Below are 62,014 nucleotides of genomic sequence, written 5' to 3'. Positions count from 1 at the left end.
ACTCTGTTGCCTGTAATCACTAGCTATTAGAGTCATCTCTTCCAACAGAGCAAAAATGTGTAATCCTTTTGCATTTTAATCCATTGACCGTAACTGGGCATTGCTAAGACCAGCTCTTTTCCTGAATTTATCTTTTTTTTTTAAATCATTACGTATCCTTTTTCATTAAACTAGTTTGTGTCTGTTTTTTTCACTCAAAACTAAAACATCCTTAACCCAATGGGAGAAATCAAAACAGAAAGGAAAAGAAAATAAAAAGGAAAAGAAAGGATATAGTGAACGGGAAAAAAAGAGAAACTTAGATGAATGCCACTATAATAAATTCTCCAAACTTCCAATTGCTTTAGTCAGTAAGTCTTATACCTGAAAGTAATCATACAAATTACCTAGCCCCATTATATTTTATTAATTTCTTACTTTATATTTGATATCCTTAAGTTACACAAAAATTACTTTGCAATATTATTTATTCATGCTTATATTAGGGTCCTCCAGAGAAACAGAGCCAATATGATATATATAGAGAGATAGATATAGATCCAACTTTAGACCTATAATGTATATCTGTCTGTGTACATCCATCCAACCATTCATCCATCCATTCATCTATCTATCTAGAGAGAGAGATGTATTTTAAGGAGTAGGCTCATGTGATTGTGGCAGAGAAGGCCATGGCACCCCACTCCAGTACTCTTGCCTGGAAAATCCCATGGACGGAGGAGCCTGGTAGGCTGCAGTCCATGGGGTTGCGAAGAGTTGGACACAACTGAGCAACTTCACTTTCACTTTTCACTTTCATGCGTTGGAGAAGGAAATGGCAACCCACTCCAGTGTTCTTGCCTGGAGAATCCCAGGGACGAGGGAGCCTGGTGGGCTGCTGTCTATGGGGTCATACAGAGTCGGACACAACTGAAGCGACGTAGCAGCAGCAGCATGTGATTGTGGGGGCTATCAAGTCTGAAATCCGTAGGGCAGACTAGCAAATTGGAACTTCAGATGAGTTGATGTCTTGAGTCTAAAATCTTCAGGGCAGAGCAGCAAGTGGGAAACTCAGACAGGGTTCCTATGTTTTAGCCTTGAGGCAGAGTTGTTCCTTCTTCCGGAAAGCTCAGTCTTTGCCCTGAAGGCCTTCAACTGATTGCTTGAAGCCCCCGCATTGTGGCATGTAATTGCTTTACTCGTCTATTGATTATAGATATTAATTATATCTGAAAAACATCTTCACAGCAACATCTAGACTAATGTTTGACCAAACAACTGGGCACCCTTGCCTAGTCAAACTGACATAAAATTAACCACCATAGTGTTGTCCTACCTCAACTGGTAAATAACTAGAGACATGTATATATTTTATAAAATGATACAAAAGAAAATTAGAACCAGAACCAGAGACTCAGACTATCCTCTGCCTATGTAAATTAAATAGGCATAAAGATTTTAACTGATTTGTTCAAAAGCTGATGATAGAATCAAAACAATGAGCATATGATGATTCTCTGTAGGACAGCCTAGACCCTTGGATCTTAACACTAGGATCTTAACACTAGGATCTTAACACTATACTGTGGAGAACTCACAATTCTGGACTTCCTTACTTTGAGGGTGATTACCTCCCATGGTTTGAGAGCAAATAAAAATATTACCTACGCCATGACAGCCTTTTTTGTTCCCAGTGAACATACAGCATAAGCTCAAGAAAGGGCTGATGATGAAAATGTTGAATTTTGGCTGAGCCCTGTACTTTCAAAAAATAATGACAATAAGAAATTCCCCCAACTTTGTTTTCTGAAACCCCCTACCCTTTTGTGTTCTGGGAAACAGTATACCCAACAGGATAACTCTTCTTTATGTGACTTAGATAGGACTGACCACACTTTCTCATGTCTCCTTCGTTGACTTGTGATTGTGATAAGACCAAATATAGATCTTTCAAACCCTTTCGCCTAAATCTGCTGACAAGGCCAGACACAAACTCTCCAATTTCTCTTTGTCTCATGAATGATTAGCTGAGATTAGAACTGTTGGTCTGCCTCAAATTAGCTAGACACAAAAGTAAACATTTCCTGTTCAGCCAACTTACTGAGATGCCTCATGACTGCAGAACAACCGCCTATGAATCCCTCAGCTGTAACTTGTGTACCCCACCCCATAAAACAGTAGGGTAATACCACCTGCCAAGAAGCTCTAATCTTGGCATCTAGGGTGCTCTTCATATTGTAATTAACTGGATGAGATCAATTTCCTTACTTGTTCAGGTTTTGTCTTTGGCAATAGCATCCATCAAAGGGCTGAGAATTTAAAAAAAAAAATTTTTTTTTTTTTTTTAAAGAAGAGGGACTTCCCTGGTGGTCCAGCAGTTAAGACTCTGTGCTCCCAATGCAGGGGACCCAGGTTTGATCCCTAGTCAGGGAACTAGATCCCACATGCCATATGAGACCAGGGCAACCAAATAAATAAGAAGAAAAAAGGAAAAAAGGGGTCTAGATAAATGGGGAGACAGTGGGTCATAGAGTTACAAGGGAGGGGAAGGTGTAGTTGCCTCAGGTCACATACTGTGGCTCATTAAACCTGTACCTCCTCAACAGAATTATTAAACCACTACCCATTCAGCTTCAGAGGACCAGTGAAGGAGTTCATTAACTGCTTTGTGGATTGAAATGAATGAAATATATTAATTTCTTTAGTGCTAATCAGGGGGAAGTTAAAGGTTGAGGAAGGAACGAAAGCAGCCCCTGACACAAGCTGGCCTGGCATTCACAGCTATGCCAGGGCATTCTCCTGTATGTATGTGTGTGTACATATACACACACACACACAATCTCAGGACACCTTAAAGTGAGCCAAAATAAGGCCACATGTTAGTTTGGCCTAGGCCACTGTGCCACACACACACAGTACCAAACATCCTGCTATCTTGGTTCAAATGAGTGATTGCTGCTTCTTAACCAGCTTTTCCTCGCTCTTGTCTGCCCTCCTTATAGGTAAGATTTGAGACAGCCAAAGGCAGAGCTGCTAGAGCCTTCCTGTCATCTCTTGCACTCAACTTCGTATCTTCTTCAATCCTGTTGCCCAGAATGCAGACTTCTTACATCATGAGTCCAGGCTACAGTCAGAGGCACAAGGGAAAAAGCTGTGTCTTGGACATCGAAGAGCACCACAGAGTCCTGAACTGCCTTCCCTGTCTTTTACATGATGAAGTAAATGCGGAAAGCAGGAAGGCTAGAGCTGGCTGAACCTGGAGGAAGGAAGAAGGGGAGGAGAGTGGGGAGGAAGGAGAAAAGGGGAAAGACAGGAAAGGAAGAAAAGGGTCCAGGGTGGGCAGGAGAAGGAAAGCAGTCGGATGGGACAGGATGAGAAGTTGGATTAGTCCCAAGGTCTAAGCAACTCTTTTGCTTGCTGTTCCTACAGCCTTAAAAGAGTGAGTTACATTGGAAATTATTAACTATGATACTTTCTACACAACACTAATCCAAAATGATGGCAATAATGAGGTGCTGTGTTCATCATCTCAGGGATGAAAGCCAGAGCCAGGTTTGACTGAGGCAGGGCAGGGACAGGAGGGCTCCGGCTCCACACAGTGGTTTACTGCAGCTTCAGGTATCACGTTTAGACAGCACGTTGCTCAGGGGAAGAAAAGGGATCTCCTTCCACGGCCCTTTCTTAAAAGTGAAGAAACCCTTTGCCATAAGCCTCCCTGCAGACTTGCCCTGTAGTGTACTAGCCAGAGCTAGATTATATATCCATTACTAGAGCAGTAATGGAGAACAGGATCACCATGAATAATAAACCATTCATATTAACTTGGGTTCACCTCCAGAACTAGGGATGAGATCATCTTCCCCTGTCACAAAGGGGAGAGATAGATATAGGACCACTACTTCTGGGGGTGCGAGCTTTTTAACTCAGCCACAAAAAGGAACAAAATTGTCCCATTTGCAGAGACATGGATGGACCTAGAGACTGTTATACATAGTGAAGTGAGTCAGAAAGAGGTGACAAATATTGTATATTAACACATATATGTGGAGTCTAGAAAAACAGTACAGATGAGCCTATCAAATTACAGAAACAGAGACACAGATGTAAAGAACAAATGTATGGACACCAAGGGGGGAAGGAGTGGGATAAATTGGGAGATTGGGGTTGATGTGTATATGCTACTATGTATAAAATAAATAACCAATGAGAACTTATTGTATAGCCAGGGAACTACTAAGGGCTCTGTGCTGACCTAAAAGGGAAGGAAATTCAACAGGGGATATATGTAAACATATGGATGATTCACTTTCCTGTGCAATAGAAACTAACACAGCATTGTAAAGCAACTACACTCCAATAAAAATTAAAAAAAAAGTGCAGTATAGGACTCCAGGGTGCCCCGTTCACATTCCCACTCATTGTCATTTGTGAAGTTACTCTGACAAGTTTCCAGCAGATGGCAGTAACGTGCTTGAAGAAAGGACAGCTTTCCCTAATGCACACACAGTGAGGTGAGGAGGTAGATAATTAACAAAAATCGAAATTATGTTAGAGGAAGGGCTTCCCTGGTGCCTCGGACGGTAAAGAATTTCCCTGCAGTGTGGGAGACCTGGGTTTGATTCCTGAGTGGGGAAGACCCCCTGGAGGAGGGCATGGCAACCCACTCCAGTATTCTTGCCAGGAGAATCCCATGGAAAGAGGAGCCTGGTGGGTTATAATCCATGGGGTCACAAAGAACCGGACACAACTGAGTGACTAAGCACATTAGACAAAAGTGGTGGTGAAGCTGAGAAATGAGAGTCCTACAACACAGATAATCAAATTCAATGTAAACTTTATAAAAATATATGTGGCAAATTCTATTTAATGAAGTAATTCATTCCATATTTAAGAAATGTTTAAAAAATCTTTATTCAATAAATTCCAATGTATTTATTCTGAAGAAAAAAAGATATCCTAAATTGAAAATCATTATGTTTATCAACAAAAAGTTTTTAAATATCTGTCAGGATTGATTTCTACAAGAGTGGCAGCATTCAATACAGCAAAGACCCTACTCTCTCTCATATCAAATGATTATGGTACACAGAAAATTACTATACCGTGAAAAAAGATACTGATTGGATGGGTGAAATATTATCACTAAAGATCATTATAAGGCATGATTAATTTTAAGAAATCTGAGATTTAAAGAAAGCATTAAATTTTCTTCATTATTTCTCTCATGTATCTACAGAAAGGGAAAATATAGTCAAAACTAAACAAGCAAACAAAGGATAAAATTGGGAATACAGGGTGATACGTCAGGAAAATATTTTAAAAGAGTCTGGCTAATCCATTTTCTTGTTGCTGTAACCTCTACCACCTTCTCTTAATATCAAAGCAGAATTGTATAAATAATTATGATATAAAAATGCAAGGAGTTTTCTTAGGATCAGTTTACATTATGGGTCAATAGTATATGCAACGTGTACGATGAAATGGAACTCCTTTCATATCCTCCCTGTGATCACGGGCATAGTCCCATAAGTAGTAATCCAGGAGAATGGAATTGATCTCGCCAGTAGTTTCTTCACCCTTTTTTTCAATAAGCTCCAGAAGACAATCCCGGATCAGCTCGACACACCAAACTGAGCACCCTCTGATTTCCACCTCTTGCCTATTCCCATAAAAAAGCATTTCTCCTGCAAGGAGGAAAAAGAAAAATAAGCATAATAGTCAATGAAATAAAATGTATTCAAAAGTTGACTGCAGGACAAAATGCAGTATTTAAATAGTATTCATTTTAAAATTGTAAATCTCAGACTTTATTTATTTTTGGTAATTTAAACTATTTCTAAACTCTTGGCATTAATTCAAAATTTCAAGTTAAGTTCCACAAGGACAGGGATCGTGTCTGACTTGATTGTCTCAATATTCATAAGACCTAGCATAGCACCTTGCATATACTAGCTCCCCAATAAATATCTGCTAATTGAATATGGGTGAACCATACATTTTAAAGTACGACAGCAAGATTATTAAATTATTTAAAAGAGGGGATTTAAAATTTGGGTTTGATGTAGAAGAAAAAAAAAATTACTACAAAATTTGGAGGACTCCTACGGGGCCAAATAAACAGCACCTCCCTTACCCTTGAGAACTTACTGTTGTCTTGGGGACACTCCAAATACATCAAGAAAAACCTAGGGATCAAAGTTCTTAGCTTGAGCAAGGAAAACCATGTCTGTTCTTCGGAGTCAGAATCCTTTTGTCAGCTCTGCCTGAAGACAGAGCCGCTAGCTCCTATAGGAACTGCACCGGCAGTGCTTTGCCAGGGAGACTAGAGTTGGGCTCAGCAACTCAACTGTCCATAAAGATGAGGCAGACAGAGTAAGCGGATGCAGCAGCTGGATGCAAAATGTGGTCAATTAGAGAGCATGTGCTGCCCCATGTCAAGGTAGACAGACCCCAAAGTTTGAGCATTTTTCTTCTCTTGGAAATCAGAAAACTGAATTTCATGTGAAATCTAATTGTCAAGTGCTGATAACTAATTAAAAATTGCTTAAAACACTGCTGAAGCCGAACAAAGCACATCTGCAAGCTGCATTTGGCCTCTGGCCACCAATTGGTACTCTTGCACAGAGCTTCACAGTAGCTGAGAAGCCCTGTGGTCCCCTGAGACCTGGGGAAATGCCCTAGCCTCACTGATCCACTCTGTCACTTGGGATCTTAAATAGTGTTACTTGTATCCCTTCCATATGTCAATCTCTTGGGGCAGGTGGAGGAATAGACACTGGCTTAGCATTTGAGTTAAGCCTTTTTGGATGTGTAGGGTTTGAACTGAATAAAAGAAAATCTGCGTGGGGGAAACCAGGCAAGAAAGTGTTTATAAAGATAAGAATGTGTATTGCATACACTCACAAAAAAAAAAGAAAAAGGTCAACTGAATATGGCTGTATGTAGAAGCAGCCCTGACTGCTAAAGGTTGTCCCTTTAAAGGTATTCAACAGTTAACGATCCCAGACATGAGTATTATGATATAAAACAGCTTGCTATTTTTCAAATGAGGAAATGGGCAAAATGGATTGCCCAAGGCTGCATAAAAAATCTGGTAGAAGCAATCATAGGAATAATGGTACCTTTATATTCTGTGTCATTCTTACTTTGGGTGATTGAAATCTATTTCACGGGAGAAAATTACTCAATCATAAAAACAACTTCTTTTAAAAATAAAGAAAAAAGTAGCTGAAAATATTGCCCCAAAAGAGAAATTAACATGAAAATTGTACAATATAATTATTTTCCTTATGCAAAGGAATATTTAAAAAGTGAAAAGTTACTTTTCTACAAACACAATTATCTATAAGATAATCTATAAGACTTTCACTCTTGAGAATGAATATTCAAACTCAATAATGGCAAATAAATAAGCCTAGAAAAGTCAGTGACTTGTGCAAGATAAACCAGAGGCAGACCTTGGAGCCTCCTCACTCAAAATTCAGTACATATTATTTATCTCTCAGCCCACTTTCTATTTCACAGTGTAGTATGCTCTTAAGCTTAATTAATAACACTTAATAACACTGTCTTAGTGTTGCACACTTTCATGTGACATAAATTTAGGTGTCATTTTAATACAAGACTCTGAGATGATGATGTCCAGATAGTGTGATTTCTAGCAATAACCATATTCCACAATGTAAAAAAAAAACAAACCAATTTTCTCTATAATTTAATTGCCCTTACATTCTTTACATGTGCTTTTAACAATAATAGTGTTTTTTTTTTTTTTAAGGGAAGACCTTTTGTGAAAGAAATGACAAAGACTGATCAATTCAATTCACAGTATAACAAAGAATGTCTTAATTAAGCTAGCAAACCTTTACGAAGCTTCTCCAGGAGTTCATCGGAGTATTTCAGGGCTCCCAGGTAAACAAGAACCTGAGGTAATCTATAGTCAGCAAACATGGTGATACTGGAGATGTCTTTAAAGCAGCCATCTCCCTTCCCCTCTAATACACTCCACGTATCTGCCACCAGGATTTGGGCCCTTTTGTAAAAAGAAATTCTTTTCCCCTGATGAATGAAGAGAATATGAATGTTACCTGGGTATCTGAAAGCTTTATGTATACTATTAAAAAAAGGTACACATTGAAAACATTTTTTCAAGGGTAAATAATCTTACTCTTTGGTAAGAATTTGTAGACCTTTTACAGAAAAAAAAGGGAGTCTACACATACTAAATTATCTCTATCACTCCAGGTTTACTTCCTTTATTTTTCAAAGCACATAAAATACAATTCATGCCATCATGGTACTACTTAAGTGTTCTTTTTCAACGACATTACTTCATATACATATTTCTGTGCCACTGTAATTTATCTGCTTACTATGTTTAAGGGCTGGGTAGCATTTCTTTAGAAAGTTTTTTAAAAAAATATATATATGCTTTTCTGACTGCAACATAATTCACATTAATTATATAAAATATAGAAGCATATGGAAGAAAAAATAATCATCCCTGAACTCACTTTTGAAGAGAATTACAATATCTATTTTTTAACTGCTTCCTTTCAGATAAAATGATTAACGTATTTCAGAGATAAAGACACAACTGATCAACAGCTGCTGCTGCTAAGGCGCTCAGTCGTGTCCGACTCTGTACGACCCCATAGACGGCAGCCCACCAGGCTCCCCGATCCCTGGGATTCTCAGGCAAGAACACTGGAGTGGGTTGCCATTTCCTTCTCCGACGTGTGAAAGTGAAAAGTGAAAGTGAAGTTGCTCAGTCGTGTCCGACTCTTAGCGACCCCATGGACTGCAGCCTCACAGGCTCCTCCATCCATGGGATTTTCCAGGCAAGAGTTCTGGAGTGGGGTGCCATTGCCTTCTCTGGATCAACAGCTAGAATTCATCAAGTCAACCATTTTTGGAAATGGTCCAAGTCAATATTTAAGTCCATATAACAAAATAAGCTACCAATTATACACGGCAGAAACAAATTTAACCAAGCTTTATTAAGACAATGTGTCATAATTTAACTCAAAAATTCTCTATAAACTACAAATGCTCATTAGCACTGACTGTGGAAAAACATAATTACAATCTACACCTAGTCTTAATACCAAGGCTAATGACCTCAAATCATCTGTTATAACTGTGAGTCTGCTAACTGTGAATAAGTATCACTGGCTCCCAAAACACATTCTGACCACCTTGGAGAATGTTTAAATAAGTAAATGACATAAAGAAGTAAATAAAAAACGAAGTTAAATTCTTCAAGGATAGACTCCATATAAAGATTCTTTAAGATGATAATATAGATTCCTTTATTTAAAAAAACTCTATTAAAACTACTTATTTTAAAAATATTGCTATACTATCCTAATGAGAAATAACTTAATATTGTTTAACCTTAAAGAATACCCCTTGCAATCAATCCAGATGTACTTTTTCTAAGTAAACTAAGCTTTCCATCTTTTTTTAAACTAAATTTTCTAAAGCTACCACTAAGAAACTGAGTATATTGTTTTCTAGGGAAAACACATACACTCATTTTTTGGTGTAAAGTCTGTAAATTACATTGAGTGATGGGGGAAGAAATCACCACTAAGAAATACTTATATATCATCTGGGAATAATCCATATTCCCAAACCTACCAAAATATGACAACCTGGCAATTGTTCCTTTATGGAAGCTGGACTTGTAGATGGTTCTAATTCAAGTCAACTTTATTGAAGAGCAAGTATAAAACTTAATTCACAAAATAAAACTGTTCCAAAAAGAAGTATTAATCATAATTGTATTATAATAGAAGCTATTGTCTCCTATTTTTAACAAGATTCATAGAGCAAGGGCTTCCCAGGTGGCACTAGTGGTAAAGAACCCTCCTGCGAATTCAGGAGACATAAGAGATATGGGTTCAATCCCTGGGTTAGGAAGATCCCCTGGAGGAGAGCACAATGTCTGGAGATTCCCATGGACAGAGAAGCCTGGCAGGCCACAGTCTATAGGGTTGCAAAGAGCTGGACACGACTGAAGCAACTTAACATGCATGCATGCATAGAACAAACAGGAAAAATCTAGGAGCCAGACTTATATAACAAAATCAGTACCAGCATCTAACAAAACACAAATTGTCACATCATGAGCACTGTTTCCATGGTAGCCAACTAGCGTATCATGAAGGTTAGATTATAATACCCTAAAATGACAACAAAAACAAATTCAAGTGAAGAATCTAAAAATAAACTCAAATCACCTATAAAGCATTTTTTAACAAGCTAATATGGTTTTTAGTTGTCAAATAATTTCAGTAACCAAATCTACATCTCCAAAATATTAACTGATATCACTGAAAACACCAGGAAATCCTCTAGTAACAATTCCTATATGTTCAATAGGGCTTCCCTGTTGGCTCAGATGGTAAAGAATCCTCCTGCAAGGCGGGAGACCCGGGTTCAATCCCTGGGTCGGGAAGATCCCCTGGAGGAGGGCATGGCAACCCACTCCAGTACTCTTGCCTGGAGAATCCCATGGACAGAGGAGCCTGGTGGGCCACAGCCCATGGGGTCGCAAAGAGTCAGACACGACTGAGCGTCCAGGCACACAGCACACATGTTCCATAATACTGCTTTGCAAATCAAATATTCTCAAAACGGTGCCTTTATAAAGTAATAATCAATGTAACACACTATAACCATGAGTTGATTTTCTGCAACAAACTTATCAGGAACAAACTAGAAAGGTTAAGAATTACAAATGCTTAAGAATAACGTAACATATTATCAATTATGCTTAGTCCCTCGGTCCTGTCTGACTGCGACCCCATGGACTGTTGCCCACCAGGCTCCTCTGTCCATGAGGATTCTCCAGGCAAGAATTCTGGAGCAGGTTGCCATGCCCTCCTCCAGGGGATTTTCCCCACCCAGGGATTGAAGCCAGGTTTCCCAAATTGCAGGCGGATTCTGAACCACCAGGGGAGAAAAGCTCAAGCTTTTCATGCATATTTATCAGTATGTCAGCACAAAGGAAGTTGATCTGTTAATTAGGGCTTTTATATAGTTACTGAATGGGCTTCCCTGGTGGCTCAGTGATAAAGAATCCACCTGCCAACACTGGAGATGCAGGTTTAATCCCTGGATTGGAAGATCCCCTGGAGAAGGAAATGGCAACCCATTCCAGTATTCCTGCCTGGAAAATCCCATGGACAGAGGAGCCTGGCGGGCTACAGTCACTGGGGTTGAAAAAGACTCAGACATGATTTAACAACTAAACAACAGTTACTGAATATTCTAAATCAGAGTCAATTTAAGAGCTTTAAAAATAAAGTTCTTTTACCCAGAGATCAGAATCTTTGATGGTGGTGCTTTGGAAATGTATCTGAATTCTGAAGTCTCCTGATTCTGGGGCACAGTCAGGTGGAGAAATCACTCATCTAATCTGTCTCATTTAGACAAATTCTCTAACTTCATTAACTTGTTCACAAAGTCTAAAAACAAATGATAATCTCAGTAAATAAGTGTAACCTTAAAACAATTATAACTATTTTTATGTAACTTGCTGAAGATTAAAAAATACAGCAATTGATACTACTACCATATTATGAAGGAGTAGGGAAAAGGACACTCTAATATGCTACTGCTGATCATCTTTATTATTGTTTTCCTGGAGAAGAGTTACCATTTTTATGTATTATAAGTCTGAAAATCCTGGCCACACTCTAACTCAGTAATCCCATTATGGGGAATCCATTGTAAGGAAATAATTCGGGGTGTTAAACTGCTGTGCAATATTGCTTATTTTTACATAAAACTGGAAACAATAAGATATAAAATTTAATTTAAAAATAAAACTATATATCGCAATTATTGTGGTAAAATAGTTTGGGCAAATAATTATGCTAATATACATCAATACAGTGGAGTACTATGAAGCCATTAAGAAGAGTGGCATGGACAAAAACTGTGCTGTGAAAGAATTTTACTGACATAGATGCTCATAATATATTAAATTTTAAAACAGTTTATATAGCACATTTCTTCCCACAATAATAGTCACACACAGAGAGAAAAAGACCAAATTGTGAACAATGGTTACCTCTTGGCAGAATAAAGACTGCTGCTCTGTACTATCCAAATTCTATAATTAGTTTTACTTTTGCAATTAGAAAATTTTTAAAATATGGATAGAAAGACATTTGAGGACTTCCCTGGTGGTACAGTGGATAAGAATACACCTGCCAATGCAAGGGATATGGGTTCGATCCCTGGCCTGGGAAGATTCCATGTGCCTCAGGGCAACTGAGCGCAAGCACCACAACTATGGAGCCCGAGCCCTACAGCCCATGATCCACAGCTACCGAGCCCAAAGTGTGGCAGCTACTGCGGCCCACACACCTAGAACCTGTGCTCTGCAACAAGAGACCCACCACAGTGAGGAGCCCTGCACGACTCCTAGAGAGCGGCCCCCACTCGCCCCAACTAGAGAAAAGCCCCAGCACAGCAGCAAAGACCCAGTGCAGCCAATAAACAGCCAACTACCATTGTAAAAAATACATTTGATTTTATCACTTTCTGAATTCAGCAGCAGTACCAAAAGTTCATCAGAATTCCTTTAGACTTGGAATTGAGCAAAGTGCTTTAATCATTTATCTTTTTTTTTCCCATTTATTTTTATTAGTTGGAGGCTAATTACTTTACAACATTGCAGTGGTTTTTGTCATACATTGAAATGAATTAGCCATGGATTTACATGTATAAATGAATATGAAGAGTCACAGACGTAGAAAACAAATGTATGGTTACCAGGGGTGGAAGGTTGGGGTGGGGAGATCATTTGGAAGACTGGGATTGACATATACACATTACTCTATATAAAGTGGATAACTAATAGGACCTACTGTGTAGCACAGAGAACTCTACTCAATATTCTGTAATGGGAAAAGAATCTAAAAAGGAGTGGACAAAAAAATAAATAATAAAGAGCAGACATATGTATAACTGATTCACTTTGGTGAATTATTTATGTCACCGGAAACTAACACAAAACTGTAAATCAACTATACTCCATAAAAAATTTTAAAAATAAATAAATATGCAAAGGCAACTTAAAATTAACTAATCAAAGGATTAAGTGAGTCCTCACTATACACTCAGTGACATGTGAGGAATCACAGGGATTCAAGAAGTATCACTTTGGGATAACAATAATGATAATCTTATGAAAATATAAATGAAAAATGAAAAAATGTAGTAATACTTCTTTAAGAAAGTACTAAAATGTTTAAATTTCATTTTTGTTACATTCTGGGGATTTTTCTGTAAGAATGTATTTTAGAAATGAGTACTGATGGGAAATGGCTCAGCTACTAATTTTCATTTTAAAATGTATCAGTGTCAGACTTCCCTGGTGGTCCAGTGGTTAAGACTCTGAGTTTCAAATACAGGGGGCACAGGTGCAATCCCTGGTAACGGACTAAAAGCCTACATGCTGCATGGTGTGGCCAAAAAAGAAAAAAAAAATGTGTTATCAGCCTTAAAATTAATCTATATCCTGGTACAGTTCCTAATTGAACTTCTCAGCATACATAACAAATCAAAAGAAAGCACTCTGCTGTAAATAAAAGAGGATTTCAGCAAACGCTTAGTAACTCAATCTTATCTACCAAAAAAAATTCACTCCTTTCTCTCACAAAAACAAAAATTCAGGACAACTTGAAAGTAAACAACTACATGATGTCCTGAATTCATTCCATCCTAGTGAGTGAGTAAGTAATTGAAAGTCGCTCAGTTGTATCCGACTCTTTGCGACCCCATGGAGTATACACTCCATGGACTTCTCCAGGCCAGAATACTGGAGTGGGTACCCTTTCCCTTCTCCAGGGGATCTTCCCAACCCAGGGATCGAACCCAGGTCTCCCTCATTGTAGGCAGATTCTTTACCAACTGGGCCACCATCCTAAAGTCATGTTAAATTTAATCTTAGCCCTTCTTCTACAACAACCATGTTGATTCTGGAATACACAGATTCCAAGCCACATGAGTGACAGTTTGATTTCTTTTATACACTGTTTAATATATTTAAATGGCCAGCATGATTAAATAAGGAATATGATCCAAATTTCCTGAGAAACAAGGTTGAAATGACATACTTTGAAGACTAAGATAAAGCTCACAGTAACTTCTGCATTAATAAAATGGTTCCTCAGAAGAGAATGGTCTACGGCCATACCAACCTGAACGCGCCCGATCTCGTCTGATCTCGGAACTAAGCAGGGTTGGGCCTGGTTAGTACTTGGATGGGAGAAGAGAATGAAGCTCAACAGTGGCTTAGGGTCTCTTTCCTAGGAACTGCCTGTGTCCATCCATACTACTCTCCACAGTCACACTTAACTGGTCATCATCCATGCCAGGTCAATCAGTCCTTGTCCAGGGGTTTTAGAACTGGAAGCAAGAGAGTTCCTCCCTCTCTCCCTGGTGGCTAAAGTGATAAAATGGGAAACTCTTTTCCCGTTATAGAGTATTGAGTAGAGTCACAGAGTAGGCTATTACAGAGTACTGAGTGGAGTTTTCTATGCTATACAGTAGGTCAGCTATCTACTTTTCTACTTCGTGGAGAAAGTTGGTCAGCAGAAACAAAGAAGACAGGACTGAATCCCGATGGCTTTGAGTCCCTGATCCTGGATATTTATCTCCAAATCTTGTTTTGTGTCTGTCACTTGCAATTAAAAGAATCTTAACATACATAATCAGGCATTTTTCACTTTACAGTGGAACTGAAAAGCTAGCTACTTCTTGACTAAATGACCTAAGATATTGTACATTAGCTAACCTTTCTATTTCTGAGACTTTGGTTCCAGGTCTACAAATAGGACTACAATGCTCCTTGTCCTTAGCCCTACAGAATTGTTCTGTGGATCAAATGAGAGTGTGTGCATGCAAATACCTTGTAAATCATAAAGAGGGATTTGAACAATATTACCAGTAATTTTAGTTGTTGTGGTTACAAAAGGGGAGCTTTAAAATTTCAAGTTGACATGAGTAATTATTAACTTAGTCAAGAGATTTATATATATGGTCCCTCTTAAGTTACTTTCAATTTTATTTAACAGTAAAATACACAGTGATAATGAATTCTAAAAGAATTATACGAAAACAAAATCCAGATGTATACTAGGAGAGTATACAAAATGTTCACCATTTTAAAAGTATGCCTACTTAAATTTTTTTGTACCATAGAGCAAATAATACTGTTAAACTACCCTGTGCATGAAAAAGAAAATACATAGTATATATACATTAGAACTCAGCAAGAAATTTTTTTAACAGAAAATTTAGTATACATTCTGATTCTCATCCAATGAAGTAAAGATTTTGAAGTACTAAAAGGACCTCACTAGGGACTTCCCTGGTGGTCCAGTGGCTAAGATTCCGTGCTCCCAGTGCAGGGGGCCAGGGTTCAATCCCTGGTCAGGGAAGTAGGTCCCACATACCACAGCTAAGACTCGAGGCAGTCAAATGAATAAACAAATACATAAATATTAAAATAAAATAAAAGGACCTCACTATCCCTAAGCGACATCATGTTAAGTTTAGTGTTTTCTTAGGTTTGAAACATTGTAAAGGACAAAAGAATAAAGGAGAAAAACAAAAGAATAAAGGAAATACACTGATTAGAAAACATTAAGAGAAGTAATGTCTTTGAAACACTGCTTAACAATTTTGTTACTGTTCCTTGGTTCCATTAGGAAAAAATTCCAGAATTTAAATTTGTATTCTCCAAAGGATTTCTGAAAGTAAAAGAGTTATCTATGAGGAGATAATTAAGAACTCTAAAATCTCCAGAAGGGGAGCAACTCACCTCAAACTGAGTCACATCTCTGTAAGAAGGAAAGTTTTCAACCACCAGGTGCAATAACTTCTGAGCACTTTTATCACTTTTTTGGACACAATTAAGAAAAGAGCCTCCAAACTTCTCAAGTAGAATTTTCCCGGTTTCATTGAGAATCCGATGCCTCTCTTCTATCAAAGGCATGGGGACATCTGTTTCAGACCGCAGTATATGTCGAACCTCATCAAGGGTCACTGTGGCATAGTAGGAAGCACTAGTTATTGGGATCCCTAAGGAAGAAAAGCACACGCAGAGGAACAAGGTCATACTTTTATATCCATTAGACCCTTGCTTTTACAACATACAATTAAAACGAAACCACTTAAGTATTACAGGAAAGAACTAAAAGTAGATGAATAATTAAAAATCAGAAACTGATCCCTCATTCTGTATTTGCTCGTCTGTACTTACTCATCCACTTCTAACAATTGTAATATTACATCAAATGTATTTTGACTGTGTAAAGTGTGGGATAATATTTGTCCCTTTGCTCCTTAGATGTCATCAGAGTGGTGTTCCCTAGAAAACTGACTTTCAGTCTTAGCTGCGACAGTGGTTAAGTATCAGAATCATTTCACACGGAACAAAGATTTCATGCCAGCTTCTCGTACTTTTATTTTAAGCAGAGATACCGGCAATAAATTCGGCTTATCAATATATTATTCCATGTCCCAACCCACTCTGTGGGACCCTCCCAGTAAAATGAAATCTCAAAGCCACTGGGTCTGACCGGGAGTAGGGGTACCAACCTTCTTCCAGAGCTCTGTTGACCGCGGCGCAAAGGGACCAGTACCCACTGTACGTCTTTCCCCCGAACCCCACCAGACATTTATGCTCGTCACTCTCCGACCAGAAGGAGAAGTTGAGCGTGTCTATCAAGAACACCCAGTTAACGGCGGCCTCGTCTGCGCCCCTAGGGTTCAGCTCGTGAATCTCCTTCCAGCCCCCAATGCGCAGCTCGGGCCCCGTGGCCTTGGCCAGCAGCAGCTCGGCCACCCTTCGCACGCCTCCGTCGTCAATGAACACATCTCGACTGTTCTCGGCAATGAATTTTGCAGACTCCCTGGGAGTCAGAAGCCCGTCCATCCCGCACTTCTCCTGTGGGACAGGAACCGACACTTTTGCCCGCGGGCTGGCCAAATGCCCTTTCCTCTCTAGCAGGGACAAAGGTCAGGGTTCCCCTACGACTTTCCCTCCCTTCCCACCACGGGATCGTTGCCCTAACAGGCTCCCGCCCTCTCAGAGAGGATAAGAGAACCGACAGTGTCTAAGTCCCTTACGGCCCCGCGCGCACCACTGGGGAACAGAGAAAACCAGCCCGCGGCTGCAGGCACTTCCGGGAGGGTGGCCCCGCCCACTCGGGCCCGGGCACGCGCCCGAGACCCGCTTCCGGTTCTGAAGGTCCGGAAACCGCACCGAAGCGTCGGTCGCGCGCCTGCTGGGAGTTGCCCAACCCGAGACCTGAGGGCTTGCTCAGCTGTTTTGCCCGTGCACCCACGCTCCCCCGGGCAGGTGGGCCTGCGAGACCGCTGTGGCCCGAGTTTCAACGACTCCAGCCGGTGTACTTTGTTGCTCCCAGTCGGCTCCTGCATTTCTCCTGTCTACTGCCGGCGAAGTCTGGGCAGGACACCGTTGGCGACACGCTGCAGCCAAGTTCCTGGGACTCGAGGAACTTCATGGCCGTGGGTGATCGTATCGGGGACCGAGCCACCCCAAGACAGCGACACGGGTTGGCGGTCTCCCCAACACCTATCCCCCAGGCAGTCCTCTTCATTTTGCTGTATTCTTGGCCCCTTTGGTGGTTCAGACGGTAAAGGATCCGTCTGCAATGCGGGAGACCTGGGTTTGATCCCCGGGTTGAGAAGATTCCCTGGAGAAGGAAATGGCAACCCACTCCAGTATTCTTGCCTGGAGAATCCCCATGGACAGAAGAGCCTGGCGGGCTACAGTCCATGGGGTTGCAAAGAGTCGGGCATGACTGAGCAAATAAGCACAACTGGCCCATTGGGAGATTTAGGACTGGTTGGAATGTTTGGGGAAATTGGTGAGGAAACATCTATTTAAATGGTTAAATTAATCTTGTGTGTCTGGATTTGTGCTTAAATACTGAAATACTGAATCCCAGTTAGTCTTGGGCCATGTCAAAAGCAGCAACTGTAATCCCCGGTTTTGCTAGAGAAACTGAGTGGTTCAGTGGTCAGTCCCTGGTCACAGCAGTGGTCTAGGCTGAGATGAGAGCTCCAGTCAAAGGCACTTTCTGTTAACCAAGCTTAGCAATGCCAACTATCCTGGTCAAGTAGGGACTATGTCAGTGGCTCTAATCAACTGAGGAGACATTATTAGAAGATATAAGTATCCCCTCACAACCCCAAACTTTAAAAACAACAAAAAACAAAACACAAACTTTGTAGTAGGATGAGGAAAGAATTTTAGAATGACCCAAATTTGCCTAGTGATGAAATTTTAGAAAGGAGGCAAATATTTTTTTCTCCTTTTTTCCATGGGTCATATTACATGTTCACATCTTTGAAAATCAACTATTAAAAACAATCATCAGTAGTCATCTCTAGTTACTGAATTTGGGGAGGATTTGGAACCTTTAAGTCTGACAACTGTGCCCCTAGGAAAGCAGAACATCTTCATCCCTCTAGTTTCTCCATTTGGATGAGAAAAACGAACTTTAAGAACTTCAATACGATTTGCTGCTGCTGCTGCTGCTGCTGAATCGCTTCAGTCATGTCCGACTCTGTGCAACCCCATAGACGGCAGCCCACTAGTCTCCGCCATCCCGGGGATTCTCCAGGCAAGAATACTGGAGTGGGTTGCCATTTCCTTCTCCAACGCATGAAAATGAAAAATGAAAGTGAAGTCGCTGAGTCGTGCCCGACTCTTTTAGCGACCCAATGGACTGCAGCCTACCAGGCTCTGCCGTCCATGGGATTTTCCAGGCAAGAATACTGGAGTGGGGTGCCATTGGCTCTCTGACGATTTGCTCTCCCTGAAAAAGTAATTAGTACAGTAACACAGTTATTGAATAAATGTCAACCTATTGACTATCCCAGCAGTTCTAAGTCTTGGGAGTCAAAGAAGTTGATTAGTACAGAGTTCCCTGGTGGTCTAGTAGTTAAGAATTGGCACTTTCATGGCTGTTGTCCCAGCTTCAGTCCCTGGTGGGCAACTAAACATCCTGCAAGCCATGTGGCCAAAAGAAAAAAAAAGTTGATTGATTAGCAAAAAGTTATAGCAATCTACAAAAGAATCCAAGAGGTTAAATAATTTAAGCTATTTTCTGAGGCTTGTTGACAGAAAAATCAACAACTTGAATTCTACTATGTTCAGGCTATTGAGTTAGACACAGGAGTAGTATAAACAGAAGTAAAACATGCTTCCTCCTCTCAAGAAACTTGTTGAGATAAAGTGTAAACTTTGCATGTGTAGGTGGAGGTTTTTTTTTTTTTTTTTTAAGTATGTTTGCAAGATGCAGGGAATACAAAAAGTGAGTTATTTACCTCCTCAACATCCTTGCCTTCCTTTGTCAGAATTTCTTCCCAACAGAATTCTAATGTTCAGAAATCCCTCTCTCATCCACAGTTGATGTATCACAGCATCCTCAGCTCCAGAGGTCTGGACTGGTCTAAGGGTAATATTACCCTCTTGCCAGAAATTGGATTAGGATCATGCATGTTCCCCAGTTCACCTCAGTGAGTTGTAAGAATAGGTTTGAAGGCTGCTTCCAGAAAAACTTTTCCAGGAGAACTTTAAGTGATTCACAATTCTTCTGGACATAGTTATTCTTGGGTATGAGGCTTGAAATTGCTACAGTTCTTTTAAAAATAATTACTTTTTGGCTGTGCTGGGTCTTTGTTGCTTTGTGAGGCTTCCTCTGGTTGTGGCGAGCAGGGGACTACTCTCTAATTGAGGTGCACGGGCTTCCCATTGCAGTGGCTTTTTTTGTTGCCAGAACTCGAGCTCTAGAGCACAGGGTCAACAGTTGTGGTGAGCAGCCTTAAGTTTCTCCGCAGCACATGGAATCTTCCTGCATCAGGGATCAAACCCATGTCTCCTGCATTGGCAGGTGGATTCTTTACCACTGAGCCATCAGTGAAGCCTCCACTACAGTCCTTCTGATACTGGAACAGGAAGTCTACATATAGGGGAAGTTGAAAGAATGGCAGAGAGAGAAATGGAACTGGAATCATGGGATTATGTCTACTCTTAAGTTTGTCTTCTAGATCTCCAATTATCTGAGTTAATAAACTTCCTCATAGTTAAAGCCATTTTGAGTTGGATTTTCTGTTATTTTCTATGAAAGCATCCTAGCTTACACAGGTAGCAGATCCTATCTGACATCTTATGATCTAGTGGGAAAAGTGGACAATCAAATGTCTGGGTAGAGTTATACTTGAGCAACAGAAAACCAGACTCCAGTGACTAAATGAAAAAGAGATTGTTATTATCATACCATAAGAACTACAGAAGCAGACACTCCAGGGCTGGTGCAGCTATTTGAGAATGTCAGCAAGGAACTAGGCTCCTCGTTTTCTGTCTGTCTTTAGTATGTGGCTTTACAGTTGTAAGATGGCTCTAAAGGGCCAAGGAAACATACCAAGTGAGTATGTTTCTTTTGAAAACCTTTACCAAAAGCCCTATCCCTTAGGCATAGGCTTTTGAAGAGAAGATTCAAGAGGGAGGCATGATCAATGATGTTGTGTCCCTGTCACTTTTCCCCCTCCTGACCGGTAATCAAGTTTGATTATTCCAATTATCAGGAGAACCTTCAATCTGAATAGCTGAATTAAATTTCAAGCATTGGCAACAATCATTGCTACATCTGCTGTTTTCCATCATGATTGATTATGACAGATACTTAAAGAAAATGAGCTAAAATGCATTTTTGAGCATAAGTTGCAAAAGTTGGCTGGAGCAATGGATGGACAATAGACTATATGGGAGTAGGGGACAATGGCTAGATAGGAGTAGTTTCTGATACATGTAGAAGGAGGAAAACAAAGAATAAAATGGATTTTGTGAAGGTAGGATATCTGTTGTTTTCATTTCTCCTGACTCTCCCAAAGTGATCAACAGACTAAAGCCCCAAGAAGACTTAACAGAAAAGAGATATAGTTCACTACTGTGTAATTTTCCAGTTCAGTTTTTCCTTGATTTATCCATATATAGCATTTAAAATTGACTACATGCGTGAGTGCCAAGTTACTTCAGTCGTGTTCAACTCTTCGACACTATAGACTGCCTGCCAGGTTCCCCTGTCCACAGGATTCTCCAGGCAAGAATACTGAACCAGCTTGCCATTCCCTCCTCCAGGGGATCTTCCCAACCCAGGCATAGAACCCCCATCTCTTAATCTCCTGCACTGGCAGGTGGGTTTTTTATTTTTATTTTTTTTTACCACTGGCGCCATCTGGGAAGCCCCTTAAAATTGACTACTTTCTTAAAATTCACTCTCAACTTCTAGGGCACTGTGAAAGTGAAAATGAAAGTCGCTCAGTCATGTCTGACTCTTTGTGACCCCATGGACTGATGGAATTCTCCAGGCCAGTATACTGGAGTGGGTAGCTGTTCCCTTCTCCAGGGTTCTTCCCAACCCAGGGATGAGATCCAGCTCTCCTGCACTGCAGGCAGATTCTTTACCAGCTGAGCCACAAGGGAAGCCCAAGAATACTGGAGTGGGTAGCCTATCCCTTCTCCAGTAGATCTTCGCTGACCCAGGAGTCAAACCGGGGTCTCCTGTATTGCAGGAGGATTCTTTATCAACTGAGCTATCAGGGAATTATCCTAGTTTTCTTAGTAACATTGAAGGCTCTTCTCTTCCTATTCTATTCTTATTGTATGTAAAATATCCTACCTACAGGCTTGGATTAGGGACAGAATGGACTCCTTCTGATGAAAACTCTTGAGGATAACTGTATCATTTCCATTATAGATCATTAACATTCTTACTATTGTTCAAAACCAATTAGAATTTTTTTTGAACCATAGTTTACTTTTAGCTAGTGAAATATTAATATTTTCTACTTTGGAGGAAGAAGTATTATAAACAAAACAAAACAAAACAACAACTCAGTTCAGAGCTTCCAGATTTGTGAGATTCAGGGAAAGTAACATGATGGAAGAGCATGAGCACTCTACATCCCTTCCTGTATACCTTGCCCTATCCATCTCTTGCATCTGGCTGTTCCTGTGTTGTATCCTTTTACAGTAAACTGATAGTCTAATTACTTTCCTTGCTGTGTACAGATTATACAACAAAGTTCTGGAATAAGCTAGACAGTCCTTGAGAGGTTTGCTGAATTCCAGTGAAGTTCCTTTAGCAGATTACAAACAAGACTTAAATGTCACTGAAAAAGTGATTTGAATGATATTAGAGATCATCAATTCCTGCCTGCCTGCCAAATTCTCACCACCATCCAGACTTGGTGTATGCACTGCTTGCACATGTGGTTTCTTTGAACAATTTTGAACTCACCACACTTCATTTCAGGAATATAACACAAAATATTGGTCTGGTAATCACCATTAGCTTAAGGTTGCTACAAGCTGGAGCTGAGCTGTCAGTGGAATGGAGTCTGGAAATCATCAAGAAAGGGGTGGTTGCACTGCTTAAAGACAAGCTAAAGAAGTTTCCAGAACTGATATTCAAATATGTGGAAGTGGCGGGGGGTGGGGGGAGAAATTGAATGAAGGCAGCCAGAAGTTATGAACTTCCAGTTATAAGTACTATTTTAGTGTACAACATGCCAAATATAATTAACATTGCTGGATGTTATATATGAAAGCTGCTAACGGAGTAAATCCTAAGAGTTTTGATTGTAAGAAAAACACATTTCCTTTCTTTAATTTTGCACCTATATGAAGTAACGGATGTTCAACTGAACTTCTTATGATCATCACTTCACAATAAAATTGATGTATGTAAATCAAATCATTATGCTGTACACCTTAAACTTATACAGTGCTGCATGTCAATTATATCTCAAAACTGGAAGAAACCAACCAACCAACCAAAAAAAAAAAACTACCGAAATATTCGGGAGAGACTCTGAAGAACAGAAGTAGGCAGATTGCGTGTATTTTTTAGTAAAGGATCACACAATTGTATTTGCAATGCATACTTTGATTTGGAGAATTGGTGCCAGTTGGCAGTAGATCACTTAGATAGTAGCAGGGGAAAAAAAAGGTGTGGGCAGAGAGGAGATTCACAACACTAACATATGTGAAAAATCTGCTTTTAAAAAGTGCAAAAATAAATAAATACGAAAGAATACTATGGTGACAGAAGCTGAGGCAGGGATTAAGTGCTAATGTTTTATCTATGAGGTGTATTCTGAGGGCATTGATAGTGAGGGAGAGGGAAAGAGGAGGTTTAGTTGGCAAGTAATAGGAAGTGACATGGTATGTATGCTGGCTACTGCTTTGTGGGGAGCCTGGAAGAGACACAACTTTGAAACAGCCTACACCACACTGGACAAACTACTCGTAGAAACTGTAGCTCAGAGCGGTTTGTGGAGGGAGAAAGGAGAGGAAATTCTCCTCTCTTTCTTTCTTCTTTTGAAGTTTTAAGATTTTAATGTTCTTTACCTTTCAACATAAACTTCTGACTGTGTCTAAACAGTAGGGAAAAAGACTGTTCAGGAAAGATCTTCCAGAATTCACAGTATCCCTCTGTTCAAATACTATAAAGAGAACATTCAAGTGAACAAAGGATAAGAGAGTTTAACAGAGAATTTTAGTTCAATGGCTTAACTAAAAAAGAGCCAATCAACCAACCTTCTTTTCTACTCTTTCAAAGGAAAACAAAAGTGAACCTGAGAACTTCTAAATCTTTTTTTAAAAGGGAGGGAGGGTGGAAGAGGAGAGGGCCACAACTATTGCTAAGATAATACTATAATGCAAGAAGTCAAAGATTCTATCAAATTCTAAAAATCTCTAAACTTATTACTGAGAACCACATTATTGGAAATATAAATGCATAGGGTTATAAACTATTTGGTAGTAAAAACAGACTTTGCTGTATAAACATGTAGGATGTCACTTTAATCTCTTGATGAGAATTTAACAGTACAGAGAACAATCTCCAGTTCGCTGTTTAGTCTGGAATTTCTGAACACTCAGCACGCCGTTGGTGTCACCCTGAACTAACAGCTTTGGAACCCAGAAGACCCCAATGTTATCATTTTGTAAAGGATCAAGAATCACGCTCCTAGAGGACACCATCCAGCCCCCACGCTGTGTGTTTGTGTGCCTCGAGATACAATTAACTGTAATTTGCATAATTAAGTCCACAATCAAGTCTGAATACTGAGATCCAGCTAGAAAAAGTAGCAGCACAGGCAACCTAAGCTAGTTTGTTAGAAAAGCAAGAGGAAGATTTCTAAAACACTTCAGTTCCAAGTGGGGAATCCCCGGTGACTCAGTATAAAGAATCTGCCTGCAATGCAGGAGATGTGGGTTTGATCCCTGGGTTGGCAAGATCCCCTGGAGGAGGAAATGGCAACCCAACCCACTCCAGTATTCTTGGCCTGGGAAATCCCTCAGACAGAGGAGCCTGGTGGTCTAAGGTCCATGTGGTTGCAGAGTTGGACACGATTGAAGCAACTGATGGCATGCATGCAAGTCCCACCAGCTGTGGATATTTTGCTGTTGTTCCTTGAAAAAGAAGAATCTGTATCTTCCTGACCCAGAGACAGAACGCTTCCCTTCTCCATTGTCAGGCGGATTCTTTACCCCTGAGCCACATGGGAAGCCATAATAACATGTCCATTCAAGAAAAATGCCATGTTTGTTAAGGTTTTTTGGAGCAATTCCCAAGATACTATTCAAGGACAGAGTGCATATTGGTTAGGATGTGTTCATCACTGACACATCTCCAAAGAATTTTTCATGGAGGCTACCAACTTCTGAACATCTTCTATCCTGCCACCATTATTCAGAGAAGCCATGATACCTCCCACAGACCCATGCCCTTTCAAGGAGATTATATTGAATTCAAGAGCTTTAGCAAGAAATCTTTTATTCTAAAGCAGCATCTCCATTGGCATTGCCAATGCAGAGTGAAATATTCGTCTTGCTTCTATTCTGGGTTTCACTAGATATACACAGAATCCTTAAGAATTCATTTGAGATTTGATGGAACTAAGCTTCATGGCTGCTTCACCACTGTTATTCTTTTTTTTTTTGGAGGGGGAGATTTCCTTGACCAGAGATCAGACCCTCACCCCTGTAGTGAAAACATGGTGTCTTAACCACTGGATCGCCAGGGAAGTCCTTTGCCACTGTTATTCTTTCTCTTTTGCCACTGTTATTTTTGATCTACTCCAAGACCAAGCTGATGCTGTAGAAGCAAGGTAGGGAGCTGTGTTGAATAAAGTACTGTTTCCGGTCTGCACTTTGTATTCCACAATGCAAGGGCACTCTCTGAGGGCAAACCCTAGCAAGATATCTTGAAATATCACCACTGTGACCCTTACAGAGCCAGCATTCTTCTGGGCACCGTCAAAAATGACAGCAAACTTTTAAACGTCAAACTGGTTTATATGGGAAATTTGAGGACATGTCAAAAAGCAGGCACTGCCCGCCTTGACATCAGGAACAAAGTAAAATTCTGCTCTGGGCCTGGTCTCATTTGTGCAGTAATACATGCTGGAGGTGACCTGATTGAGGTTCCAGGGGCTTGGATTCAGAATTTTCCTGTAACTTCTAAGTTTAGAATGGATGACATTCACAGTTCCCAAACTTCAAGGCTTCTGGGGCCTTAGCTGACCAAGCTCTTGTCATCAAATGGCTGGCACACCTTCCTACTTTCAGGTCAATCAGGTTTAAGGGGACAGCATGGAACTGGCTCAACCAACCCTCCTCTTTGCACAAAAATCATTGTCTGCAATGGCTAACAATTTCTGCACAAGATTCTATATGTTATTAATAATCTTAGCTAAAGCTGATAGTCTGTAGCTCATTTCAAGAACATGAATGCCAGCTCCTTTGTGGCCTAATAATTCTTTCTATCTCTCTAACAACACAGAGCTCCGTAGCTTGGTGGCCTGAGCTGAAATTGACCACCTATCTCCAGGTGTCTTCAGGTAGCGGCATGGGTAGAGTTGGCCAGAGAGGATCTATTAGAGGGCAGTGAGCATCTCTCTTCTATTTTCTTATGGTCAGAGGTTTCCCTGCTGGCCATGTGAGAGTTGGACTATAAAGAAAGCTGAGCGCCTTAGAATTGATGCTTTTGAACTGTGGTGTTGGAGAAGACTCTCGAGAGTCCCTTGGACTGCAAGGAGATTCAACCAGTCAATCCTAAAGGAAATCAGTCCTGAATATTCATTGGAAGGACTGATGCTGAAGCTGAAACTCCAATACTTTGGCGACATGATGGGAAGACCCGACTCATTTGAAAAGACCCTGATGCTGGGAAAGACTGAAGGCAGGAGAAGGGGACGACAGAGGATGAGATGGCTAGATGGCATCACCGACGCGATGGACATGAGTTTGTGTAGACTTTGGGAGTTGGTGATGGACAGGGAAGCCTGGCATGCTGCAGTTCATGGGGCTGCAAAGAGTCAGACATGACTGAGCGACTGAACTGAACTTCCCTGCTGGGAGTTAACTCCAACTCCACTAGCATTTCAGATTGCATCATCCAGCGCTTCGGTGACTATTAGGGAAGGCAGATCCACTGCCTGTGAGGTGTGGTATTTTATCAAAGTCTGAAAGTGAAAGAGAAAGCCAGAAACTCGGGGCACATTGCTAGTTGCTCTGTTATGTTCAGTGGCAGCCTTGAGATAGGGCCTGTCACTCTCCTAGAAAATGACTGATTTATGCCCCAAGTGGCATCGCTGTGAAGGCCCAGGTGACACTGGTTGCAGCAGTGGCAGCTGCGGTGGAGCAGGAAGCTCTCACCCACACTTTGTGGCTCTCCTCCCTGAAATTAGCAATGCTGCCTGTACAAGAAAAACCCCTTAATGCAACAACACGGATGGACTTGGACAAATTACGCTTAGTGGAATAAGCCAGACAAAGACAAATACTGTGTGATATCACTAACACATGGAATCTAAAAAATTCAACAAACTAGTGAATATAACAGAAGTAGACTCAGAGCACAAACTAGTGGTTAGGAGTGGGAAGAGGGAAAGGGGGAGAGGAAAGACTGGGGTAGTGGATTAAGAGGTACAAACTACTATGTGTAAAATAAATAGGCTACTGGGGTATATACTATACACACAGGGAATGTAGCAAATATTTTATAATAACTATAGAGTATAACTAAAAATTGTAACTCACTATGTTGTACACCTGCAACTTATATAATATTGTATATCAACTATGTCTCAATAAAAATTAATGGAAAAGTTTTTTCATTTGATGGGCTGCATATAATAGCAAGTAATCAGCTAATTAATTTAAGGAAAATTAATTTTTAAAAAAGTCACAAATGGGACTTGCCTGGTGATCAAGTGGCTAAGACTCTGCATTCCCAATGCAGGGGGCCTGGGTTCAATACCTGGTCAGGGAACTAGATTCCGCAACTAAGAATTCACATGACTCAAATAAAGATCCTATATGCAACAACTAAGATCTGGTGTAGCCAAATAAAAATAAATACAAAAAAAAAATGAGGAAGTTGTGAAAAATCTCTCGGGATGGATGGGAAGGCTGGGGAACGTGGTATGTAAACAGAAATCAGGCAGTTCTAGAATATTGAGAGCAGAAACCACCCAAGGTTCTACTGATGCTGCTGAAAAAATATGATAATTTTACCTTGTTTCCATTATTTTGTTCAAGGTACAAATCCCAGGAAAAAGTGCATTGTTGGGCAAGTCTGGGTCAAATGCCTACACTTCTGGGAGATAAGGCATCTCAAATGACCAAGATTTCTATCTCATGAAGTCTATATACAACTGGGAGAGAAAAAAATCTAAAAAGAAACCTGGGTTCTATTAGAAAAGAAAAACTGATGCTGTATTATTTATCAAAATTCACCCTTATTGCTGTTCAGCATCAAAAACAATTTTATTTCCATACATATACCTTCAAAAATACTCCTAATAGAATGCAGCTATTCCTCATTAAGTAAAAAAAATTCTCACTCCTTCTTCAGGAGATAATTCAATGTCTCATTACTTACTGCATCAAAATCTATGTCAAGGATGTCAAAGTGAAATTAATTTTTGCTCTAGCTCCAGCTCAACTGTCTTAGATCAAGTCCCTAGAAGCAGAGCCCAACCCAGGGATTCTTGCGCCAGGGATTTGCTGGGGAATTGCTCTCAGATAAAGGGAGCGAGGGCAGCCGGATAAGACAGGGAATCAGTCAAGCCATGATGTGGTCTGTCTGATTCCGCAGAGTTCTAAACTCCAAACTGTACAGAGATTTGGTGCCAGTTTGAAACACAGGTATGAATAGATGATCTAGATTAAAAAGGTCACATGATCTTACCAAATAAAGGCTCTAACCCAACTGGGGCCACCTCCACCTGGAACATATGTAGGTAAGGTAGTATTAGTCTGACCTTTTCTGCTTTTAAGAGATTTCTAGAGGTCCCAAATTCTGTTATACCCTCTTCCTTTTAAGTTTGAATTCCCATTGACTTTAGAAGAAACACATAAACTTGCCAAGTAAAAGTAGGTTGATCTCTTCCAGTTTAAAATGATCTAATTCAAGGTAGATAATTATTCAGTTCAAGATCAGACCTTTAAGGCTGTTTTCACTAAAAGCTCTTGACCTCCACTTTTCCAAGACTTTTCGAGGTCTGACTGCAGAAGGTTTAGGTTTTCTGATTAAAGTGAAAGGCCTTGTCAGTAAACTCTGACCTCTGAGGCGCAGTCTTGTCTGGTGTCTTAATTTTGGCATCTACTCTCCCTATGGTTACCACTGACTAACCAAACCTAGTGTAACTGGTGGTTTGGTTTCTCCAGCACTGAGCTCAGTGGTTTTCCTTGACCAACTTGATCTCATTTGGCTTTCACTGGTATTGACAATCCTTCGAGATTCTGCTCTGTCTCCAACCAGTCAGCCCCTGGCTGAGCTGTCTACCACATAGCTCCCACTATGCAATAACTGTCCCCTTTTGTCATGGTGGCCCTATGGAAAGCCCCTTAGCACTTAACTGTGTTCCTCTTATGCCCCATAGGAAGCAAAAGGAAATCTGAGAGAACAAGAAATCTCAGGTTCTCTCTGCCAAACGTGATATGCCTTCATTCTGCTGTGCTTTACTAGTTTATGTGGTCATAGGAACACTTGGCAGGGTTCCAGATAGAAGTCAGTCTTGTTTGGCATCTTACTTAACCTTACTGAAATTTCTGCTCTCATTTGCCCTGCCCCAGGCTGAACCCTAGGGAGGTCTTGGAGGGACCTAGCTGGCACTTTCTTGTTTTTGCCAAATCTGCCTCATTACTATCAAAATCAGTTATCCTCCTTTGGTCTGAGAAGCAGGTATTCTATGCTTTCCCTCCCTACTATATATACCCTTTCTTCTTACTAGGTAAACAAGGTGGCCCTTCCTTTCCAATGAAGCCTGTCCTTAACGGTAGCAAGACGTCAGGGTAAAAAGGAGCCCAGGGAGTAAGATATCCAACAGGGGAAAACGGGAATTCCCTGGCAGCCCAGTGGTTAGGACTCTGAGCTTCCAGTGCTTAAGGGTGCAGGTTTAATCCCTTGTCAGGAAACACAGAGCCCGCCTGAATGCCTAGGGAAAAAAAAGGCGCGGGGGGAGGTGGAGGGGGAAACGTTTAAGGTTTTGAAAAGCGTGGTTTTGGTGACCAAACCTTTATTCCTAATTACAGGTTCTTGGGTTATAGGCTTGAGTTTGGGGAAGGAGGGACAAATAGCGGGGAGAGGTATAGAGAGGGAGGTTAGGAAATTCTTACTGGTTCTGGACAAAGTGAGGTGAACAGAAAGGTTTGAGGTCACAGGGTAGCTAGTGTATCATTTTACCCCAACACTGCTGCTAGTGCATGTTGCTCAGTTAGCAAACAGGGAAGCCCAACCCTACAAAATGTTTGCATTTTACATTTTCCAATGTGTACTTGCACATTCAACCACCTTGATTCAGATTAGCTTCCCATTCTAAATACAGACAAACGTATACATGTCTGGGCTTTACTTTTCCAGATATCCATTTCTCACAAGTCAAATGACTGAAGTACTGAGGTCCGGCTTGGGTAAATGTTAATCTGTGTATACATGCCCCATTTCTTAAATGTAAGAGGATCAGAGGGCATACAACACACTGTAATTTCCCGTTTGATGTTTTAAGCAGCATGCTTGTTAATGTATATACGTTCATGTGCATGAACAGATGTTGGTTTCTGCTTCTTAAACACATACAGTACTATGAAGCTTCTAGCTCCATTATGTTTACTGTTGTAATTATTGGTCTCTCCAAGTGTCTTTGCTAACAACCACTGCCTCTTCAGGAGCTACAATGTACACCTCAGGAATTAAATATTTGATAAATTAGTAAAAAGATACAGAAACTTATGGTTCACTTGAGGAACTTGTTATGCAGATTCCTGGCACCTCTCTATAGAATAGGTGGTTCAGTAGAGCTCTAGTGTGATCCAAAAATTTTCGTATTTAACAAGTACTGTTGATTTTGATGGTGGTCCTAGAACAGTTTGAGAAACATTGCAATATTGCTTCCTAAGAGTTCAATGCCTCTGTAACAAATTAGGCTGGGACTTTCTTGGCAGTCCAGTGGTTAACAACTCTGGGCTTCCACTGCCGGGGACGTTGAGTTCAGATCCCTTATTGGGAACTATGATCCTGCCTAGAGCGTGACACAGCCAAAAAAAAAAAAAAAAAAAAAAAGAAAAAATTCACTTCAAATTTGCCAACAATGGGCAAACTTTGATAAATAATTTAAGGCTACTTCAATTTACACTCAACCCATCAAGACCGAATCTTTTATATGGAACAGTAATCCCCTTCAGAGTACCAACAATGTAAGGTGTTTTACATTCAATGATAAGGTTAAGAGAAAAACTGTTGATTTTCCCAAGATTCTGTGTATTCCAGTGGTTAGACTTAAGAGTAACTGCTGGTTCATTCAACAAAATTTAAAGTACTGTGCATAGACTCATTATGCAAACTATTAACATTTGAATAGCAGGTAAAATTTTTAAATTCCTTCTCACTCCTGAAAATACTTTCGTGCAATCTGGTCTACAATATTGTTGTTGGCATATTGATGATTTACAAAGTTAAGCTGAAGCCACTTTTGAAACTACTTAAATTTTAAAAGTTCAATGCATCAGCTTATACAACTGGTTCAATGTTCCATATTCAGTGCCTCTTTCAAGCTTGAAAATTTTCTCAAACTGCCAGTGTTCAAACCCTCTTTAGCCGTTAAGAATGGAAATGACAATTCAACCTATTTTTTAGTAGGTTGTGTTCAAAGTCTTGACTTTTCAAAGGCAAAAATAGGAACACTTTCACCGGTCTATTTACATAATTAACTTCCGAATGACAAGTGAAAACTCTGAAAGCCTGTATTCTCTCCAGGGATACTTTTTTCCAATAGGAATTACAATTTGACTAAAGTATCATTACTGATAATTTTTTTCCAAAGGGCTCATTTCAACATGAATAGGTTACACTACCCTTAGCAACCCAAGCTGGAAAGTGAAAGTGAAGTTGCTCAGCCGTGTCCGACTCTGCAACCCCATGGACTGTAGTCTACCAAGCTTCTCCATCCATGGGATTTTCCAGGCAAGAGTACTGGAGTGGGTTGCCATTTCCTTCTCCAGGGGAATCTTCCGGACTCAGGGATTGAACCCAGGTCTCCCTAATTGTAGGCAGACGTTTTTACCGTCTCAGCCACCAGGGAACCCAAGCTTACTCATGCTTAAAATACAGAAGCGGAAAGCTAACCAACATCCAGGTGGCAATTCAGACAAATTTCATCTTTGAGGAGACCTCGTCACAGGGAGCACTAAGTAATGTTGTGATACCACTGTCACTTACCGAGAGAACACTCATTCCCCCTCCTTGAACTAAGAGGGCGATCACTAAAATATTAAACACCTTCGCGTGTACTACTCACACGTTTTTCAGAAAATTCAGCTCACTTCAGCCTATCATATACATTTTTTCTAAACTTAGAATTGCATCCATGAATTCTTCCCCACATAATTGCTGCATTGTTCTCAGGCTTTCTAGACATGTTAGAGGTTAACCAGTAGCACTTTTAAAGATTTATGAGCCAAGAACCAGGGGGAAAAAATTCTCCCAACAAACCAGAGCTATTTTAAAGATAGAAACCTAAGAATCTGCAAGCATATCACAAGTAATATGAGAACAGGAAGACTTGTAAAATTGGTATGACTCAGCTCTATGTTCAACTCTAAGGACCCATCTACTGGAAGTTTTCAATTTACCACCCCCATGAAATCTGATTTATAAATACTAGAAAAACACTTCACACAAAAAATACATAATTTAAGATTATTGTATTTCCTTACAAGAGGAACGTTTTAACAAATTTTACAGGTGTCAATCAACCCTTGTTCAAAATTGGGCACACATCAAATCTAGCATTATGGGAGTTTTATTTGGAAGTGAACTTTTTAAACTATTAATACAAATGCCAAAAGATACTACACAAAACATCCACAGGAATTTTTTTCATCTTTTTTTCTTTGAATTGTTCACAAACATTTCCTACATAATCCAACATACAACAGAGAAATGGTACATCTTTTTCTTTCAATTTGCATACAATGGAAAAACAAGAATATATATATATTTTACAAAGTTTAACTAATAGACACTACCAAGCTGACAGTTTAAGTCTATACGTGAGAAATTATCTAATAAAAAATAATCAGAATTTATTTAGCATCAGTCACTTCCATAACCAAGTACTATTCTGATTAATAAAACTTGTCATTAACCTTCTGGTATAAACTTATACCACTATTCCATCGGTTGTGTTGCTCCCCACCTTGGTTCTTCAGAATTACGAACAGAAAATCGTTGCAAAGTAGGGGCAAGCATTTGCAAAAACAAACAAAAATCCCCAGCTTATTATAAGCATGAATGTGTGGTGGAATTTCCTCCCAAGCAATGAACTTCAAATCATTAAGAATCACCAGAACTGAGTATTGTCAAGATATTTTGCCTAAGTCCAAGAAGAGATGCCATTTATTTATATCCAACAGAGGACTGAAAATTAAACTTAGTGTTCCGTTTGGGGGTAGGTTGGAGGGAATTCAGCCATTTGAAAAATGACCATCTTAAAAAAAAAAATGACCACCAAAAATAGGTTCACTAAATTTATTTTAAAAATCATAAAACGTTTCTTACAAAAGAGCATTACATTCTGCACACTGCTCTGAATAGATGCCAGGGACATATGGACTACTGTTACTTTTCCTCCCTGTCCCACCACCCCAAATGTTACAGTGACCACAAAGCAAAGTGTTCACAATAATTACATGGGGGGACTTCTTTAAACCACCAACAATGAACAAAAATTAAAATTCACTCACTCTGCTGCTGTTTCAAAATTTCAATGTTAGTTTTTGCACACCCTCCCCCACCCCCCACCCTGTTTGTAAGGAACTAAAACATTACATCTGGTGAACAGCAAAGATTTCACTACACCTCAAATGCAGAACACCTATGAAGCAGAGGAATGTTGGCTTTTTAAACAGAAGCAGATAAAAAAAAAAAGATGCAGGACTCCTTCAGTTCTTCACTAGTCTTAGAAAAACTTTCCAGAATACTGCTTCACACTATAAAAAAGAAAAAATATCTTGCATTAGAATCCTTCAACATCTGCATACTGCTTCACACTATAAAAGAAAAGAAAAAAAAGTACGAATTAGAATTTTTGTTCGTAACATCTGAATCAATCTTAATCAACATTAAGACAATTTCAATGCTAAATTAAAATGATAAACATGTCCATTACACAATTAGAGATAAGAACTAAAACATTAGTAATTACAAATTAGAGCAATGTAAAATCCAAGAAAAAAGATTAATAGCAAATCAGACATTAGTGGAGCAGAATTGTTAATATATGGTAGAAAAGACAAAGAAATGCCAGTTAAAGTGTGAAATGCTGCATTTTACAGCACCAATCATTTGTCCTGTAGAGGCATGGCCTGTGCCATATGGCAGACTGTGATTTGTTGTCGATTCAGTTATCTAAAAACAACAAAATCACTAGTCTTCCACACAGAACTAGACCAACATCCACTGAATCTTCTATATTTTCTACAGGCTCTGTATAATTTGTAACAAGTGGTTTTGGCAGCAGTTTTCACCAGAAAAAATGAGAAGTTTGCTTGGTTAAGGCTTCTTCCAGTAAGATTAGTACCGAATGTCTTCGTGTTTTAGCAAGAAGGCAGAAGAAAATTAAAGCAAAGCTATTAGAATATTTAGAAGTTAGGTCCCCAAAAGGTTGAGACACCATGGCTTCTAAAAGAAAAATCAGCTGAGAAAGAGAAGCTTTTTAAGGTTTTAGTATGTGTAGGCTAGTAACATAAAGCTAAACAAACTGACCTGTTCTGCAGCAAATACTGTGCATTCTGTATCTGGTCCTGTGTTCCTGTAATGGTAATGATCCGATCTTCGGATCCTTCTAAAGGCTCATCAATTTTGATCGAAGCTCCTGACTCATGACGGATTTGTTTAATCCGCTGACCACCTTTGCCAATAATAGATCCAGCCAACTGCAAAAATTTTTAAAAGCAAGTGTTTATGATATACTTAAAAAAAAATTATCCTGTATGTTCAGTGACCATCAAGAGCATTCTTGTACAACTTGTTGACTACACTGTGTTAATTTAGTGCCCTCCAACCAGTCAGAGTTTGCATTACAATCTATTTACACCACCCACTGACATTTCCTTTAATAAATGAACCAGGGGCTCAAACCCCTGGTAACTGCTTTTAATAGTACTGAACACTTTTTGACAAGGCTTAAAGTGGAGAACACTTCACTGAAGTCCTTGAAACACAATTTTAATCCTAAAAGGGAAACTTCTGTTAAAACCTTCGTTAAGTCAGAAAACTCATAAAAATGACTCAGTAAATGTCTTTTATAATACTAAAAATACTTACATCTTTGGGAATAGTTACTTGTGTAGTAATAATAGGTCCACCAAGATCACCATATGAGCCACGACCCCCTGCATAGGAATAATCTGATTTAAATAATGAGTATTAAGTTCATATACAAAGCATGAAATAATGTTTGATTTCAGAAAGAAGAAAACTTACCATATCCAGAGCCACCCTAAAAACAGAACAGACAAGAACAGAAAGTTACTTTGCCTTCCAAACTTCAGGTAATGAAACACATTCCTAAAAAACCCCCAATTATTATTAGTAACCAAAGCCCTCCCGTATCTTCCCTAGTAAGCCAGTTTCAGAAAACAATCTTCAGGGGAAGAAACCATTCAGGTACACAGCGTTCCAAGAAACAAAAATGTTATACAGGGGGAGATAAAATACTTAATTGGTGAGTAAACAAGCGTTTTAAAATTATTACTAAATAAACACCCATGATACTCAACCTGTGGTTCATAAGCCATCTGCCACTCTGATGGGCTCCATGTATCTATTGCAGAGTCCCAGGTTTCATCAGCGCTGAAACCAACCTGTGTTAAGAGAGAAAACTATTAACATGAACCTGCACAGTATTTGTCAGAGCCATCATTTTTATACAATCAATTTCTATTTCATGTCTCTCTGTAAGTCTTCAGTAATCATGTATTTTGGGGGCAAACAAAGATGGGACCAATCCTAATATCCCAGCAGAGTGACTAACATAGTCTATATGTAAGACAAGTTCTTCAGTTAACACATTCAATAAAATGTTAGCAATCTGATTTTTAAACCCCTTGGCTCTAATACATTAATGAAGTTATCAATGTTCTTACCATGCCATCATAACGGTCTCCAGGTCTTCCTCTTCTGTCATAGGCCATTAGATCTCTGCAAGCATAGTAATTGTTGTAATCTCAGCTGGTCACGTATTTGAAATGAAAACCTACCCCCTTCTATCTGTGAAGTGCTGCTTCTTGTATGTCAATGTGTGGATGAAAGAAACTTACCCTCCTCTAGGTGGTGGTGGTGGTGGAAGAGGAAGATTCCGAGCTCTACTACCGCCCCGGCCACCTCGCCCGGGAGGGGGTGGAGGAGGTCCTCGACGAGGGCTCATATCATCATAATCTCTTCTGGAGGGAGGCATGGGACGCCCACCCCGACCAGGTGGCATTCTGTCAAAACCACCTCTTCCCCGCATGGGAAATCCCACAGGACGTCCACGGCGGTCATCAAACATCATTGTAAAACCACCATAGTCATAGGTCTCATCATAAAAATTGGGATCGTAAGGCTGAGCACGTCCTTTGATTGGAGACTGAAACAAAAACACAGCAAACTTTATAGACTGAGGGGAAAAAACCTTAATTCACACTAACAATTCTTTCAACAGAAAACTTCAAGTACTTTGTATTTCTCTTGGGAGGTACTTGTGGCAGGATAGGGACAGGAATATATGCAAACATAACAAATAGAAAGGATTTTTAAAAATGCATTTCTGGTGAGTTTGAAATAAAAAAAGTTGGAGTTTTCCTGCTCGTGAGGCAGCAGTTTAATTCTACCCTTAAGAGCTAACATAAAACACCACAAATTCCTTTCAATTTCACAATGGGGATTATGAAGAAATTACTACCCAGAGATCATCACTATCTAGGGTGTGCAATGTAGTACTACAGAGGAACCATAAAAACTTCATTTGAATGATCAAAAGTTATTAATAAACCTCACCAACAATCAAAAGACAACCGTACAGATTCTCCCAAAGTATTTCTAAATTAAATTGATGGAAAAACAGGGTGATAGAAAATTGTTACGGAAAAGTAATTTGTCTTTGGCTTCTGAAATTATTTTTGAATAAGACATCTGTTTTGTGAAATTAAATGCAAATAAGTGTTCTGAAGGTACCTCTGATATAAGATCAAGGATGATCTTTATGCACTCTACAACCCTATCAGGTTTTCCTCCGATAAGAACGACTCTGTCAGTAGATTGAGGACAACATTCCTGGAAAAGCTTGATTGTTGTCTGAGTGTTCTGCAATAGGTTTACAAAATAAGCAGTATTAATTAATCAGAAAAAAAAAAAGAAAATGCACTAAAGAAATAAAAGTTGCAGGTTTACACAGACAATTTATATTTTAGTAAAATTTCCCCCCAATGTAAAAACCTTGTTAGTAAGGGTTAGGCTTTGCAATACACTTTTGGCAAGTAACTTGTCTAGTATAGTCAAGCCATTCTGCTATATTTTAATTAGCAAACTATGTAATCTTAGGGGGAGGAAACTCAAAAGAGGGAATGAGAAAAGCCTACCAAATCCTTACAAACTATTTTCCAGTAATTCAGCAGGAAAAAACAAAACACTGGCTTTACCTCTCGAAGTTCTTTGATTTTAGCACCTTTGACTCCAATAATTCCTCCTGCCAGACTCTGATGAATCAACAGTCTCAACTCGCAGTCAAAGTCGCTTCCTTTATAGTGTTGGTACTGTGGAAGGAGTTACAGAATTTCAGTTCCAAATCAAAGATTCCCCAATACACACTTATCTGCTATAAGCATACCAATATACTGTTGCAGTGAGCAACCTGAATTTATATTTCAATAACTTTACCAGTTATGTGCTATTATCCTCAATAGCCAGGCCCAAAAAGGACATTCTGCACCACCTTAAAAAACTATTTTATTTTCAGGTCCTGCAACACCATACCCACACTGCAGCCATTTAGCATGTCGCTGTTACCACAAAATTATTATTAACATTCAAATAACACCATAATAAAAATGACTGCAAAGCACTTTGCAAATGTAGTTAATTCCCACTGCAGCATGGAGCAGGGTCAACAGTGAGTTGTAAGACCATTCATTTATCATCTTTTTAAGCCTTTTTCTATAGAGACGGGAAAAGTACACTATGTTGAAAATAAAATCGATCCTATGGGCCAGGCTCCATACTTCAGTGGGGTTCAATGGCACTATGACATACATTTAAGCATTCCACAGCATCAGATTCGAGCGGGAGCTGGCTGGTTGCAGTGGGTGATGGCAACTGCAGGCCCTGAAAGTAGAAAAATAAGAGTAATAGGTTAAGTGTCTAGTGTGATCAGGCTATTGTCGCATATATTGGTAAAGCTACTACAACATATTTCAAGACTATCATTAAATAACAAGAAATTGCTTATCTACACTAACAGTCAACATACAATGCTTTTTTATCTGTACACCTAGCAAACAAGATTACACAGAATTTAAAAATACTCAAACTAGATCAAACGTAGTCCTTTCCAACATAGTCTCAGTCAGCAGTCTAACTCAAAACCTCTTCTAAAAATAAAGCCCATAATATACATGCTAAACTCCATGAATGTGCACGACCACAGGCACTTCCTATCTACTCCAGAATGGCTAGACTACCATTTTCAAACAAGGAACGTGGGATGTAAAAGAACCCTGCACTTTAAGCAGCAGAGTGTAACACATTGCTGCTAAACAACTACTATATCCAGTGTCTCTCTGCCTCCCCCATTTTGCCCCATTAAATATTAAGTACCCCCCATTGTGAAATACATTAAAAAAAAAAAGAGCCTACCTCTTCCAAGGTAGGGATGATTTTCTTCAGAATTTCTCCAATCGTTTCAATATCAGCACTGATACTCAATATGCTGTCAAACACCACAAATACCAGATAGTACAAAAAAAGGTGGAAAAGAAAAATGAGTTTTGTGGTCATCACCAGTAGTCAAACAAACTTTTACAGAGATGAACATACAATTATTTAATAGTCCCCATTTAAAGTAGCCTATTTATACATTTTTCACATGCATTTTGTTTTATGCCCAATACGAACATGGTAACAATATTAGGAGACTTGCAGAGAGACAGAAAGAATGGGCTCTTGGAAGGGCTCAGATTAAGTGGGCAATAAATTGACCAGAACTGAAGCAGAGTTGAATATTTATGTTCCCCGCCACCACTAAGTTAAGGATACCCTCGCTGTTACATTGGAAAAACTGGCACACCTTCTCTCAGGCAAAGTAGGGGAATATGCAAGTGGTAAACATTGTATTTGGAGTAAGGTTATGGATACCAGTTAGAAATTAGATCACTAATGGGCTCTGCAAGAAAACAAATACAAATGCGAGACAAAAACAAAGACAACACAAATGAGAAGTGAAGTAAAGTGAACCAGAGTTAGCATTTCATCAGAAAAAATTATGAACAGGCAATGTTGGGAAGCAAGGTGGGCCACAAAGACAGAGCGAGAGACTGTTTCGGTAACAATTTGATTTACAATGCAGCAAATATGCAACACTTGAAGCTGTGCTCCTTCCATTGAAATAAAATTAGTGGATCGTTTGGGTGGGCAACTCACGGTAAAAGTTCAGTGACAAAAAGACTTAATGGGGAAAATAAGACAGAAACTTGAAAAACAATACACCGTCTAAAGGGGATACTATTTAATTATATAAAAGGCAGGTAATAAAATACATTTCTCTCTTTCTAATCAGGCAGTGAGGCATAAACTGTTGGGACATACCGCTCGGGGCCACTGCTGTCTGGGACTGAAACACTGGCATTGTACTGCATTGGTCATTGGCGTTCGTGGATGTTGGCATTGGGCATGGGCATTCAATCAGAAGTTGTCAAGTATGGTACCCGTTTGGCAACGAGCACATTTTTGGGCATAGCCAACCAGGGTTTTCACATGGGCGTTCAGGGGCGGATGGGCCAACGTCATGGTGGGCAACGCAGGGGTAAGTCGATCCAGTACATGGGCAACGGAGATATATGGCCAAAAAAACAAGGAGAGGGAAAAGGGGGAAAAGCAATAAATTTTAATTTAATACAAACTATACTCATACTCTCAATTAATGAAACAAGCTTAAGTTGTTCTGAAGACTAACACAATAATGGACTTCTCTATATCTGACTGTGGCTTAACATTTAAGGACCTTTAATGATGGTACTTTTAAAAAACAAACGATGTTTCAGTAGCAGGCTGGCTCATGAGGGTAGACACAAAACCTGTCACGACTTGAATTCTTGAGGAAACGGGGAAATTATTAACCCAGATAATTATATAGAACATCTGGATTAAGAGGAAAGAGGTTTATAAAAGACAAAAATTCCCACACCACCAAAAATCCTACTTAAAGACTAATTTGGTTTCCTGGAGGTTTAAAATGCATTCCTAGATCCTAACAGGCAAGTTTGTAAAATTTCAATTTTTAAGTTCAGTTTACAGTAATCAAGAGGAACATACAAAGATCTGCGACCAAGAGAGAAATGAAATACTATCAAATAAGTTTTCAACACAAAGTTCTTATTTGCCTCAACTTCAGCAAGGAAACATCAAGAGTGTGTAACATGAGAAAAAAAATTAAGAAATTTGGTGTAGCCAAGTCCTATAAATATGCTCACTTCTGGTGATACCAACATTTAATGTGTCTAATCACAAGAGTCAACCCACTATAAAATATGAAGACACAAATTATCAGCATTGACAGACGGTCTCCCAGTTATAAAATTAAGTGCCTACTCTATTCTTTACTCATATCTAAATCATGCAACCTCAATTTCTTTGTGCTCCATGTGCAAGCTGTTCAAGAACAGATGGGCAAATTGGCGGGAAAAAAAGGGAATAAAAATTTGGAGTTTAATCAGCCACCTGCAATGGTTTTCAGTACTACTGTACTTGGTTCACACATGGGAAATGGTGCAATTAAGGGGTTTTATACTGTTATTTCTAATTAAGATGTTATCTTCCTTGAAGTGAATAATCTGGTGTAAAGTTATTAGAAAGTGAGGAGGTTTAATATGGACCCCCCAACTCAATCTGGGCTTTGTTAGGAATGGCAAATCTTTAGAATTATCTATGTATTCAATTATTACAAAAGGCTTGTATCTAAGCTATTAAATGATTTCTATGATGCAAATCTTTAAATTTCTAAAAACACATAAACTGAAGCTGCCTGTGTAGTAGTTTAAACTCTTTAATACTTACGTCTGTACGGAGAGCCTTAATATTCTTGCCTCCTTTTCCAATCACTGCTCCAGCATTCTAGAGAAAATAAAAAGAAACACAGTGTGTCTTCTTAAACTTTTAGTCAAAAACAAACACCACACAAGTTTAGCCTATCTAACCTCCTGTTTGGTTATAGCAATGGAAATCTATTTGGGGAGATTAAAACCACCAGGTTTAGACAAAAACCAAGAGTATGTTACATGCTCTGGGGACTATATACCTAGACAGAGCTTTGAAATATTCAGAATGCCATATTGAGTATAAATCTTAAGCACTGGCACCAATTTTACAATACCCTTCCACATATCAATTAACTTAAATTCTAGCAGATACTTTCCCATTTTTAGCTGTATTATTAGTCAGGTAAGCTGCCAATCAGGATGTTATCTAATGAACCCACCATGTAATAAAAAATAGCATCTTTAAGGCATTAATGCTATAGGGACCATTCACATCCATCTCCTAATTAGGCTTGTAATAGTTCACTATGTTAAAGGCTTTCATTTTAATCATTAGCAAAACAACTGCCATTGGCCTAAAAATCTAAGTCTGTTTGCTTAGAAAAGAGCCACACAAATATTTTACATTCTGCAGCCTTCTGAAGGCATCCCAGAAGGCTCAAACATTTTCTTAATTTCTACTTTGAGTAAGAACCATTTCAAAAATAAAATCTATACCTTGCTCTGAAGCAGAATGCGTAATTCAACCATCTCATCAGTGTTTCTAGATCTTTTAAAAGCTTGTTCCTCTTCCATATCTTCCGCAGGGCGTTTACCTAAAAATTAAGAGTTTAGATTTCAGAGAGCACCTGCATCTTCAAGAAAGGGTACCTTTAACTACATTTTAGTTTTAACCTACAGATTAACATTTAATTCCATTCCCTCTGAAGGGATTAGTTGTTAAAGCTTGTTAAAAGAAAAAAGGGGGCACTCAATCTTCAACTATTAAATCAAAATACCCTCCCTTAATTTCCCAAACACGAAATATACTGTGACAGCACATCAAAGGATTAGAAACTTCTAAATCCAAGAAAAAAACTTAAGTTTTGTATTTACTAGCTTTCATCTTTTAATCGGTTTCCTCACATGCGCAAATCAGTTACTTCTAGTTCAAAAAAGTTACTTCTAGTTCAAACAAGGATCTCAGGGAAAGTAATGATGAAATTAACAAAACAAAAAGAAATTGTTAAAATGTTTTCTCACCAAATTCTCCATTGGTTTCCGTGTTGGGAAAGGTTTCCTCTGGCTGTTCAGTTTCCATTTTCTTGTATTCAAGGGACACACCAATCTGTTAAAAAATAAAGAGGCTAGTACACTTGGTTTCTTGGAAGTAGGCTGTGCAGCGTGCTAAATATTAAAGACAAGGGAAAGAAATGACTATTTCCAGAACGTACCAGTTATTAAATATATCCTTCCAGGGCAGAACTGAAGCGTTCTGGGCGGGACCAACTGACACCCTAGTGCTGTAGTAGCCTACGAAAACCAACACAAATCAGTTTTGCTTTTTTGGTTATTACCGAATACTAATGACTACAGATTTGAACAGAACAAAAGAGCCATTCCTAAAACGTGTTTTAGGATCTTAAATTTCCAAAGGACCGCCCTAAAACACAATCCAAAAGACCTATCTGATTTTTCTGTAATAGCAAAAACACCGTAATTTTTAATCCTTGGATCAAGTTCCACCACAACAATGTTTTATATAAATACATAGAAACCAGACACATAAGGCATTGAAGCCCCCGAGTCTCGAGTAATGTTCCCGAAAGAAATTATTACATTTGGATTCTAAACTTCTGGGTTTCCTTCCATCGGTGACTTGAAAAGTCCACTTGAAATATAAAAGCAAATGCAAGCCATACCCAACAGTCAGGTCAATCTACTGGAGCGATAAACAGGCAAACCTAAAACAGGAGTACACCCAAACTGCCTGTACTACTCGACTAACAGAACCCTTGAACACCAATAACATCACTAGCGGGATATTTCAAATTACGTTAAAAGCGGTATAACCTGACAATTTCTTTCAGCACCACCAGACTGGCGATAGGACTGTTAACAGCCTTTTGGCTCCCCTCTCCTGACTGGTAGGAGGCGACATGCTGCTCCCGTTATAAGAGAAATAGCTAAACAGCTCACAGTTATGGCAGTATTTACGCCTTCAACTCTTCCCAGTAACCGAAACGCCAACCTGGCCCAACACTCAAATACTGAGGTGCTACGCAAGATTTAGATAAAGGGGTCTGACGACAAATAGCAGGCTGTTTATAAGGATAAACCCAATATCCTTCAAGTGCTTTAGTCGCCAGGTTCAAAAAATCGCTGAGTATATGCGCTACCAGCCAAGGGCAAACATGCCCTCCTCCCCTCAACGCCCGAAACCGGGATCGGCAACCGCCAAGCAACAGGAGTTGAGAAAGCTCCCGAGGCGAGAGCACAAGCGCCGCACCTCTCCCCAGCCCGATCCGACAGGAAATGGCGGCCCGCGTAATGGCGACTACGTGCTACTAGGCGGAGCCGAGCGCGGACCCCCTCCCCCACCCACCACGCGGTCCCGAGACCTCGTCCCCCGCACCCTCCCCCCACCGCGGGAGACAAAGCAACGAAGGCAGCCCCGACCGTTCCAGCTCGCCCGTTCCAGACTCAGGCCCGGAGCGCCCAAGTGCGGCGGGCCCCATACAAAGAGAACGGCGGCGTTCTCTACCGCCCCCCGGCTCCCTCTCCTTCCCACACAAGGCCTAGTTCCCATCACAACAAAACTCATCCCACCGGCACATGCCTCGCGACTCTCCGAAGCCTCTAGTGCCACAACGCGGACTGCATATATACGCTCAGGGAAATGGCGGAGGTGGGGGGAGGGGAAACCCGGCAACGTTCCCTCCCAGAACCCGCCAACCATCACCAAGCCCCCAAACGCCTTCCCCGAAGTGGAGAAAGTACTCTCCGGCCCTCACCCCCACGCGCCGTTTGCCCAGCCCCATTCCTCACCCGGCAAGGGTACCGTCCCTATGCCGCCGCGCCTCCTCAGCCGGTCACAGCTAGACAGAGAACAAGCGTAGGCCCCCCACTGCCCTCCCCCGCCTCCACGCACTCTCTTACCCCGCCGCCGGGCCCGATTGGCTGCACCGGCTACAGCGGTGGCGCGAGAGCGAAGCGATTGGCCCAAGGCCGCGTCAATCAAGGCGCCGGAGAGGGCGACAACCCCGCCCCCCGCCGGCGCCTCCCTTCAGGCTGTAAGGCCGCTAAGGGCCTGAGAAAAATCAGACTTCGAAAAAGTCAACGCAGCCTTTAGGGAGGCCAAACCCCTACCCGAACCCGCAATGCCCAAGCCCCAATAACTCTAATTACCTATAGGCCGCAAATAAGCGGGAAGTAAGCAAGACGTCGAGGTCGGTGCAGCAGAGAAACAGAGGATAATGGCGTCTGCAGAGCTTTCGCCTAAAGCGCCCTCCTCCTTTCTCGTTCGCGCACTCACTGGCTGGGGCGGGGGGGGGGGGAGGGGGAGGGGGAGCCTCTCGCGAGAACTAAAGGCTGTCCCGTTCTCGCGCACAGGGAGGGGCGGGTAGGGGGCGCTTCTGGACCAGGAGTCTTCTGGGGTGGGAGGAGGGGCTTGAGCGCGCGGCAAATCGGGCGGGAAGCAGCGAAAAAGGATTAGGACGCGCGCTGTGGCGGTTCCTAGTCTCACGGTCGCGTGCCCGGGAACCGCTGTTGCGCGTGGGGAAGGCGGGACGCCCAGGTCGGTGTAGGGCCAGACGAATGCCCCCGTTTCGACAGCCCTCATTCGCGTCTTCTTCCCTCCCCGGTTCTCCCCTCCCGCCCAGGCTGCAGGGCGAGCTGCGCGCTGGTAAGTGCAGCCAGCTCGCCGGCCCGGCCCACGCCGCGCTAACCCGCTGTGTGTAACGGGCCGCAGCGCCCTTCAGGCGGGGCCCGGGCAGGGGGCGCAGCCAGCAGGTTGCGGTCCGCGGTCGACTGGCGGCTCGGGCGGGATTCCGAGAAGCGCTAGCAGTCCCGCCGGGCTGTGGCGGTCGAGCCGTGGAGTCCTGCACGGTTCGCCCTCTTTGCTTCCGGCCGGGAGCCTGCGCTCGCAGGGTCTTTACCGGGCTCTGCGTTCTAATGAAACTTTATTTTCCCTTTCTTTTCTTTATTAATGGGGCCTGTGATACGAGTATTTTATAGTGTTGCTGTAGTTGCGTGTGAAAAATTTCTGAAAGTATTGCTTTCATCTCCTACAATGAATGCAAATCGCAAAATGAGTTGTAGACATCCGCCTTCCGTTCACTCACCTTCTTAAATCACCCACCGTGTGTCGGCAGTGACTTAGACTAAACCTCTCGCCCTCATATAGGTATGTTATCATCCTAGGGTGTTCAGGTTATACTTACTTTGTGTTCGGCTACTTCTGAGGCCTCTGTGTCAGGCTTTGATTTTTTTTTTTTTTGTTAATGCCCTTAGGTCCAGAATCGGTGACAAACCTCGGAAATTGCCAGTAGCAGTACCCAGTCTCCACATCCCGACTCAACCCTCCAGCTCTCACCCACAACCCCAAACTTGGTTTGAAAAGGGAAAATGTTATAAGTTACACGTGAAGCCAGATCTATCGTTAGAATACACATTTTTTTGGGTAATGATGAATTTGTGCTGATTCATTCCATTGTAATTTGATTTCCCTCTTGAATACTTTGCAAATTAGATGTAACCAGCGTCTCTAAGAATTGTCTGTGATTTTTTACCACCTATTTTACTTGCTTAGTTAGGAAGGAAACTTTTTAGGGGGAACTGAGGACTTCATGAAGCACCAAATATTTACTGGCGGGAAGGGTAGTTAAGTACTGTTGGACCAGTGTCTGGCATCATGGGGTTTATAAAAGGCTCTTTGAGTTGTAGTTTTTTAATGGCCCCCATGTGAAGAATATTATAGTCTTGTTGGGAAGTAAAACTTAATGTGCGTTTGGTTTTATGATACATAGTTCAAATTTTTATTTAATTTTCAAGAAAAGTTGATTGTATGAAGGGGCTGGGGATATTTGGATTATAGAGATTTAATCTGCCAGTCAGGATTTGCAACATTTAATTGAATCTGTCTTTCAAAACCAGGGATACTTCACTGACACGAATAGGCACATATAGGATAATGTACTGAGGGTGCTTTCTTTCAAACTAGTATTTCTGTTGAAGCCATCATTTTCTGCCTTGATAAACAGTGATGACTGGTGAGCAGGAACGCAAAGTAAGCAGCTCTAAGAACTTCCTAGTTTCACTGTTCTCTGACTGGACCCTCAAAGCTGAAAGCTCTTATTCACCCTTTTCAAGGTTTTTTTTTTTTCTTTTTCTAATTGATTTTTTTTAAATAACAAGAAAGTCTGTTTTTTCCACCGTCTTTTCAAACAAACTATTTTACACCTGCTTCATTCAGAGACGACCAGTTTGAGGAAGGTCTGTCCCTTAGCCAACCTTTCTTTCATCCTCTTATTTTCAGCCAAGCTGTGTTTTATCTGTGCTTATTCAAGGACTTACCAACTTGATTGACATATTGTGGCTCTTGTGTAATTAATTGTATGATTATTTGGGCTCCTGATTAATTTAAGGCTGGTATTACTTAGCTGTGGAATTTACATTAGATAAACTAATATAATTGAGATTGTATTCTAGTCAGCTGGATGATTATTTAAAATTTTGTAGCTATTATTTTTTGAGTTTGTGCCAGACTTTGTGCTGGCAGTTTAATTCTTATTACAGTCCTGTGCGTAAATTGTGGATAATACAAAAAGAAGTTAAGGAACAAGTCTAAGGTCACAAAGCAGAGATACGAATCAGACTCCTATACCTGTTTTCTGTCTTTCTCTTGCATTAGGTTATGGAGGATCCACAAGCAGCTCCACTAATTACTTCTTTCTGATTTAATCCATTAAATATAATTTTTTCCCCACAATTTTCAGAAAGTGTGTTCTCAAAATTCTTGAGTTACCTTAACATTATTCCCAAGAGTTAAAAACAGACTTATGTGTATTTTTTAAGGTGGAGGCAGTGGAAACATGAAACGGTTAAAACTTAAATATTTGTTAGCGCTTTTAAGTCTTAACTATTGATTGAATGCCACATACCATGTCTAAAAGGATGGTACTTCTGCCTCTTGTTCTATTTGTTAAAAAATTGGAATATGTGAGGCTGACTGAAAATTAACTTATAGGTGAAATTTGTGTAAATCTTAGTAGTGATGAATGATATTATAAAATTTTCCTACTCTGTTCTCTTCTGCTCAGTTCCTTCAGTCAAGATCTAGAATGTAGATTGCTGTGTCAGCCAAGTTAAGCAGGAGCAAGATGTAACTCAGTTTTTTAAAAACAATTTTTTCACGTTTTAAAATTAATGGAGATTAATGTAGTTTTACATATGGTCTTTTTTCCTAACAAAATAAAATAACATATTTTCATGTCATTAAATAGTCCTTAAAAATATTTCTTTTAAAACTATTTTCTGGATCCAGTGTGATTATGTATTTATTTATTTTACTGTTGTTGAACATTTAGTTTTTTCCCACACTGTAAAAGCTTCGTGATAAACACTCTGGCACATAAATCTTTGTCCTTATTTCTGATTGTTTTCTTAAGATTAAGTTTTGAAAAGTAGATCCTATGGTGTGAACATTTTTTACTGTACAGTTTCAACAAGGTATACTTTTTTTATATTCTTTCATGGACAGTGATGTTCTTGAGGATCAGGGGCTGGGAAGTTGCGGTGCTCTAGCTGACACCTCCCCTCTGAGTTGCTTACCTGCAGTGACCATGGTTACTCAATTTCTCAAGAAAAGGAGGAACAAAAACCTTAGAAATTCTCTTGAAGGAGTAGATGCAAGTAATACAATTTACTAAATTATTAAGGAGCTCAGTTATTGAAACCCAGTCTAAACTTTATAATTTCACATGATAATACTTTTTCCATTTAATAATTTAATAAGCTTTTCTAATAATTTAATAAGCTTTTCTTTTTTAGCTGTAGAAAAAAATTTATATGAAACATCTTTTTATAAAATTGTTTTAATATGCATTTGTAGGCACTAAATTATGTTTTATGTCGCTATGCCTTCCACCTTACTTTCTTTGCTGTTAAGTGAAGAATTCTATGCATATTCTATGCAAATGTGCATTTAGTTACGGTAACATTATTATAAAATTATAGTACATCTCTGGAAGTGGAGATCCAAACCCTAAGGGTAGTATTTTGAGAAAATTATTAATTAGGAATTTGTCCAGACTACTCTCTCAAAGGATTTTTGTCACTTGCCGTGTTCAGCAACACAAACAAGGAAATGCATGTTTGAAATAAGTACAAAATTAAATAAATGAATACATAAGTCTTAAAATATCAGTTTGTGAAATTAAAAAAAAATTAAAACTACTTTATGTGGTACTTTAGTAGAGTTATAGCAAAAGAAAAGTAATAGTGATAACACTGCTTTGAAGCTGTTAGAAAGATAGATGCAGTAGGTGATGTGTTTCTTTCATTTGACTTTGTAAATGAAATAATTTAGAATGTGCTAGGTGAGCTTGTCATTTATATGAGATCAGAGAAAAGTCTGTTGATTGTTAATACTGTGGTGCTGTTATAAACTAGCCATTTATGAATGTGTTTTGTATGCAAGTGGGTATATGTAAATGAGAGACCAACTTTACTTTCTCTTTTCACTTAAGTCAAACAGTATCTAGAAAAAGGTATAGGAATGGAGATTAGCAGAATCTAGTTCAGAGCCTGCTACTATGTATGATCTTTATGTCTTTAATCTTCATGCCTGTTTCATTCTCACCCAAATAGATGACAGTACCTACCTTTTCTATCATAAATGACTATTTTGAGGTTTGGGTAATATTATAGATGTAAAATAATATATTTAGAAAAAGTTTAAGATCTTACAAATGAGAGGTTTTAGTTTTTACTGACCGTTTGCTTTAGTTCTCTGTTTATACAGCTATACTGCTGCTATATGGAGTTGACACCACTGAAATTCATTTCTTTCATTTCATTTTCTGTCCAGCCTTGACCTTTTCAATTCACAGTTAGTCAGTCTTCCTTTTTATTGGTTTCTTCCTCCTCCTAGAAGTATTAACAGTATTAACTCCTACTATTTAACAGGTTCAGGTAGAAAATGGCATTTGTGTTAAGTATCTGCGTGTAATAACTTAGGGGTGTATATGGGTATATACTGTACATCCTGGGTAATTCATAGTACAAAACATTCTGCAAACAACTTAATTGATGCGGCATTTATACTTGCTAATTCATTTAAATAATTCTAACTACTGAAAGTACACTTTGTCTTGATTTCAGTTTACTTAATGACTATCATCTCATTACAACACCCCTGCCAATTATACTAGGCCCATTTGCCAGTGTTGTGGTGGTTAAATTTTCGTAAAGAAAATAAAGTAACTTACTGAATGAGTATTCCTGAGAGCCTTGGATGTAGCTTAATTTTTGAGGTTAATAATGTCAACAGATAAAAACATCTATAAAGTACAGATCTGTGTCTTGAAGATAAGATATCACTCAACTATGGCCTCATAAAATCATGCTTGGAGATTTTAACATGCCTCATTTTAGTTAATTTCATGTGTTGATGGTATTTTGTTCTAGGTCCATCTTTTAAGCATACAGCTGAACTTGGTTTATTCAGTTTGAGAGTGTCTTTTAAGAGGTGAGTTAATCTATGTCATTATGATTGCTGATATATTTAGACTTATTTTTACCATCTTGTTTATTTCTGTTTATCAGTTACAGTTCAGTCGCTCAGTTGTGTCCAACTCTTTGTGACTCCATGGACTGCAGCATGCTAGGCCTCCCTGTGCATCACCAACTCCCAGAGCTTAAACTCATGTCCATTGAGTTGGTTATGCCATCCAACCATCTCATCCTCTGTCATCCCCTTCTCCTTCCTTCAATCTTTCCAGCATCAGGGTCTTTTCAAATGAGTCAGTTCTTTGTATCAGGTGTCCAAAGTATTGGAGGTTCAGCATCAGTCCTTCCAATGAGTATTCAGGAGTGATTTCCTTTAGGATGGACTGGTTGGATCTCCTTGCAGTCCAAGGGACTCTGCGAGTCTTCTCCAACACCACACTTCAAAAGCATCAATTGTTCAGCGCTCAGCTTTCTTTATAGTCCAACTCTCACATCCATACGTGACTACTGTAAAAACCATTTTTTTGGTGTGGACAATTTTTAATTCAGTTTTATTGAGTTTGTTGCATATTGCTTTTGTTTTATGTTTTGTTTTTTTGGCTGTTAGTCATGTGAGATCTTAGTTCCCCCACTAGGGGTCGAAGCCACACTGGACTGCCAGGGAAGTCCCCCTATTGAATTTTGAAATTCTTTTTGTAGTCTAAATATGTCTTTTGTCAGTTATGTATTTCTCCCAGTCTGTGGCTTGTCTTTTGTGTTTGTTTGGCTTGTCTTTATACTTTTAGCAGTGTCTTTCCTAGAGCAGAATTTTAAAATTTTGGTGAAGCTCAATTTATTAGTTTCTTTTTTTATGAATTATGTATGCTTCTAGTGTTGTATCTGAGGAAACTTTTAAGAAACTAAGATCACAGAGATTATTCTAACTTTCCTTCCCCTTAAAAAAATGAAATATAAAAAAAAAAAAATGAAATATAATTGACATGTAACATTTTAGTTTCAGTTGTACAACATGATAATTTGTATTATTTGCAGAAAGTGAAGTCGCTCAGTCATGTCTGACTTTTTGCAACCCCATGGACTGTAGCCCACCAGGCTCCTCCATCCGTGGGATTTTCCAGGCAAGAGTACTGAAGTGTGTTGACATTTCCTTCTCCAGGGGATCTTCCCGACCCAGGAATCGAACCTGGGTCTCCTGCATTGCAGGCAGACTCTTTACCAGCTGAGCCACCAGGGAATCCCTGTTATTGCAGAACTCACCACAATTAAGCCCAGTTGACATCCATTACCACACTTAGTTACAAAATTTTATATTTCTTGTGATGAGAACTTTTAAGATCTACTCTCTAGCAACTTTTGTATTTTAACTACAGTGACCATACTGTACATTACATTTCTATGACTTACTGATTTTATAACTGGAAGTTTGTACCTTGTGACCCCTTTTGTCTGTTTTGCCCACCCCTGACCTCTGGCAGCTGTCGATCTGTTGTCTGTTATATATGAGCTTTTTTTTCTCCTACCTTTTTTAGTTTTCACATTGATATCTGTGGTTCACTTAGAATTAATTTTTGTATATGGTATGAGGTACTGGTTGCAGTTTATGTTTTTGTGTATGGAGATATCCTATCTCTCTGAGGATATTAATAATAGTTTACTATTTTCTAAAAACGAGAGGACTTACTATATAATATACAGAAATAATTTAATGCCTTTTCACAAGAGTATATCTTGAGCAGTCTATGGGACAGGACTTCTTTCCTGGTCCATTTATGCAGTAGTTTTTATGGATCTGCCAGATGTTGCAGACAAAGGCCAAGAGGTTATCTAGGACTTCATCCCTGTTTTGCCAGAAGTAGACCTGAAGGATAGTCATCCCTGGGTCTCCTTTCCCACCTCACTGGTGCAGCTCCCATGGCATCCAGAGCTCTGGCTTCTTTGACTCTGAGCCCTTCTCCCTGTGTAGGTGGTCAGTTTCAATTTCAGCTGCTTTGGCCTGCTTTTGCCTTAGGTTGCTTGTGAACCTCCGACATCTTTTTTCTATCCTTTAATTTTCACAGTAGCCCTCTGAAGTAAGTATATAAGTGAGGAAGCAAGCTAAGGTAGAGTGTCTAAGTTTCTTGTGGTCACTTTTGTTTATTTCGTTCCAAACCTCATGTTTTTATTGTGTACTCCACTCTACCCTGATTGATAATAGGAACCTTCAAAACCATACCATCAAACTCTTGCACTTACGAAAATAGGCCAGTGATTGTTTCTGCACCTTCCTCTTAAAACCTTTACTGTTTTTTGTCTTAGCTCTCAGGCCATTTCTGAGCAATAGAGGTTACAAGTACTCCACTGAACAACCAGTTCTAAATCCTGTCATCAAATCCTGTGCTCCTGTTCCAAATGGTAAGTTTTCTTATGGGCATATTAAAACTTTTATAAATTCAGAGTCTACCTCTGTTGAAATTTAAATTGTGAGAAAAGCTTAGTCTTTTTAGTGTTTTGCTACTTTTTTTTATCATACTGAGAAAATCAGAAGTATATTTACCTGATACAACTGTTAAGAATCATTTAGATAAATAAGATGCTTTACATCAGCTAAGAATCTGTTAACTTGTTATAATTTTACTTGATTATTATATTAATATAATAACTACTAACATTGTATGTATTGCATAGGTCTCACATTGTGCTTTACAAATGTTAATCCTTTAATCCTCACAACAACCCCATTAGGTAGGAGGTGGTATTGACATTTTATAGATGAAAAAACTAGGTTAGAAGAAGTTAAGAAATTTATGCTAGGTTGTAGAGCTTATAATTTGACAGAGCTAGCCTTCAAACCTTTGTATGTCTGTCTCAAATTTTTTGCTTTTCTCATTATACCATCTGATTACTTGTGGCATTTGAAGTTTTGCTATGTAGAAAGTCAAAGAATTACAGACATGCTGGAGAGAAAGTAAAGGTTTGGTCCTGTTTGTGCATTGTAGAGAATTATAGAAACTCTATTTAGATGTATTGAATTACCATAATTTGTTTGTTTGTTTTCAGGTAATAGATGCCTAATATTTCCTTTATGTGGAAGAAATGAGTGTAACTAGTATTGCATTGAGAGTTGAAACCTGGCTTTTAGCTACATGGCATGTTAAAGTGCCTTTAACATGGCTGGAAGCGTGTATTAACTGGATCCAAGAAGAAAATGATAATGTTAATTTGAGTCAGGCACAACTGAATAAACAAGTGTTTGAGCAGTGGCTCCTTACAGATCTGAGAGATTTGGAGCACCGTCTTTTACCTACTGGCATTTTAGAAGCTCCGAAAGGAGAACTGAATGGATTTTTTGCTCTGCAGATTAATTCATTGGTTGATGTTAGTCAGCCTGCATATGCCCAGATACAAAAGTTGAGAGGAAAGAATACAACCAATGACCTAATTACAGCTGAAACACAAGTAACCCCCAAACCTTGGGAAGCAAAGCCTTCACGAATGTTGATGCTACAGCTAACTGATGGAATTGTACAAATACAGGGAATGGAATATCAGTCTATTCCAACTCTGCATAGTGACCTTCTTCCAGGTACAAAAATTTTGATTTATGGAAATATTTCTTTCCGTCTTGGTGTTCTCTTGTTGAAACCAGAAAATGTGAAAGTGTTGGGAGGAGAAGTTGATGCTCTTTTAGAGGAATATGCCCAAGAAAAAGTTCTTGCAAGATTAATTGGGGAACCTGATCCTACAGTTTCAGTCATACCAAATAATTCTAACCAAAGCATCCCCAGAATTACGGATGTTCTAGATCCTGCTTTGGGACCTTCTGATGAAGAACTCTTGGCAAGTCTTGATGAAAATGATGAGCTTGCAGCAAGTAATAATACCTCTTCCGAAAGAAGTTGTTTCATAGGTAATTCCTCAGATACTGTTCCCATCAGACAGTCAGATTTTGAACCAGCACTTGTTATTTCTCCAAGGCCAAAGGAGAAACCACGAAACCAATCTATGCTTTTTACTGATGAGGAATTAGATGACTTTTCATTGGAGGAGGCTTTGCTTTTAGAAGAAGCTGTCCAGAAGGAACAAATGGAGACCAAAGAATTACAACTATTGACTTTGAACAGAACTACAGATGAAAGTATAGAGAGGTTTTCGCATCGATCTAATACTCTAAATAGTTTTTCTCTTATTTGCAAAAATGGAAACAATAATTGGAGTGAAAAAAATTTATCTGAGCAAATGACTAGTGAAGACAAATCTCTTAGTTGTCCATCTACTAGAGACCAAAACAGTGGTAGTCTTTCAGTTAATCATAATGTAACCCTACCTGATGATTTTGCAAATAAAGGTAAGAGCTCAGAGACATATACAATAAAACAAATTAGCAGTTCAGATGGACATTCTTTAAATAATACAATGTTCAATGGAGACCTGGTCAGTAATGTACCAAAAAGGAGTTCAGATGTTTCTAATGAAAATGAGCACCATTTACAGACTTGTTCTTTACGATTGTCAGAGAATAGCACTGGACTTTCTATCACCATGGATTTGTATTCTCCACCCTTTATCTATTTGTCTGTTCTAATGGCCAGCAAACCAAAGGAGGTTACAACAGTGAAAATCAAAGCATTTATTGTAACCTTAACTGGAAATCTCTCAAGTTCTGGTGGCATTTGGAGTATAAGAGCAAAAATTTCTGATGGTACTGCGTATCTAGATGTAGACTTTGTAGATGAAATACTTACTAGTCTGATAGGGTTTTCAGTATCAGAAATGAAACGGTTAAAAAAGGATCCTTGTAAATACCAAAAGTTCCTGGAAGGTTTGCAGAAATGTCAGAGAGATCTAATAGATTTGTGCTGTCTGATGACTATTTCATTTAATCCCTCCTTGTCTAAAGCAATGGTACTGGCATTACAAGATGTTAATGTGGACCACCTTGAGAACCTAAAGAGGAGATTAAATAAATAATTTACTGAAATGGTGTTAAAAAGCAATTCAAATAAGCAAGGAAATATTTAGAATTAAATTTGTCCTTTTACTTTCACAACTTTTCGAAAAGGAAGTTTCACAACTGATTTCACTTTAATTTTATATTGCTTGATCATGATTGTGTGTTTCAGTTTTTTTAATAAAGTTTTTTATAGTAAATGTTTGCTGAATGAATTTGATGACCCACTGTTGTTGAGAAATTTTGTTTTCCACTTGTTATTTCACATACGGTGACTGGTAAAGTATTGTATTGGTGTTTACTGATGAGTCATACTGTTGAAAGAAGGTTAACAGTTATAAAAAAATAGTTGAGAACTTCTAATTTGTACCCAAAAAGATTTGTTTGTAATATTTTTCTTAGGAAAAAATGTAAATCCAGTGGATTAGAATGTTAGACTTTCAGATGTTAATTGTTTTGCTGGTTTTTATTTTGCTGATTGTAAATATTTTGTCTGGTATATTTAAGGCGATTATCTTAACTAGATACCATTTTAAAGATTATATTGAATACTTAAAAACTTGATTTTCAAGGATAATCTATTAAGAAGATCCAGTTAACTTTTGGGGGGATTAAAATAAGATGTATATCTATGTCTTTAGTTGTTATCTCCTTTCTGAATTAGTTTTACATGTAAGTCTTCCTTTAGTTTTGTTGGAAGTGCTGATTTCTTTTTCAACTGAAGCTGTTTCCCACTTTCCCATTTTGCTGTTAAAAAGTCACATTTGAAAGGTAAAGATTTTTATTGTTCTTTTTTTAAAATGTAAATTAAAGTATCTTGACTTTTAAAACATTAATAAAGTGAACATGGCATTTTTAAAATAATGTAATAGAAAATATCTGGAAGTAAGATAAATACATATATACAAATATATAGATATAGCAGAAAAATATTCTAAAAATCTTTTGTCATTATTGGTTGAAGGATGATTATCAGAGTTCAAGGCACAATCCAGATTTTGCTGCTATGTCTTCTGATAATAACCACTTCTATGTCCTTGCATAGCTTTTTTACTACATGGATGGCGTTATCTTTCATTATCTTTCTTCTAAGTGTTCTCCTGTATTCTGTGAGTAGTGCTTGAAAGCTGTTATTAAATTTTGTTTTCTCTTTATATTCAGTTACTGAAGACAGGGTACAGTACTTAACGGTCTTCCTAGGTGACGCTAGTGTTTAAAGAGCCCACCTGCCAATGCAGGAGACATAAAAGGTGTGGGTTTGATCCCTCGGTCAGGAGGATCTCCTGGAGGAGGGTATGGCAACCCACTCCAGTATTCTTGCTGGAGAATCCCATGAACAGAGGAGCCTCGTGGGCTACAGTCCACATGGTTGCTAAGAGTCAAAGTTGCAAAGACACGACTGAAGCTTCTTAACACGCACACACACAGTACCTTACCATATCAATCCTTTATTCTGTATTAGAGCTTTGTTTCTGACTCTAGTCTTCACTGGCCTGGAGTATTCCAGTAGGCTTACTAATTGGCCTGTGCCTTATTTTGTCCTTAAGCCTTTAACCATAATTCTGCCTGAATGATCTTTCTGACCATTCTTGTTTACTAATAAACTTCTTGTTTACTACTGTTTGTTGCTCTCTGATACCAACCTTTTCCAGACTCTTCATCTAGTATGTAAGACCTTTTGCAGTCTGGTCTTGCCTCCTTATTCTTCACCTGCCTTGTCGGCCAATAAATTTTAGTTGTAAAATTTGTTCCCCAAATGGGGGGAATATACTTCATACTTATCATACTCAAGCTCATAGTAATAACCCTCCCAGATTTCCACTCAGCTTAAGCTTTAGATGGCCATTGAAGTGCTTCATGAATTTCCCTATCCACTTTCATGCCCTTTGTATATTGTATAGACTATATATTTATGTTTTATTATACTTATTTGCTTCCTGTATTCTACTGCTACATTTTGGGCAGAATAACTCTTTTGTAGAGAGCTGTCATGGGCACCCTTTAGCAACATCCTGGCCTCTACATGTGATGTAGAATCCTTCCAGTTATAGATGAATAGATAAAGAAGTTGTGGTACATATATACAATGAAATATTACTTAGCCATAAAGAGGAATGAATTTGAGTCAGCTGAACTGAGGTGGATGAACCTGGAGCCTGTTATATTAAAACGTACATAGAAAAGACAGAAGGACCAGACATCAAATTGCCAACATCTGCTAGATCACTGAAAAAGCAAGAGAGTTCAGAAAAACATCTACTTTTGCTTTATTGACTACACCAAAGCCTTTGACTATGTGGGCTGCAGCAAACTGTGGAAAATTCTTCAACAGATGGGAATACCAGACCACCTGACCTGCCTCTTGAGAAATCTGTATGCAGGTCAAGAAGCAACAGTTAGAACTGCACATGGAACAACAGACTGGTTCCAAATTGGGAAAGGAGTACATCAGGGCTTTATATTGTCACCCTGTTTGTTTAACTTATATGCAGAGTACATCATGCAAAATGCTGGGCTGGGTGACGTACAAGCAGGAATCAAGATTGTCAGGAGAAATATCAATAACCTCAGATATGCAGATGACACCACCTCTATGGCAGAAAGCGAGGAGTAACTAAAGACCCTCTTGAAAGAGGAGAGTGAAAAAGTTGGCTTAAAAACTCAACATTCAGAAACTAAGATCATGGCATCCGGTCCCATCACTTCATGGCAATTAGATGGGGAAACAATGGAAACAGAGACTATTTTTTTGGGTTCCAAAGTCACTGCAGGTGGTGACTGCAGCCATGAAGTTAAAAGATGCTTGACCCTTGGAAGAAAAGCTATGACCAAGCTAGACAGCATATTAAAAAGCAAAGATTACCAACAAAGGTCCATCTAGTCAGAGCTATGTTTTTTCCAGTAGTCATGTATAGATGTGAGAGTTGGGCTATAAAGAAAGCTGAGCACCAAAGAATTGATGCTTTTGAGCTGTGGTGTTGGAGAAGACTCTTGAGAGTCCCTTGGACTGCAAGGAGATCCAACCAGTCCATCCTAAAGGAGATCAGTCAGTCCTGAATATCCATTGGAAGGACTGATGCTGAAGCTGAAACTCCATTACTTTGGCCACCTGATGCAAAGAACTGACTCATTGGAAAAGACCCTTTAGCTGGGAAAGATTGAAGGCGGGAAGTGAGGGGGACGACAGGATGAGATGGTTGGATGGCATCACTGATGAGATGGACTTAAGTTTGAGGCTCCAGGAGTTGGTGATGGACGGGGAAGCCTGGCGTACTGCAGTCCATGGGGTTGCAAAGAGTTAGACATGACTGAGCGACTGAACTGAGCTGAACTGAAAACATACACATGGAATTTAGAAAAATGGTATTGATGAACGTATTTGCAGGGCAGGAACAGAGACACACAGACTTGTGGACACAGTGGGGGAAAGAGGGTGGGGTGAATTGAGAGAGGCATATTGAAGCATCCCTTACCAGATGTAAAATAGCTAGGGGAAAGCGGCTGTATCACAGAGGGAGCTCAACCTGGTGCCGACAGCCTAGAAGGATGGGATGGGAGAGGGTAGAGGGAGGGGAAATGTGTATATTTATCCCTGGAGAGGGAAGATCCTCTGGAGAAGGAAATGGCAACCCACTCCAGTATTCTTGCCTGGGACATCCCCTGGACAGAAGGAACTTGGCAGGCTACAGCCCATGAGGTCTTAAGAGCTGGACAAGACTTAGCAACTGAACAACAATGACATGGCTGATTTATGTTGTATGGCAGAAACCAACACAACATTGTAAAACAATAATCCTCCAATTAAAAAAATCCTTCCAGTTGTGACAAGCAAAGATCTTTCCATAAATAGCAAAATATTACTGCAGAGACAACATTGCCCTGGGTTGAGAACCATTACTGTAATGAAATATAAGCTGCTTGAGGGTGTGGCTAATTCATTACCTTTGTCACTCCACTAAATGTTTCCTGTTACTATAAATGAATCATCATGTCATCTGTGTTCCCTTGCTTAATATCTTTTAGTGATTTCTCATTATGTGTTCAATAGCATGGTATTTAAAGCTCCCCAGACCTCTGTATGCATGGCTCCTCAGGTATCTTCAGTGAAAGAATAAATTAGAAAAATCTGCCCAATAGCAAAGCAAAATTGCTCAGTCGTGTCTGACTCTTTGCGACCCCATGGACTGTAGCCTAACGGGCTCCTCTCCATCCATGGGATTTTCCAGGCAAGAGTACTGGAATGGGTTGCCATTTCCTTCTCCAGGGTATCTTCCCACCCCAGGGATCGAACCCAGGTCTCCTGCATCGCAGACAGATGCTTTACCATCTGAGCCCCCAGGGATAGCAAAGGGAGAGTATAAAAAAGCTTGGTTGACTTCACCTAGATTCTACTAGAGGGGGAAAACAGTTTTCTCTGAGAATCTGCAGCTAGAGGACTGTTCTTTATTGTTATTACTTATTTTTGGCTGTGCTGCATCTGCTGTGTGGGCTTTTCCCTAGTTCTGGTGGGCAGGGTCTCTTCTCCAGTTGAGGTGTGCAGGCTCTTCACTGCAGTGGCTTCTCGTTGCAGAGCGTGGGCTCTAGGGCGCCTTGGCTTTAGTAGTTGCAGCACGTGGGCCCAGTGTTTGCAGCTCTAGAGTACAGGCTCAGTACTTGTGGCTCACAGGCTTAGTTGCTTCCCGGCCTGTGGGATCTAACCAGATTCAGGGATTGAACCCTGTCTCCTGAGGTTCAGTTGGTTGGCAGGCGGGTTCTTTACCACTGTGCTACCAGGGAAACCTGGTCTGTTCTTATATGGGACAAAGCAGACACTTAAGTTCCCTGTGTGATAATCTCCAACCGAGAATTTTTTTTTTTTCATTTATTTTTATTAGTTGGAGGCTAATTACTTTACAGCATTGCAGTGGTTTTTGTCATACATTGAATTAGCCATGGATTTACATGTATTCCCCATCCCGGTCCCCCCTCCCACCTCCCTCTCCACCCCATCCCTCTGGGTCCTCCCAGTGCACCAGGCCTGAGCACTTGTCTCATGCATCCAACCTGGGCTGGTGATCTGTTTCACCCTAGATATACATGTATAGAACAGACTTGTGGACTCTATGGGAGAACCCGGGGGTGGGATGTTTCAAGAGAACAGCATCCAACCGAGAATTTAACATAAAAAAGAATGACCCTGTGGGAACCAGGCAGAAGCAAATGGAAACGGGAAAAATGGGCATAATCAGATCATCTTTTTTTTTTTTTTTTCCATTTATTTTTATTAGTTGGAGGCTAATTACTCAGATCATCTTTAACTTCGTAAGAGTGAATTTGCTTTCAGAGAGTATATGTTCTTTGTGCCTGCGTTCTGTATGTCTTATATGTATTGATCACTACTCTAGTCCACCACTGCTTATGACTGGTGGGTATATCTGCTCAATTCTGGAGTTAGCAGGCAATAAAAGAAATGCTCAGACACGCATGGACTTAATATGTGCAAGAAGAAAACAGAAGAGATTGAAAATATCAACAGGAGATTGGGTATTTTAAAAAACTAAAAGACTGTAACAGCTGAAATTTTGAAAAGTCAATGAATGAGTTTGACACCAGATGAAACACAGCTGAAGACACAGTGAAATTTGGTCAGAAGAAAAAATTCAGAGTATATAGAGACAAGAGGATGGAAAAGAACCAAAAAATGATATAACACCACGAAGGGCTAACATTAACTGTAGTCCCCCCAAAAGGAAATAGAGGATACTTAGAGTTAATGCTTAAGAAATTTTAAAATTTAGGGAAATCAAGCTGTAAATTCTGGAAGTCCCACAAACCCCAAGCAAAATATATTCAGAGTAATCATACCTGTGCAAATATCAATACCATTGAAAGCTAAAAAAAAAAAAAAAAAATCCAGAATCCAGAGCAGTGAAAGAAGGCATATTTCAAAGCACCCAAAAACTTACCCAGTGTGAATCATGATGTTGTGCACCTGAAACTTACGTGCAAATTTTACTTCAAATAAAAAATTTGGGAATCAAGAGACAGGATGGCATTTTCAAAGTGACAAAAAAAAAGTACCAACTTAGAGTTCTATACAAAGCAAAAATGCCCTCAACAGTAAGGGTGCAACTGGTAAAATTTCATATACAAAAGTAATTTTTTCCCTAACTACACAAAAATGTCTTTAAGCAGAAGGAAAATGATAACCAGATGGAAGCTTAGAGATGCAAGAAGGAATGAACAACTGAAAAGGTAAATATATGGGTTAAATGAATAGTGGTTTTGAAATGGAAATAATGTTTTGAGGGTTTAAAAAAAAAACACAAAGGACTAAACTACATGAAAAGAATAGCATTTAAATTAGGTGAGGAATAAAGAAAAGTATTTTAAGTCCTATGTCTGAGAAAAGGTTAAAGTTGTAGTTTTTTATTAAACTTGAATATTCAGAGTTTTATGTTATAATAATGAGTACACTGAAAGATTTAGAAAAGTTTAGCATTATATACTAATGGAATAAAAAAGAATAACAATGAAAAGTGTACTCAATACAAAAAGCAAGAACGAGAAAAGAACAAAACAAAAAACCTTTGGTGAAGTGGTAAATTTAAATCCAGATGGATCAGAAATTACATTAAATGTAAATAAGCTAAGTCTTCCAATAAAAGACAAACATTGTCAGTAACATAATCCAATTACAGTCCTACTTTGTTTTATTGTGCTTTGCTTTATTGCAGCTTTTATAAATTGAAGGTTTGTGGCAACCCTGTGTCAAGCAAGTCTTTGGCACCATTTTCTGGCTTATTTTAAAAAATATATCTCTTTTTAGACATAATGCTACACACAGTCTACAGTACAGTGTGAACATGGGCTTCCTAGATGGCTCAGTGGTAAGGAATCTTCCTGCTAACGGAGGAAATGTGAGTTCAATCCCTGGGTCAGGAATATCCCCTGGAGAAGGAAATGGCAACTCACTCCAGTGTTACTGCCTGGAAAATTGCATGGACAGAGGAGCCTGGTGGGCTACAGTCCATAGGGGTTGCAAAAGTTAGACATGACTTAGCAACTAAACAACAGTGTAAACATAACCTTTATATGCACTGGGAAAACAAATTTGTGTGATTCACTGAGCCCACAATATCTCCAAGGTGTGCTTGTATATACAAGAGAGACACATGAAATGTAAGGATGCAAAAAAATGAAAGGATATAAATATATATAAACACTGGAAAAAAGCTCCTATGGCTATATTAACATCAAACAAGTTTGGGCCAAAGACTTACTAGTAGTAAAGAGAGTTGATAAGACTAATTCAACAGGAAGATTTGGCAATTCTAAATTTATAGAATTCAATATATTGTGTCTAAGTTTATCAGAGAACTACAAGGAGAAATAGAGAAATCTGCAATCATAGAGGAAGATCACATAGTAACCAAAATTGGTAGAGTTACAGAAAATACTATTGACCTAATAACCATGTATAGGCTACTGTACTCAAC

At 39.5% G+C, this 62,014-nt stretch overlaps 3 protein-coding genes and 1 pseudogene across 20 annotated transcripts; 1 reads left to right on the top strand and 3 right to left on the bottom strand.

The window, feature by feature from the left end:
- Positions 1–4,865: 4,865 nt before the first annotated feature.
- QNG1 (Q-nucleotide N-glycosylase 1) lies at positions 4,866–17,141 on the bottom strand. 3 transcript variants are annotated; one of them, XM_020870575.2, is made up of 4 exons: positions 16,603–17,141; positions 15,824–16,083; positions 7,842–8,037; positions 4,866–5,663 (listed from the first exon to the last, which is right to left on the bottom strand). In XM_020870575.2, exons 1-4 carry the CDS (start codon positions 16,937–16,939, stop codon positions 5,431–5,433), a joined length of 1,026 nt encoding a protein of 341 aa, XP_020726234.2. In that variant the 5' UTR covers positions 16,940–17,141; the 3' UTR covers positions 4,866–5,430. The 3 variants fall into 3 exon arrangements, with proteins under 3 accessions (XP_020726234.2, XP_070315660.1, XP_020726235.2); XM_070459559.1 differs by having other exon boundaries at positions 4,866–5,660; XM_020870576.2 differs by having other exon boundaries at positions 15,824–16,047.
- Positions 17,142–25,030: 7,889 nt separating this feature from the next.
- Positions 25,031–31,844, bottom strand: LOC110122933 (phosphoserine aminotransferase pseudogene; annotated as a pseudogene).
- A 455-nt stretch (positions 31,845–32,299) lies between these two features.
- On the bottom strand, positions 32,300–44,437 carry HNRNPK (heterogeneous nuclear ribonucleoprotein K). Of its 13 annotated transcripts, none has more exons than XM_070459551.1 (17): positions 44,288–44,436; positions 42,334–42,412; positions 42,143–42,227; positions 41,618–41,715; positions 40,920–40,976; positions 39,453–39,496; positions 38,505–38,577; positions 37,902–37,973; positions 37,292–37,405; positions 36,828–36,956; positions 35,933–36,240; positions 35,759–35,813; positions 35,393–35,476; positions 35,097–35,112; positions 34,938–35,020; positions 34,377–34,546; positions 32,300–33,661 (listed from the first exon to the last, which is right to left on the bottom strand). In XM_070459551.1, exons 3-17 carry the CDS (start codon positions 42,198–42,200, stop codon positions 33,628–33,630), a joined length of 1,395 nt encoding a protein of 464 aa, XP_070315652.1. In that variant the 5' UTR covers positions 42,201–42,227; positions 42,334–42,412; positions 44,288–44,436; the 3' UTR covers positions 32,300–33,627. The 13 variants fall into 13 exon arrangements, with proteins under 13 accessions (XP_070315652.1, XP_070315651.1, XP_070315653.1 ...); XM_070459550.1 differs by lacking the exon at positions 44,288–44,436 and adding an exon at positions 43,928–44,032; XM_070459552.1 differs by lacking the exon at positions 44,288–44,436 and adding an exon at positions 43,894–43,996.
- Positions 44,438–44,525: 88 nt separating this feature from the next.
- Positions 44,526–55,376, top strand: RMI1 (RecQ mediated genome instability 1). Of its 4 annotated transcripts, XM_020900793.2 has the most exons (5): positions 44,845–45,284; positions 45,392–45,560; positions 49,568–49,628; positions 51,905–52,000; positions 52,646–55,376. In XM_020900793.2, exon 5 carries the CDS (start codon positions 52,682–52,684, stop codon positions 54,554–54,556), a length of 1,875 nt encoding a protein of 624 aa, XP_020756452.2. In that variant the 5' UTR covers positions 44,845–45,284; positions 45,392–45,560; positions 49,568–49,628; positions 51,905–52,000; positions 52,646–52,681; the 3' UTR covers positions 54,557–55,376. The 4 variants fall into 4 exon arrangements, with proteins under 4 accessions (XP_020756454.2, XP_020756449.2, XP_020756452.2 ...); XM_020900795.2 differs by lacking the exons at positions 44,845–45,284; positions 45,392–45,560 and adding an exon at positions 44,526–44,675; XM_020900790.2 differs by lacking the exons at positions 44,845–45,284; positions 45,392–45,560 and adding an exon at positions 44,526–44,783.
- The last annotated feature ends 6,638 nt before the right edge of the window (positions 55,377–62,014 follow it).

Source organism: Odocoileus virginianus, chromosome 31, assembly GCF_023699985.2.
Source record: "Odocoileus virginianus isolate 20LAN1187 ecotype Illinois chromosome 31, Ovbor_1.2, whole genome shotgun sequence".
Classification (NCBI taxonomy): Eukaryota; Metazoa; Chordata; class Mammalia; order Artiodactyla; family Cervidae; genus Odocoileus; species Odocoileus virginianus.
This window is presented reverse-complemented; position numbering and strand designations above follow the sequence as displayed.

Coding starts and splice junctions, on each gene's coding strand:
- QNG1 (XM_020870575.2), bottom strand. CDS start 16,939: ATGGACGGGCTTCTGACTCCCAGGGAGTCTGCAAAATTCATTGCCGAG. Junction 16,084..16,602: donor CAACAGAGCTCTGGAAGAAG/GTTGGTACCCCT, acceptor TTTCTTCCTTAG/GGATCCCAATAACTAGTGCT. Junction 5,664..7,841: donor CCTGGAGAAGCTTCGTAAAG/GTTTGCTAGCTT, acceptor TCCTCCTTGCAG/GAGAAATGCTTTTTTATGGG.
- HNRNPK (XM_070459546.1), bottom strand. CDS start 43,920: ATGGGGCTGGGCAAACGGCGCGTGGGG. Junction 37,974..38,504: donor TCATCCCTACCTTGGAAGAG/GTAGGCTCTTTT, acceptor TTCTACTTTCAG/GGCCTGCAGTTGCCATCACC. Junction 35,814..35,932: donor CCACCACCACCTAGAGGAGG/GTAAGTTTCTTT, acceptor CTATGCTTGCAG/AGATCTAATGGCCTATGACA.
- RMI1 (XM_020900795.2), top strand. CDS start 52,682: ATGAGTGTAACTAGTATTGCATTGAGAGTTGAAACCTGGCTTTTAGCT.